General features: G+C 37.6%; 4 protein-coding genes and 1 long non-coding RNA gene across 14 annotated transcripts; 2 read left to right on the top strand and 3 right to left on the bottom strand.

Annotated features, from left to right (window-relative positions):
* Positions 1 to 28647: 28647 nt before the first annotated feature.
* Positions 28648 to 33982, bottom strand: LOC142541554 (uncharacterized). The gene is made up of 2 exons (XR_012819390.1): positions 33820 to 33982; positions 28648 to 29130 (listed from the first exon to the last, which is right to left on the bottom strand). It is a non-coding gene; the product is annotated as an uncharacterized LOC142541554 (long non-coding RNA).
* LOC142541280 (protein FAR1-RELATED SEQUENCE 5-like) lies at positions 29129 to 33827 on the top strand. Its single transcript, XM_075647843.1, is given in 5 exon segments — positions 29129 to 30404; positions 30653 to 31368; positions 31558 to 31694; positions 31736 to 32573; positions 32676 to 33827. Coding segments are annotated over 4 exon segments (1581 nt in total). The 5' UTR covers positions 29129 to 29946; the 3' UTR covers positions 32006 to 32573; positions 32676 to 33827.
* A 1439-nt stretch (positions 33983 to 35421) lies between the features above and the next one.
* On the bottom strand, positions 35422 to 47965 carry LOC142543096 (putative CRM domain-containing protein At3g25440, chloroplastic). 10 transcript variants are annotated; one of them, XR_012819630.1, is made up of 8 exons: positions 47791 to 47965; positions 46696 to 46764; positions 46475 to 46581; positions 38619 to 38845; positions 38098 to 38428; positions 37181 to 37588; positions 36082 to 37083; positions 35422 to 35870 (listed from the first exon to the last, which is right to left on the bottom strand). XR_012819630.1 is itself a non-coding variant. In XM_075650113.1 (5 exons), exons 2-5 carry the CDS (start codon positions 38729 to 38731, stop codon positions 36562 to 36564), a joined length of 1374 nt encoding a protein of 457 aa, XP_075506228.1. In that variant the 5' UTR covers positions 38732 to 39774; positions 40442 to 44879; the 3' UTR covers positions 35989 to 36561. The 10 variants fall into 10 exon arrangements, 1 of the variants encoding a protein (XP_075506228.1); XR_012819635.1 differs by lacking the exon at positions 46696 to 46764; XR_012819634.1 differs by lacking the exons at positions 46475 to 46581; positions 46696 to 46764; positions 47791 to 47965 and adding exons at positions 39430 to 39774; positions 40442 to 44879.
* Positions 44942 to 46076, top strand: LOC142541839 (uncharacterized). Its single transcript, XM_075648294.1, has 3 exons — positions 44942 to 45568; positions 45665 to 45931; positions 46017 to 46076. The coding sequence occupies exons 1-3, from the start codon at positions 44942 to 44944 to the stop codon at positions 46074 to 46076; spliced, it is 954 nt and encodes a 317-aa protein (XP_075504409.1).
* Positions 47966 to 53997: 6032 nt separating the features above from the next.
* On the bottom strand, positions 53998 to 57775 carry LOC142541838 (uncharacterized). The gene is made up of 6 exons (XM_075648293.1): positions 57614 to 57775; positions 57092 to 57517; positions 56777 to 56971; positions 54706 to 56577; positions 54486 to 54594; positions 53998 to 54371 (listed from the first exon to the last, which is right to left on the bottom strand). Exons 1-6 carry the CDS (start codon positions 57773 to 57775, stop codon positions 53998 to 54000), a joined length of 3138 nt encoding a protein of 1045 aa, XP_075504408.1.
* Between the last annotated feature and the right edge of the window lie 14314 nt (positions 57776 to 72089).

The following is a 72089-nucleotide window of genomic DNA, read 5'->3' as shown; positions in this document are numbered from 1 at the left end:
CGGTACTGAAGTCGGATTAAAAATCAGACGGACGGATCGAAATATAAAGGCGTAAAGATTTTCTTCTATTTACCTGAAGCTTTTCTCGTTCCTTTCCTTTCTTCTTTTCTGAAGAATGACATATATATGTATATATATATCCTACTTGCATGTTCAAGAAACGTGTCTTATTTTCACACCTTTCAGGCGGCGCTCGGGCGGTCGAGGATTACCGCCCGGGCGCGGAATGTTCTGCCCGATCACTTGTCTTGATATGCACTGGCGCTCGGGCGGTCACAAACTACCGCTCGGGCGCCAGACTTTCTGTCGGAACAGGTTCCGTTGAACATTGGCGCTCGGGCGGTCAAAACTACCGCTCGGGCGCCAATAGTTATGCCCAAAAATTACATAATTCATATGCTTTGCCAAATCTGGTCTCGGAATGGTCCATATATAATCACATCAATTCATAATCAATAATCTCAGATTAACAGAATCAAAATCTCGGGCATTACATTTCTCCCCCCTAAGATCTGATTTCGTCCCCGAAATCACAGGCAATCAAATCAGATACAATAAGGAATGGAGAATAGAAGTCAAACAAGAATACTCACATCAGTGAAATAATTCTTGGAATCTTTGTCTCATGTCTGACTCAGCTTCCCAGGTAGCTTCTTCGATGCCATGACGACTTCACTGAACTTTCACAAGCGGAATATTTTTCGTTCTGAGTTTCTTTTCCTTTCGATCGAGAATCTGAATCGACTTCTCGAAATAACTCAGTGTCGCATCCAGATCGGCCTCGTCTTGCTGAATAATATGTGAAGCATCAGAGAGATATTTCCATAATAACGATACATGAAAAACATCATGTATCCCGGATAAAGAAGGCGATAGGGCGAGTCGAAAGGCACGATCTCCTATCTTCTCGAGAATTTCATACGGCCCAATATATCGTGGAGACAACTTCCCTTTCTTGCCAAATCTTACAACTCCTCTGAAAGGTGAAATCTTCAAAAACACTCGGTCTCCTGCCTCAAATACCAATGGTCTACTTCGAACATTGACATATTTGGCCTATCTGTCTTGAGCTGCCTTTATTCTTTTCTGAATCAGCTTCACTTTCTCAGTCATATCTCTGATCATATCAGGTCCAATCTCAGGTACCTCAGAGATATCATCCCAATACAGAAGGGATCTGCACTTCTTCCCGTACAATGCCTCGAAAGGAGCCATCTCAAAACTAGTCTGATAGCTATTGTTGTACGAGAACTCACAAAGTGGCAATGAATCCTGCCAACCAGTGCTAAAATCAAGCACTACAGCTCTAAGCATATCCTCCAGTGTCTGGATAGTCCGTTCTGATTGTTCGTCGGTCTGTGGATGATATGCGGTACTCAGATGTAACTTCGTACCTAGAGCCTGCTGCAAACTCTGCCAGAAGTGCGAATTAAACCGAGGATCACGGTCTGAAACAATCAACTTCGGCACTCCGTGCAATCTGACCACTTCTCTGACATAGATCTCTGCCATCTTGTCATGTCTGTATGTCATCTTGTACGGAATAAAACATGCTGATTTGGTCAATTTGTCAATCACGACCCAAATCGCATCACAACCTTGGGAGGATCTCGGTAACTTCGTCACAAAATCCATGGAAATGTGATCCCATTTCCATTCAGGGATAGATAAGCTTTGTAACAGTCCTCCTGGTTTCTTTTTTTCCACTTTCACCTGTTGGCAATTCAGACACTTGGATACAAATTCAGCAATGTCAGCTTTCATCTGTTTCCACCAAAACTGTCTTTTCAAATCATTATACATTTTTCTGCCACCAGGATGAATACTGAATCAACTGCTATGCGCTTCTAACAATATCTGTCGTTTCAAGTCTGAAACATTCGGAACAACAAGACGATTATTCACATACAGTATATTGTCACGTACCTGATACTTAGATCGATGCCCTGCTCTGACCATCGATATAGAATTCTGAATATGCTGATCAACTTTCTGAGCCGCTTTAATTTTCAAAATCAGCTCTGGTTCAACTTGAACAGCATAAAGTCGCAACGGTTTATAATCTGTCTCAAATATCAATCCAGACAAACAGCAATCTTCAATCAAATTCGAAACATCAATCGTCGATAAGGATAAAGAACATACCTTTCGACTCAGTGCATCAGCTGCTGCATTGGATTTTCCTGGATAGTATTTGATTTCACAATCAAAATCCTTCAATAAATCAAGCCATCTTCGTTGTCTCATATTCAACTCTGACTGTGAAAACAGATATTTCAGACTTTATGATCAGAATAAATCTCGAACTTCTCACCATATAGATAATGTCGCCATATCTTCAAAGCAAAGACAATGGTTGCCAATTCAAGATCATGAATTGGGTAGCGAGACTCATGTGGCTTCAACTGTCTCGAAGCATAAGCGATAACATGTCCCCGCTGCATCAAAACACATCCCAATCCTCTGTGAGAAGCATCACAATAAACAAAAAGTCACCAGTACCTGATGGAATCGTCAAAATCGGTGCACTGGTCAGTCTCTTCTTCAACTCCAGAAAACTGGACTCACAGTCTTCTGACCATACAAACGGAGCATTCTTCTGAGTCAACTGAGTAATAGGCTTGGCAATACTTGAGAAATCTTTAATAAATCGACGATAATATCCTGCCAAACCCATAAAGCTGCGTATCTCTGGTACAGAAGTCGGTCTCGGCCAACTGATCACAGCCTCAACCTTGCTAGGATCAACAGAAATCCCGTCTCCAGATATAATATGCCCCAGAAATATAACATGTCTCAACCAGAATTCACATTTTGACAGTTTCGCATACAGTTTCTCAGCTCTCATAGTTCTCAATACAATTCTCAAATTCTCAGCATGATCAATCATATTCTTCGAATAAATCAAGATATCATCAATGAATATAATCACAAAATCATCAAGATATCTATGGAATATACGGTTCATCAGACCCATAAATACAGCTGGAGCATTAGTCAACCCAAACGACATGACAATAAACTCATAATGTCCATACCTGGTTCGGAATGCTGTCTTCGAGTTATCAAAATCTCTGACCCTCAGCTGATGATATCCAGATCTCAGATCGATCTTGGAATAAACAGAAGAACCCTGCAACTGATCAAATAAATTATCAATACGAGGCAAAGGGTATTTATTCTTTACCGTAGCCTTGTTCAGTTGCCGGTAGTCAATAGAGAATCTCATAGAACCATCTTTCTTCCTCACAAACAATACTGGAGCACCCCAAGGCGAAACACTTGGTCTAATGTATCCCTTGGCCAGTAAATCCTCTAATTGATCTTTCAACTCTTTCAACTCAATCGGTGCTATTCTGTACGGAGCCCTCGAAATCGGAACTGTACCAGGCATCAATTCAATGCTGAAATCGATCTCTCGAATCGGAGGCAAACCCGGAATCTCATCTGGGAAAACATCAGCAAACTCGCATACCACTGGCAAATCAGTCAATGATGGGCTCGATTTCAGTAAATCAACTGAATAGACAAGGAATCCCTCCGCTTCTTTCTGTAACAATAGAGTCATAGACAATACGGATATCAAAGGAATTCTAGATCGAGAACCCTTACCGTAGAATTTCCACTCATCAGCCATATCCGGTCTGAATCTTACAATCTTGTGGAAACAATCAACAGTAGCTCTGTACTTGGTCAGCATATCGATACCGATAATACAGTCAAAATCAGACAACCCAAGCACAATACAGTCTAACTCAATCTCATGCCCGTCATACTGTAGCATACAATGTTTAACAGAATTCACTGATATCAAACATGTCCCCAAAGGAGAAGAGACAGACACTACAGACGATAATGACTCAACAGGAAATGCATGACTCAATGCAAATCTCTCAGAAATAAATGTATGTGAAGCACCGGTATCAATCAATACATAAGCAGGGTAACCACATAAAGAACAGTTACCTGCAACAATGTCATCTGGTGCTTCCTGAGCCTGCTCCTCTGTCAAAGCGAATACTCTGGCCTGCTATCTAGGAGGCTGGCTAACTGTCTGGCTTCCTCCTGGCCTCTGCTGTGACGGAGTAGTAGTCGGTGGTGGCTGGAAAGAATGAACAGCTGACGATCGTCCACCTGTCTAAGCCACTGATCCAGATGACTCCGCTCCCTGGGATCTCTGGGAACCTCTCTGTGGACACACCCTAGCAAAGTGTCCTGACTGTCTGCAGATGTGGCAACTACCAAATACTCCTTGGAATTGCTCCGTGGGATGTCTCCCTCCGCGGGTTCTGCAGTAAGCTCCGGTACAACTCTATTTGGATCCACTGGAGCCAGAAGAACTGCTGCTCGACTTCTTAAATTGCTTTCCTCGGGCTTTCAAAAAATCTTTCTTTCCACCACTGCTGCTGCCACCCTCAAATCTGGGAGGAGGTTGCTGTGGCCTCGGTGCTAGAGGAACATACGAAGCTCCTTTCTGTCTCATCAGACCAGCTTCAGCTCCTTTGGCTCTATCAGGGCATCAGCAAAGTTATTCGGTCGCCCAGTGTTCACCAATGTAAAAATCTCGGGATTCAAACCATTGATGAACTGATCAGCAATAGCTTCCTCATTCTCGGCCACATGTGGAGCAAATCGCAACAAGGTAGAGAACTTGGTCACATACTCGTCAATGTTCAACTGACTCTGTCTCAGATTGGCAAACTCTGCCCCTTTGTCTTTCCTGTACGACACTGGGAAAAATCTCTGATAAAACTCAGCTGTAAATACATTCCAAGTAATAGTCGTACCTCGATGCTCCAATGCTCTCTTTGTGGTAATCCACCAGTTCTTTGCAAAATCATGCAATTGGTGTCCTATCAATTGGACTCGGCGCTCATCTGTGTAATCCAAGGAATCAAACAACATTTCTATGTCATCTAACCAGCTGTCACAGTCAACAGAATTCTCTGTTCCTTTAAGGGTTGGCGGTTTAAATGACTGAAACCTTTTCAACAGTGTTTCCATCGGTGTTGATGTCACATCAATCGGATTTGCAGATGTACTACCCTGTTCAGGTACTCTTCGAGGAGGCATATCTGATTACCAAAAGGGTTAGCAACCAAATATAACAAACCAGTTTCAGTCCTCTTCTGATCATCTTACTGCTGATCAAGAATCGGTTCTGATTCAATTTCAATAATACACGTTACCAAATCAAATCAGATAAACAGGTAAACATGCATTTCAAAGCAGTAAATCATGCTAGCAATCAAAAGCAAGGAAATAAACTCATTCTACCCCGCTCACTAGCTCCTATCTCAGTATAAGGTACCTACTGCTCTGATACCACCTGCTGTGGGGACCCGAACCTAATCCATCTTCTTAATCATTATTAGGATCATTTAATTAATCTGGGTCTAAATTATTTTTTTTTAAATACAAATGCGGAAACGTAAAGTAATCAATCTGATATAAATATCAACATAAAGTACAAATCATGTACAACATATGTTTATTGCAACTAGAGTTCAGCCACTACATCAAGTACTGAAATCAATCTACTCTAAGTCCGGATCTCCACGCTAATCTTGAATCTCTCATTCTCTTCGTGACCCTGATCATGTCCCACCTGTTTTCATGCACACATACAAACAAGACAACAGCCGGATAACTCCGATGAGAATATAATCCGAGTATAAACAATGTAAACATGCAGTCATATAAAAGCATATAGAAAAGCATGAAACACATATCCATATCATGTATCAAATCAGAAGACATGTATCGATATAAAGTGGTAAATAAAACTCTGGACTCGTTATCTCAGACTCGACTCATATCTAATCTAGGGATCCCGGTTCCTGGACATTGGTACGACATACCGAATTTCAGCGATAGGAATGAATCAACTCCTAAGCGACATCGATATAAACGAAACATCTAGTGTCTTGGCGAATCAGCCGAAGACTTGGCACATCAGCCAATGACTAGGCACATCAGCCCTTGACTCGATAAATGCTCTGCTATAAAACAATAGACTAAGCATATCAATCTCATGAATTGCAAGTATCAATGCAATAACAATTCAGTATGTGATTTTGGGAAACTCAAGTTAAATCAAACTCGAGTTGTGCAATCCCGAATCAACATTGATTTATACCTTTCTTTCCGTCAATCTGACTCTGTCGAAGTCTCGGATTCAATGCCTGTCAATAATCAATCTGGCAATAACAATATCGAGGGTATCGTATCAATATACAACTCAGATCAATACTGGATATAGTCAGAACTGAATCAAATTCTGTTTCAACAACATAACTGTACAATCTCAATATACCCAGCAATACCATATCAGTCAGATATCAATTCCAACATCTCATAATCGATACAATACAAATCTGATATCAAATCTCACTAAAATCAACTCAGAAAATCATAAAAATTCTATACGGTATTCGTTCTTCAATCCGGTTTCGATTATACGATGTCTAACATATCAGAAACACCATATATGAATCATATCCGATTCCGGCAGTATCATAATTTCAAATGATAACAAAACGTAACAAAACTTACGTCCAGTTGAAGCTCTCGTCGATAGCAACACGGTACTGAAGTCGGATTAAAAATCAGACGGACGGATCGAAATATAAAGGCGTAAAGATTTTCTTCTATTTTCCTGAAGCTTTTCTCGTTCCTTTCCTTTCTTCTTTTCTGAAGAATGACATATATATGTATATATATATCCTACTTGCATGTTCAAGAAACGTGTCTTATTTTCACACCTTTCAGGCGGCGCTCGGGCGGTCGAGGATTACCGCCCGGGCGCGGAATGTTCTGCCCGATCACTTGTCTTGATATGCACTGGCGCTCGGGCGGTCACAAACTACCGCTCGGGCGCCAGACTTTCTGTCGGAACATGTTCCGTTGAACATTGGCGCTCGGGCGGTCAAAACTACCGCTCGGGCGCCAATAGTTCTGCCCAAAAATTACATAATTCATATGCTTTGCCAAATCTGGTCTCGGAATGGTCCATATATAATCACATCAATTCATAATCAATAATCTCAGATTAACAGAATCAAAATCTCGGGCATTACATTTCTCCCCCCTAAGATCTGATTTCGTCCCCGAAATCACAGGCAATCAAATCAGATATCAAATCAGATACAATAAGGAATGGAGAATAGAAGTCAAACAAGAATACTCACATCAGTGAAATAATTCTTGGAATCTTTGTCTCATGTCTGACTCAGCTTCCCAGGTAGCTTCTTCGATGCCATGACGACTTCACTGAACTTTCACAAGCGGAATATTTTTCGTTCTGAGTTTCTTTTCCTTTCGATCGAGAATCTGAATCGACTTCTCGAAATAACTCAGTGTCGCATCCAGATCGGCCTCGTCTTGCTGAATAATATGTGAAGCATCAGAGAGATATTTCCATAATAACGATACATGAAAAACATCATGTATCCCGGATAAAGAAGGCGATAGGACGAGTCGAAAGGCACGATCTCCTATCTTCTCGAGAATTTCATACGGCCCAATATATCGTGGAGACAACTTCCCTTTCTTGCCAAATCTTACAACTCCTCTGAAAGGTGAAATCTTCAAAAACACTCGGTCTCCTGCCTCAAATACCAATGGTCTACTTCGAACATTGACATATTTGGCCTATCTGTCTTGAGCTGCCTTTATTCTTTTCTGAATCAGCTTCACTTTCTCAGTCATATCTCTGATCATATCAGGTCCAATCTCAGGTACCTCAGAGATATCATCCCAATACAGAAGGGATCTGCACTTCTTCCCGTACAATGCCTCGAAAGGAGCCATCTCAAAACTAGTCTGATAGCTATTGTTGTACGAGAACTCACAAAGTGGCAATGAATCCTGCCAACCAGTGCTAAAATCAAGCACTACAGCTCTAAGCATATCCTCCAGTGTCTGGATAGTCCGTTCTGATTGTCCGTCGGTCTGTGGATGATATGCGGTACTCAGATGTAACTTCGTACCTAGAGCCTGCTGCAAACTCTGCCAGAAGTGCGAATTAAACCGAGGATCACGGTCTGAAACAATCAACTTCGGCACTCCGTGCAATCTGACCACTTCTCTGACATAGATCTCTGCCATCTTGTCATGTCTGTATGTCATCTTGTACGGAATAAAACATGCTGATTTGGTCAATTTGTCAATCACGACCCAAATCGCATCACAACCTTGGGAGGATCTCGGTAACTTCGTCACAAAATCCATGGAAATGTGATCCAATTTCCATTCAGGGATAGATAAGCTTTGTAACAGTCCTCCTGGTTTCTTTCTTTCCGCTTTCACCTGTTGGCAATTCAGACACTTGGATACAAATTCAGCAATGTCAGCTTTCATCTGTTTCCACCAAAACTGTCTTTTCAAATCATTATACATTTTTCTGCCACCAGGATGAATACTGAATCAACTGCTATGCGCTTCTAACAATATCTGTCGTTTCAAGTCTGAAACATTCGGAACAACAAGACGATTATTCACATACAGTATATTGTCACGTACCTGATACTTAGATCGATGCCCTGCTCTGACCATCGATATAGAATTCTGAATATGCTGATCAACTTTCTGAGCCGCTTTAATTTTCAAAATCAGCTCTGGTTCAACTTGAACAGCATAAAGTCGCAACGGTTTATAATCTGTCTCAAATATCAATCCAGACAAACAGCAATCTTCAATCAAATTCGAAACATCAATCGTCGATAAGGATAAAGAACATACCTTTCGACTCAGTGCATCAGCTGCTGCATTGGATTTTCCTGGATAGTATTTGATTTCACAATCAAAATCCTTCAATAAATCAAGCCATCTTCGTTGTCTCATATTCAACTCTGACTGTGAAAACAGATATTTCAGACTTTATGATCAGAATAAATCTCGAACTTCTCACCATATAGATAATGTCGCCATATCTTCAAAGCAAAGACAATGGTTGCCAATTCAAGATCATGAATTGGGTAGCGAGACTCATGTGGCTTCAACTGTCTCGAAGCATAAGCGATAACATGTCCCCGCTGCATCAAAACACATCCCAATCCTCTGTGAGAAGCATCACAATAAACAAAAAGTCACCAGTACCTGATGGAATCGTCAAAATCGGTGCACTGGTCAGTCTCTTCTTCAACTCCAGAAAACTGGACTCACAGTCTTCTGACCATACAAACGGAGCATTCTTCTGAGTCAACTGAGTAATAGGCTTGGCAATACTTGAGAAATCTTTAATAAATCGACGATAATATCCTGCCAAACCCATAAAGCTGCGTATCTCTGGTACAGAAGTCGGTCTCGGCCAACTGATCACAGCCTCAACCTTGCTAGGATCAACAGAAATCCCGTCTCCAGATATAATATGCCCCAGAAATATAACATGTCTCAACCAGAATTCACATTTTGACAGTTTCGCATACAGTTTCTCAGCTCTCATAGTTCTCAATACAATTCTCAAATGCTCAGCATGATCAATCATATTCTTCGAATAAATCAAGATATCATCAATGAATATAATCACAAAATCATCAAGATATCTATGGAATATACGGTTCATCAGACCCATAAATACAGCTGGAGCATTAGTCAACCCAAACGACATGACAATAAACTCATAATGTCCATACCTGGTTCGGAATGCTGTCTTCGAGTTATCAAAATCTCTGACCCTCAGCTGATGATATCCAGATCTCAGATCGATCTTGGAATAAACAGAAGAACCCTGCAACTGATCAAATAAATTATCAATACGAGGCAAAGGGTATTTATTCTTTACCGTAGCCTTGTTCAGTTGCCGGTAGTCAATAGAGAATCTCATAGAACCATCTTTCTTCCTCACAAACAATACTGGAGCACCCCAAGGCGAAACACTTGGTCTAATGTATCCCTTGGCCAGTAAATCCTCTAATTGATCTTTCAACTCTTTCAACTCAATCGGTGCTATTCTGTACGGAGCCCTCGAAATCGGAACTGTACCAGGCATCAATTCAATGCTGAAATCGATCTCTCGAATCGGAGGCAAACCCGGAATCTCATCTGGGAAAACATCAGCAAACTCGCATACCACTGGCAAATCAGTCAATGATGGGCTCGATTTCAGTAAATCAACTGAATAGACAAGGAATCCCTCCGCTTCTTTCTGTAACAATAGAGTCATAGACAATACGGATATCAAAGGAATTCTAGATCGAGAACCCTTACCGTAGAATTTCCACTCATCAGCCATATCCGGTCTGAATCTTACAATCTTGTGGAAACAATCAACAGTAGCTCTGTACTTGGTCAGCATATCGATACCGATAATACAGTCAAAATCAGACAACCCAAGCACAATACAGTCTAACTCAATCTCATGCCCGTCATACTGTAGCATACAATGTTTAACAGAATTCACTGATATCAAACATGTCCCCAAAGGAGAAGAGACAGACACTACAGACGATAATGACTCAACAGGAAATGCATGACTCAATGCAAATCTCTCAGAAATAAATGTATGTGAAGCACCGGTATCAATCAATACATAAGCAGGGTAACCACATAAAGAACAGTTACCTGCAACAATGTCATCTGGTGCTTCCTGAGCCTGCTCCTCTGTCAAAGCGAATACTCTGGCCTGCTATCTAGGAGGCTGGCTAACTGTCTGGCTTCCTCCTGGCCTCTGCTGTGACGGAGTAGTAGTCGGTGGTGGCTGGAAAGAATGAACAGCTGACGATCGTCCACCTGTCTAAGCCACTGATCCAGATGACTCCGCTCCCTGGGATCTCTGGGAACCTCTCTGTGGACACACCCTAGCAAAGTGTCCTGACTGTCTGCAGATGTGGCAACTACCAAATACTCCTTGGAATTGCTCCGTGGGATGTCTCCCTTCGCGGGTTCTGCAGTAAGCTCCGGTACAACTCTATTTGGATCCACTGGAGCCAGAAGAACTGCTGCTCGACTTCTTAAATTGCTTTCCTCGGGCTTTCAAAAAATCTTTCTTTCCACCACTGCTGCTGCCACCCTCAAATCTGGGAGGAGGTTGCTGTGGCCTCGGTGCTAGAGGAACATACGAAGCTCCTTTCTGTCTCATCAGACCAGCTTCAGCTCCTTTGGCTCTATCAGGGCATCAGCAAAGTTATTCGGTCGCCCAGTGTTCACCAATGTAAAAATCTCGGGATTCAAACCATTGATGAACTGATCAGCAATAGCTTCCTCATTCTCGGCCACATGTGGAGCAAATCGCAACAAGGTAGAGAACTTGGTCACATACTCGTCAATGTTCAACTGACTCTGTCTCAGATTGGCAAACTCTGCCCCTTTGTCTTTCCTGTACGACACTGGGAAAAATCTCTGATAAAACTCAGCTTTAAATACATTCCAAGTAATAGTCGTACCTCGATGCTCCAATGCTCTCTTTGTGGTAATCCACCAGTTCTTTGCAAAATCATGCAATTGGTGTCCTATCAATTGGACTCGGCGCTCATCTGTGTAATCCAAGGAATCAAACAACATTTCTATGTCATCTAACCAGCTGTCACAGTCAACAGAATTCTCTGTTCCTTTAAGGGTTGGCGGTTTAAATGACTGAAACCTTTTCAACAGTGTTTCCATCGGTGTTGATGTCACATCAATCGGATTTGCAGATGTACTACCCTGTTCAGGTACTCTTCGAGGAGGCATATCTGATTACCAAAAGGGTTAGCAACCAAATATAACAAACCAGTTTCAGTCCTCCTCTGATCATCTTACTGCTGATCAAGAATCGGTTCTGATTCAATTTCAATAATACACGTTACCAAATCAAATCAGATAAACAGGTAAACATGCATTTCAAAGCAGTAAATCATGCTAGCAATCAAAAGCAAGGAAATAAACTCATTCTACCCCGCTCACTAGCTCCTATCTCAGTATAAGGTACCTACTGCTCTGATACCACCTGCTGTGGGGACCCGAACCTAATCCATCTTCTTAATCATTATTAGGATCATTTAATTAATCTGGGTCTAAATTATTTTTTTTTTAAATACAAATGCGGAAACGTAAAGTAATCAATCTGATATAAATATCAACATAAAGTACAAATCATGTACAACATATGTTTATTGCAACTAGAGTTCAGCCACTACATCAAGTACTGAAATCAATCTACTCTAAGTCCGGATCTCCACGCTAATCTTGAATCTCTCATTCTCTTCGTGACCCTGATCATGTCCCACCTGTTTTCATGCACACATACAAACAAGACAACAGCCGGATAACTCCGATGAGAATATAATCCGAGTATAAACAATGTAAACATGCAGTCATATAAAAGCATATAGAAAAGCATGAAACACATATCCATATCATGTATCAAATCAGAAGACATGTATCGATATAAAGTGGTAAATAAAACTCTGGACTCGTTATCTCAGACTCGACTCATATCTAATCTAGGGATCCCGGTTCCTGGACATTGGTACGACATACCGAATTTCAGCGATAGGAATGAATCAACTCCTAAGCGACATCGATATAAACCAAACATCCAGTGCCTTGGCGAATCAGCCGAAGACTTGGCATATCAGCCAATGACTAGGCACATCAGACCTTGACTCGATAAATGCTCTGCTATAAATCAATAGACTAAGCATATCAATCTCATGAATTGCAAGTATCAATGCAATAACAATTCAGTATGTGATTTTGGGAAACTCAAGTTAAATCAAGCTCGAGTTGTGCAATCCCGAATCAACCTTGATTTATACCTTTCTTTCCGTCAATCTGACTATGTCGAAGTCTCGGATTCAATGCCTGTCAATAATCAATCTGGCAATTACAATATCGAGGGTATCGTATCAATATACAACTCAGATCAATACTGGATATATTCATAACTGAATCAAATTCTGTTTCAACAACATAACTGTACAATCTCAATATACCCAGCAATACCATATCAGTCAAATATCAATTCCAACATCTCATAATCGATACAATACAAATATGATATTAAATCTCACTCAAATCAACTCAGAAAATCATAACAATTCTATACGGTATTCGTTCTTCAATCCGATTTCGATTATACGATGTCTAACATATCAGAAACACCATATATGAATCATATCCGATTCCGGCAGTATCATAATTTCAAATGATAACAAAACGTAACAAAACTTACGTCCAGTTGAAGCTCTCGTCGATAGCAACACGGTACTGAAGTCGGATTAAAAATCAGACGGACGGATCGAAATATAAAGTCGTAAGGATTTTCTTCTATTTTCCTGAAGCTTTTCTCGTTCCTTTCCTTTCGTTTTTTCTGAAGAATGACATATATATGTATATATATATCCTACTTGCATGTTCAAGAAACGTGTCTTATTTTCACACCTTTCAGGCGGCGCTCGGGCGGTCGAGGATTACCGCTCGGGCGCGGAATGTTCTGCCCGATCACTTGTCTTGATATGCACTGGCGCTCGGGCGGTCACAAACTACCGCTCGGGCGCCAGACTTTCTGTCGGAACATGTTCTTGTTGAACATTGGCGCTCGGGCGGTCAAAACTACCACTCGGACGCCAATAGTTCTGCCCAAAAATTACATAATTCATATGTTTTGCCCAATCTGGTCTCGGAATGGTCCATCTATAATCACATCAGTTCATAATCAATAATCTCATATTAACAGAATCAAAATCTCGGGCATTACAGTTGTTCAGTCCGTAGAACAGAGTTTTTTTATTTGAACTCCCTGATACATCAAAAATTTATTTTACACTCCCTGATGTAGAATTTACCTCATTTATTTACGGAATTCTTTTTTTTTATCGTCTCCTCCATAAACCGCCACCGTCATTATGCTTCCTCTCTCTTCTTCTTCACCATTTTTCTCGACCATAACCAAAAACACCATCAGTAAAAAACAGATAATAAGTAGAATTTCTAAATCTTACTTATTGATAAGAGATATAGATTTGGATCAACACGATGAAGATTTTTCCTCAGAATTTATGCTTATGTTCTCCTGTTATATACCAAATTGCAAATAAATTATACTGCAATTGTTTTAATTTGTGCCGCAATTAACATATTTTACGTCAAGAATTTAGTTGCTAGTGTCTCGTGTTTAGTAGGTAAAAATCATGATACACAGTAGTTTTCTTAAATCTTACTCATTGATAAAACGTATAAGTTTGGCCCAATACGATGGTGATTTACCTCGGAATTTATGCCTATATTCTCACGTTATGTACCAAATTGCAAACAAATTATATTGCAATTTTTAATTTGTACACAATTAACCTAGTTTATGCCGAAAATTTAGCTGCTAGTGTCTTGTGTTTAGTAGATAAAAACATGATAATGAGTAGTTTTCATAAACCTTACACATTGGTAAGACATATAAGTTTGGGTCAAGACGATGATGGTTTTCCTCATAATATATGCCTATATTCTCACGTTACGTACCAAATTGAAAATAAATTATACCATAATTGTTTTAATATATTCCGCAATTAACCTATTTTACGCCACGAATTTAACTGCTAGTTTCTTGTGTTTAGTAGATAAAAAACATGATAGGAAATAGTTTTCTTAAACTTTATTCCCTGATAAGACATATAAGTTTGTGTCAAGACGATGATGATTTCCCTCAAATTTATGTCTATATTATCACGTTATGTACCAAATTACAAACAAATTATACTGCAATTATTTTTATTTGTGCCGCAAATTAACCTATTTTATGCTAAGAATATAGTTGCTGGTGTCTTTTGTTTAGTAGAAAAAACATGATAAGAGGTAGTTTTCTTAAATCTCACTAATTGATAAGACATATAAGTTCGGGTCAAGACAATGGTGGTTTCTCTCAGAATTTATGTCTATATTCTCACGTTATGTACCAAATTGCAAAAAAGTTATAATGGATTTTTTTAATTTGAGCCTAAATTACCCCATTTTATGCCAAGAATTTAATTGCTAGTGTCTTGTGTTTAGTAGATAAAAACAAGACAAACAATTTTCATGAACCTTACTCATTGATAAGACATAAGTTAGGGTCGAAAAGATGATTTATCTCGGAATTTATGCCCATATTCTAATGTTATGAACCAAATCACAAACTAATTGTATAGGTAAAGTTTTAATTTGTGTCAGAATTAACCTATTTCATGCCAAGAATTTAGTTGCTAGTGTCATGTTTCCGGTAGATAAATTATATTTGATAGACTTAATTTAATTGTGGTGATGAGAATCAAAAAACAGTAGGAATAGCAATCACCAGAAGACAATACAAAGCAAAAGCTATCGTTTCGCTTAGAAGCAGTATGTTAGCTTAGAAAGACAGAAGCAGTAATAAGCAGAACTTGGCTTCACTAGAACAGCTCTTAACGGCTTTTACTCGGTTGTTTCAATCTTAAATGTTACCGTTACTTTATCAAGTATGAGTATTAAATGCTTCATTAAATGCTGAACAAAATCATTTAATATGCATTACCTATTTTGGTATGAAACAAGACTGATTGTTTTGTAGTCTTTTTGCAGGAACTTTTTTAAGCATTAAAGCTGTTTCTGTCACAGGTCAAAGAAGCCGTTCTAATTATAGACGTTGGATTCAAGTTATCTATATATATATGGATCAAACCCATCTAGAGAACAACACGCTGATTATTTTTATCAAGAAACATATTATCTATCCAACGTTACTTTGAGCAACCGCGAACCAATCGTTATCTTCAGGCTCAATTTGCAGAAAAGCAGTACACGCTTCATATCTTACATCTGATCTTTGGAGATCATTTTGTACTGCTGTTTCTTCACTTCTTCAAGCTAAACACTTTACGATAATTTCAAAGAAGAGTTTGTAATCTGTAAAAGAGTTTTTCCAGAACCTTGTTGTATTGACTTATATTGTGTCGAGTTACTAAGAGTTTCAGTAGCCAAAAGATAAGTCCTAGCTGAAGTGGGTGTGTACAAGTGTGTACTGTAAAATCCAAAGTCTTTTAGTGATACCTTCTGGAAACAGAAGAAGGGGAGACATAGAAGATTTTATCTTCGAACTTCCAGAAACAACTACTCGTCTACTGCCTACTGTTATTACTGTTTTTCACCTTACTCCATCGGATCATTTCCGAACTTATATTTGTGATCTGCTGGATTTACGCTTGAACAAGAACAGCTACATTCTCTAACAGGATTCTAGCACACTTTGCAAAAACTATCGTTAAAGGAAAGAGTTTATTCACCCCCCTCTAAACTCTACATCGATCCCCAACAATATTTCAATTATTTTAATTTGTGCCAAAATTAACCTATTTTATGCTAAAAATTTAGTTGCTAGTGTCTTGTGTTTAGTAGATAAAAAATATGATAAGAAGTTGTTTTCCTAAAGCTTACTCATTGGTAAGACATATAAGTTTGGGTCAAGATGATGGGGGTTTCTCTCGAAATTTATGCACATATTATCATGTTATGTAGTTAATTGCAAACAAATTATACAGCAATTATTTTAATTTGTGTCGAAATTAACTTATTTATGCTAAGAATTTAGTTGCTAATGTCTTGTGTTTAGTAAATAAAAACATGATAAAAAGTAGTTTTCCTAAACTTACTCATTGGTAAGATATATAATTTTTGTTCAAGATGATGTTGGTTTCCCTCAAAATTTATGCCTATTTTCTCATGTTATGTACCAAGTTGCAAACAAATTATACTGCAATTGTTTTATTTTGTACCAAAATTAACCTATTTATGTCAATAATTTAGTTACTATTATCTTGTGTTTAGTAGATAAAAAAACATGAGAATAAGTAGTTTTCCTAAATCTTAATCATTGATAAGACATAAATGTTTGGGTCAAGATGATGATGGTTTCTCTCATAATTTATGCCATATACATAGGAGTTCAGATCAAGATGGTGGTGATTCCCATCAAAATATATACTCAAATTTCCCCGTTTGTCACATTTTCCACGAAATGTTTTGAAATTGATTTCCTCAAGTTCAGCTGTTTTCTCATTGCCTCAAATTTAGCAGAGCACAAATATCCTAAACTCAAACATTGTCAAGGAAGAGTATTTATTATTTACATGATGATTGTGTTCGTCACTCGCCTTCGGCTGTCAGTGGTCCGATTTTGCTTTGTGTGTCGTTGAAATGGAGAGAGAACGGAGAAAAATTGGCAATGTTCATTTACATGATAATTCGAGTATAATCTAAATTATTTCCAATTTACTTCATGTAAATTATGGCACATAACGACGAAATTTAAGCATATTTTTTGAGAATAAACATCGTCGTCTTGATTTACACTAATATGTATAATTTAATTCATAAGACTTTAGAAAAAAACTTCTTACACTGATTTTTATCTACCAAACGCAGGAAAATATCAACATTATTATTGACACACAATATGTAAATTCGAGTATAATATAACGCAATTCCAAGTTATTGTGTGTAAATTATGGTACATAGCATGAAAATTCGAGCATATTAGTTGAGAACAACAATGTCATCTTGATTTAAACTCATATGTATATTTAATTCATAAGAGTTAGCAAAACAATTTCTTATCATATTTTTGTCTACCAAACACACGACATTATCAAAATAATTATTTGCACAAAAGATGATAACTTAGAAATAATCTAACAATTCCAATATATTTCGTTTAAAATATGACACATAATGAGTTTGGATCAAGATGACAGTGGTTCTCTTCATAATATATGCTCGAATTTCTCCGTTATGTACCATAATTTACACGAAATACACTAGAATTGCTTTAGATTATTCCCAAATTATCATATTTTTTGTCAATAATAATTGATAGTATCTTGTATTTGGTAGATAAATATTATGACAAGATGTTGTTTTCCTAACTTTTATGCATTAAACATACATAATGAGTTTGGATTTAAAAAAATATGGTGGTCCTGTCAAAATATATGCTTAGATTTCCCCGTTATATGCCATAATTTACACAAAATACACCAGAATTGGATTAGATTATCCCCGAATTATCATATTTTGTGCTAATAATCATGTTGACGTGTCATTGTTTAGTAGATAAAAAGAATGATAAGAAGTTGTTTATCTAACTCTTACTCCTTATCTATATATAAATGAATTTGGCTCAAGGCGACATTTGTTCTTCTCGAAATATATGCTCATGTTTCCCTTTTATGTGCCATATCTTACAATAAAAATACTATAATTGGGTTAGATTATCCCCTAATTATCATATTTTTTGTCACGATAATGTTGATAGTTTTTTGTATTTAGTATAGAAGTATCATGATAAAAAGTTGTTTTTTCTAACTTCTATGCATTAAATACACATGAGTTTGGATTAAAAAAATGGTGTTTCCTCTCAAAATATGTTCTCAAATCTCCCCGTTATGTGACATAATTACACGAAGTACACTGAAATTGCATTAGATTATCTCCGAATTATCATATTTTGTGCCAATAAAAATGTTGATAGTGTCTTGTGTTTGTAATATAAAAATAATGATAAGAAGTTGTTTACCTAACTCTTACTCCATTTATGTGCCATAATTCACACGAAATACACTGGAATTGCGTTAGATTATCCCCAAATTATAGGGCCGGACCTTTTATGAGGTCAAGGAGGCCACCGCCTTAAGGTCCGGTCCTTGAGAGGGGTCCAACATATATATTTTAAGTTGATGACCTACTGAAATAATTTCTCCCAATATTAAATAAAAAGAAGAGTAATTTGATGGGATCGGTTCTAGGAACCACAAAGGGTGCTTCAAACACAATATTCTCATTGAGCTGCAATAGCTCGTGTTCTAAGAATGTAAACACCTATGAATTAATTCGAGTTTGGTTTTAAACCAAGAGGAAAATACTCGAACTAATCATTCGTTAAGAAAGCTGATCAGTTAAAGCTTTTAGCTTGTGTATACTAAATAATTGAAATAAGGGGGGATCAATTCTGGCTTATATCGGTTCAGTTATGGAAGAACTGAAATTGTTAAATCAGTTTTAAAGCCATAGTTAAACAGTTAGGAACACAATATATGTTTATGGATGTTCGGAGATTTCAACTGCTCCTACGCCACCCCTTCTACCACCTCGGGTTGGATCCACTAGAAGACTTTGATTTATACAACTCTTTGTACAAACCCACTCAGCTTAGGACTTACGCTACTGCCTAACTGAACTCCTAGTCTATACTGAAGGCAGCACCTTTCCAGCCAGCACTTGTTTAACGTCTACGTGTTAAGGGCTACATACATAAGTTTAATGTCTTTTTGCAAGACTCACTCGGTTATTCATTAAGCTTAACTCTCTGTATTGGTGAGTGATTGTGTGTGCGTGTGAGAACTGATCTATGAATACAACATGAAAGTGTTCTCACACACCGAGGGAATTGTGCTTCTAATCTAAGCTGATAATACTATGAAGAGTTCTCTCAAAACTGGGCTTGTTGCTTCTTGTAAGCTGATATGAGTTGAGCGTGACCTATCTTATTCCACACAATTTTTTTAAGCACACAATGGTTTGTTGATTGTCTTGATCTTATATATGTAGGGGCAATGTAACCAAACATCAAGACTCATCAAATAAGTTTGTTGCATTTTGAATCTGTTCTTCGAAATTTGTGTCTTGTACTTTCTGACAGTCATTCTTGAACGTTTTGACTTTAACCCCTGCTGCAACGTTTATTATTGTCCTTTGATCGGACAATTGCTTTCCTCAATGCGCACAGCTGGATTCCATTTAGATAACTTGTCTTGTTCTACAAACTGATCGGCTCCTAACTGATGCTCTGAACTGGGTAGCTGAACTGGTGTGGTGAAATCAGTTGGCTCGTCAGCTAAACTGATTTCACTTATTCAGTCAAATTTGTTGTTAGAATAGGTTCCCGTCGAGCCAAGTGTTGGCCGAGGGTTCATGTTGAAACTCTATGTATAAACAATATTTATTTTAATAATATTTGAAATTATTGTTTTGGCACATTTTTATCTATATACACATGCTTGTTGCATAGATAAAGTCCTTGAATATATAAATAGTAGAAAGAATATGAGATGCTCATATGATGAGTATCATGAAACTCATATTTGCAATACTGTATATTTTAAACAGTTTCTAGTCGATTCAGCCGTCGTTAAGAGGGATAAAGGACCGCTCGAGTTTGAGACAAGTATCTGCGATGTGAGTACCATTTTTCATTGGTAGGGGACATTGTGATGTCCGAGCATGCAGATAGGTGCTCCTTGTAGAGTGCACTGAACAACCCTCCATAAAGGACTTTCCAAATGATTGTCACTTATCGAGTGAAAACGTCCTAGTTTATGGTTGTACACCATTAGTCCTTATGACCCGGGACAACATTGAGGTTTTATCTGCTAGCATTGCACTTTGACTTGTTTACCGACTCTCATGGAGTCATCAGGTGGCAAGGTTGGGTGTTTTGTGGAAACATATAGGAGTCGATGCATTGTAGTCGGGGATTCACCACTTACCTTCGGGTATGGATATCCTATGTGATCTCATGTGTATGTAGTTTGAAATATCTGATCAGATTGTTGGTGGTAATTATGAAAGAAGTTTCATAAATTACACCATCGATGCAACTACGACATGACACATAGTATCGATTCTTTGACAGCTCTCGATATACCAATAGCTGTCGAATCGATCGGGATATATGATATGAAGGGACCGTACTGTACGCTAACCATAATAGATTGGTTCTTGCAGGCACTATCATTTGATACCTAGGGAATCATGTAAGCGATGCTGCTAGGCATTTAACGTGATTGGTTGGGTACTATCAGACTTGAGTTCTGACGTTCTTATTATCAAGGAGTTGATAAGTAAGAATGGAGCAACTGAGGTATGCTCATATAAGGACATTTTTAGTCCCGAATCACATTGAGATGTGAACCCACGGCTAGTTATATCATTGAACCATTGAGGGTCCACACAAAAACTAGCTTTCTAGATCCCGTTGAGAAGAAAAATAGTTCAACTATGTTGAACGGCTTATAAAGGAGTTTATAAGCGCTAAAAAAATAGAAGTATGACTACTATAAGATGATTATGAGGAATATAACTTTTAATTTTTGAAAGTGTTCCTAAATTAAAAATTGACCAAATAAATAATGTATTTAAAATTTGTGATTTTCATAAACACTATTATGGACTAAATTAAATTAATTCAAGTGTTGAATTAATTAAACACCAGTGGGCCTAGTAGAGTCCAAATAATTAATTTAATTCAAGTGTTGAATTAATTAAATAATATTGAGCTTTGTAGAGCCCAATTAGAAATAATTATTCAATTAGTGGGCTTGATTAAAATCAAGTAAAGTTTAAATGGTCTCAAATGTGTTTGAGATATTTAAATAAAAGTCCATGGGCCTTGTAATTATTACAAGCCCAAAACAAATTGCATGCTTCGAAGGTGAAGGGTTGGAGGCAACTTTTAAGTTAATGGCATGGCATGCACATGCAACTTTACACTTTAACTTTTTACACAACCAAGAAAATATCATCCCCTTCTCTCCACATGCTATGGCCGAAATTTCTCCTCCCCAATTCTCTCAATTTTGCTTCTTCAATTGTTGAGGACAGCACAACCATCTCAAAGAAAAATTCTCTGTTTTTTCTAGTGCAAAATTAGAGTGGATCTTCCTAGTTGGTGGTGAGCTTAATTTTTTAGAAAGGAGTGCTCAAAGGAGGCTTATAGATTGTCTATCTATTGAAGAGCTAAGTTGTTTAACAACTTAGTTGGAGTCATCATCAATCCTTTGTGATTGATAGGTAAATTTTTAAAAACACTCTATGTATGAAATTTTGTGTTTTATGTTATTTGATACACATCATTGTGAGGTGCTCGGTTTTCTTCATGAAAAATATTTTGAAATTTTCGTTGTGTATCCGGGCACCGTTTTCGCTTGTCAGTTGGGCTTTTCATCAGTTGAACTCTTCATCATCTAGTCAGGCTTCTGAAGATCTTCTGCTGAACCACCTATCAGCTGAACAATCAGTTGAAATGTTCTTTGATATATCAGTTGGGCTGGTACAGTTCGGTCAATCAGTTGATACTTTCAGTTTGCGTCTCGATAGCTTCAGTTATGGCTCGGTAACTGATCAGTTCAAAGCCTTATCAGTTTCAGCTTTCTGCGCACTTAGGTAAACTAGTTAGAAACAATATAAAAATTTTTTTTGACATCAAAATCAAGATTGCGAACATGAAATTTTTCAACAATCTCCTCTTTTTTTATGATCACGAAACTTGAGCAATTAAAACCTATTAAAATAAAACTCTTAAACATTTAATAATTATCTCCCTTTGTGATAATAAAAAATATTTAAAACATTTAAGAGAACAAAAAGAAATTTTCATTTCGAGGGATAAAATATTTAAAAACAATTAAAAACTCCCCCTCAAGAACGGAATGAAAACTCCTCCTTAAAAATATAATCAATTAAGAGAATAAAACAGTTTTTTTTAGCAACCTTTAACATTCAAGCAGTTTAGGCAACAAATCTGAAGATAGAAGTTCAGTTACATAGAAACTAACTGGATAAATATGATGTTTATTTAATCAAATACGTGTCCTTTGTATCATATATTTAACCACACCAACATGTGTAAGAGAAATTGCTACTACAATAGCAAATTTTAAACAACATCAAATATCTGTCAGTTTATACATAATAGAAATGGATATACCAATAACCGGTTGCGTTGAACACTTGGAATGCTGCATCAATCTTGAGTTTCTTTGCCAGAAGAACAGCTATTGTTGGACTTGATCTCTATGCTGGCTAACTGGTCTAGCTGATGCAAACTGGACTCAACTAATGTTAAACCGCATTGATCATCTACTTTGGTCTGATATGGCAATGAAGCGGTGGTATACTGCTAATGATTAAGCTCCTAATCATCCAAAATTTCAGCTGGTAGTTGGGTTTCGTCTGTTGATCAGTTGAACTGGTAGGCTGGCAATTGAAATCTGATCCGCTGAACAGTTTAACTATTATGTTGTCAATTTGGACTCAAAACCCTGCAAGCTGCTAAAACAACAAAAATTACGGAGCTGAGAGAGGTGGCTACAATGTGAGTTGCAAATCCATAAATCTTCTCTCTTCCCACGGCAAACACATATAGAATTTTTTAAATGATTTTGAATGCAATTTTAAATATCATTTGAAACATATTTTAAAACTATCAGTTTTCAAATGTTCTTCTTAGAACAGATAGCTCTGATACCAATTGATGGTATCGGTTCTAGGCACCACAAAGGGTACTTCAAACACAATATTCACACTGAGCTGCAACAGCTCGTGTTTTAAATATATAAACACCGATGAATTAAATCGAGTTGGTTTTATACCAAGAGAAAAATACTCGAAATAAACCTTTGTTAAGAAAGCTGTTCAGTTTAAAGCTTTTAGCATGTGTATACTAAATAACTGAAATAAGGGGGATCAATTCTGGCTTATATCAGTTCAGTTATGGAAAGAACTGAATTGATCAAATCAGTTTTAAAGCAATAGTTAAATAGTTAGGAACACTATATATGTTTATGGATATTTGGAGACTTCAACTGTCCTACGCCACCCCTTCTACCAACTAGGGTAGTATCCACTAGAAGACTTTGATTTATACAACTCTTTGTACAAACCCAGACAGCTTAGGACTTATGCTACTGCCTAACTGAACTCCTAGTATAGAATGAAGGCAGCACATTTCTAGCCAACACTTGTTTAGCGTCTATGTGTAAGGCTACATACACAAGTTTAATGTCTTTGTGCAAGACTCACTCAGCTATTCAATAAGCTTAACTATCTGTATTTGTGAATGATTGTGTATGCATATGTGAGAACTGATCTCTATGAATATAACATAAAAATGTTCTCACACACCGAGAGAATTGTGCTTCTAATCTAAGCTTATAATACTATGAAGTGTTCCCTCAAAACTGGGCTTGTTGCTTTTTGTAAGCTGATATGATTAGAGTGTTCCCTATCTTCTTCCACACTTGTTTTTACACACACACTGGTTTGTTGATGGTCTTTATCTTGTGTATATAGGGGCAATGTAACCGTACATCAAGACTCATCATTTGTTGCATTTTGAATCCGTTCCTCGAAATTTGTGTCTTGTACTTTCTGACAGTCATTCTTGAACGTTTTGACTTTAACCTCTGCTGCAACGTTTATTATTGTCCTTTGATCGGACAATTGCTTTCCTAAATGCGCACAACTGGATTCCACTTGGATAAGCTTGTCTTGTTCTGGAAACTGGCCGGCTCCTAACTGATGCTCTGAACTGGTCAGTTGAATTGATCTTGAACTAGGGTGGTGAAATCAGTTGGCTCGTCAGCTAAACTAATTCCACTGATTCAGTCGAACTTTTCTGCTGGGCTTTTCATTAGTTGAACTCATCATCAGCTGGCTGGGCTTCTGAAGGTCTTCTGCTGAACCACCTATCAGCTGAACAATCTATTGAAATGTTCTTTGATATATCAGTTGGACTGGTACAGTTCGGTCAATTAGTTGATACTTTCAGTTTGCGTCTCGATAGCTTCAGTTATGGCTCGGTAACTGATCAGTTCGAAGCCTGATCAGTTTCACCTTTCTACGCACTTTTGTAAACTTGTTAGAAACAAAATAAAAAGTTTTGTTGACATCAAAATCAAGATTGCGAACATGAAATGTTCCAACAATCTCCCTATTTTTTATGATCACAAAACTTGAGTAATTAAAGCTATTAAACTAAAACTTTTAAACATTTAATAATTCTCTCCCTTTGTGAGAAAAAAAAATATTTAAAATATTTAATCGAATAAAAAGAAATTTTCAGTTCGATGGATAAAATATTTAAAAACTACCCCCTCAAGAACTGAATGAAAACTCCCCCTTAAAAATATAATCAATTAAGCGATTAAAAATTTTTTAAGCAAATTTTAATATCCAAGCAGTTTAGACAACAAATCTGAAATTAGCAGTTCAGTTACATAGAAATTTACTGGATAAATGTGATGTTTATTTAATCAAATACGCGTCCCTTGTATCATATATTTAAGCACACCAGCATGTGTAAAGGAAATTGCTACTACAATAGCAAATTTTAAACAACATCAAATATCTGTCAGTTTATACATAATAGAAATGTATATACCAATAACCGGTTGCGTTGAACACTTGGAATGATGCATCGATCTTGAATTTCTCTGCCAGAAGAACAACTAATTATCTTGGACTTGATCTTTGTGCTGGCTAACTGGTCTAGCTGATGCAAACTGGACTCAACTGATGCTGAACCGCATTGATCATCTACTTTGATCTGATATGGCAATGAAGCGGCGGTATACTGCTAATGATTAAGCTCCTAATCATCCAAAATTTCAGCTGGTAGTTGGGTTTCGTCTGTTGATCAGTTGAACTGGTAGGCTGGCAACTGAAATCTGATCCGCTGAACAGTTTAGCTATTCTGGTAGAAGTTTAGCTATTCTGGTGTCAGTTTGGACTCAAACCTTGCAAGCTGCTAAAATAACAAAAATTACGGAGCCGAGAGAGGTGGCTACAATGTTAGTTGCAAATCCAAAAATCTTCTCTCTTCCCATGGAAAACACATATAAAATTTTTTAAATGATTTTGAATGCAATTTTAAATATCATTTTAAAACATATTTTAAAAATATCAGTTTTCAAATGTTCTTCTTAGAAGAGATAGCTCTGATACCAATTGATGGGATCGGTTCTAGGCACCACAAAGGGTGCTTCAAACACAATATTCTCATTGAGCTGCAATAGCTCGTGTTCTAAGAATGTAAACACCGATGAATTAAATCGAGTTTTGTTGTATAGCAAGAGAAAAATACTCGAAATAATCCTTCGTTAAGAAAGCTGGTCAGTTTAAAGCTTTAAGCTTGTGTATACTAAATAACTGAAATAATGGGGATCAATTCTGGCTTATATCGGTTCAGTTATGGAAAGAACTGAAATGATCAAATCAGTTTTAAAGCAATAGTTAAACAGTTAGGAACACAAGATATGTTTATGGATGTTCCGAGACTTAAACTACTCCTATGTCATCCCTTCAACCATCTCGGGTAGGATCCACTAGAAGAATTTTATTTATACAACTCTTTGTACAAACCCACTCATCTTAGAACTTACGCTACTGCTTAACTGAACTCCTAGTCTAGACTGAAGGCAGCATCTTTCCAGCCAACACTTGTTTAACAGTCTATGTGTCAAAGACTACATACACAAGTTTAATGTCTTCGTGCAAGACTCACTCAGCTATTCAATAAGCTTAACTCTCTGTATTTGTGAGTGATTGTGTGTGCGTGTGTGAGACCTGATCTATGAATACAACACAAAAGTGTTCTCACACACTGAAGAAATTGTGCTTCTAATCTAGCTGATAATACTATGAAGTGTTCCCTCAAAACTGGTCTTGTTGATTCTTGTAAGTTGATATGAGTTGAGCGTGCCTTATCTTCTTCTTCACTTGTTTTTACACACACACTGGTTTCTTGATGGTCTTGATCTTGTATATATAGGGGCAATGTAACCGTACATCAAGACTCATCAAATATGTTCGTTGCATTTTGAATCTGTTCCTCGAAATTTGTGTTTCGTACTTTCTAACAGTCATTCTTGAACGTTTTGACTTTAACCTCTGCTGCAACGTTTATAATTATCCTTTGATCGTACAATTGCTTTACTCAATCCGCACAGCTATATTCCACTTAGATAAGCTTGTCTTGTTTTTCAAAATGGTCGGCTCCTAACTGATGCTCTGAACTAGTCAGCTGAATTGATGTTGAACTGGTGTGGTGAAATCAATTGGCTCGTCAGCTGAACTAATTTCACTAATTCAGTTGAACTGGTCAGCTGGGCTCTTCATCAGTTGAACTCTTCATCGGCTGGCCGGGCTTCTGAAGGTCTTCTGCTGAACCACCTATCAGATGAAAAATCAGTTGAACTGTTCTTTGATATATCAGTTGGGCTGGTACAGTTCGGTCAATTAGTTGGTACTTTCAGTTTGTGTTTCGATTTGTTAACATCAAAATCAAGATTGCGAACATGAAATGTTTCAACATAATTTGAATATTTTTTTTTATAACTGATCAAACTCGACCTTTTCTTCAAGTTCGGTTTGAACAATTTAAAAAATATCAAGAGACTTTAAGGCATTTGTTGACTTTGGAAAAGTTAACGAGTTAGTCTTTAACTAACTTGATGAAGTATTGTATAGAACTTAAAAAAAAAATTTAAAGTGTTTGGCAAACTGAATGATTTATTCTCAATACTTATATTACCTATATGATTTTGTTAACTATCTTAGTAACAGTTGCATGAGTAAAAAGAAACTTATCGAAGTTGAAGTTAATAAACACTTATCTTCAATCAATAATATCACAAAATAGACTTAATGAGCTAGCTATTTTGTTGATTGACAAACAAATTATTCGAAAACTATTTGATATATATTTTTTCCTCTAAAATAGCTAGACGTTATTATTTATGTAATTATTTCAATATTTATTGATTTGTTTTTTATGTAATATATTGTTTCATATGTATTTATGTATTATTTACTTACTGAATTTTAATATTATTTATACCAACAAGAGAACTTATTTTTAAATTTTTTCTTCAGGCTTCATCGAACACAAGTACGGCTCTGCCGAATTATCATATTTTGTGCCAATAATAATGTTGATAATGTCTTGTGTTTATTAGATAAAATTGAGGTAAAAAATTGTTTACTTCTTAAATATACATATGAGTTTGGCTCAAGACGACATTTGTTCCTCTTGAAATATATGCTCAAATTTCTCTTTTATGTGCGATGTTTTACACGAAATATACTAGAATTGTATTAGTATTCCCAAATTATCATATTTTGTGTCATGATAATGTTGATAGTGTTTTGTGTTTAGTTGATAAATATCATGGTAAGAATTTGTTTTCCTAACTTTTATTATGCATTAAATATACATATGATTTTGGATTTAAAAAAAAAAGATAGTGATTTCACTCAAAATATATGTTAAAATTTTCCCGTTATGTATCATAATTTACACAAAAGACAGTGAAATTTAGTTAGATTATATCAGAATTATCATATTTTATGTCAATAATAATTTTGAGGTGTTTCGTGTTTAGTAGATAAAAAATAATGGTGAGAATTTGTTTTCCTAACTCTTACTCCTTAAATATATATATGAGTTTGGTGCAAGACGACATTTGTTCCTCCCGAAACATTTCTTCAAATTTCCACTCTATATGCCGTAATTTACACGAAATACATTGGAATTGTGTTACATTATCCCCAAATTATCATATTTTGTTCCAAGAATAATGTTGATAGTTTTGTGTTCGGTAGATAAAAATAATGATAAAAAGTTGTTTTCCTAAATTTTATGGAGTAAATATATATATAAGTTTGGATCAAAACAACGATGCTTTCTCTCGAAATATATTCTCAAATTTCCCCATGATGTGCCATAATTTTATAAGAAATGCTCAATTCATCACATGTTATTCTTTAGGAATAATATTTCACAGACATCAAGTATTTAAATGTCTAAACATCAAACATAATACAATGGACAGAGTTATTTAATAAAAGTAACAAATATCAACTAGTAACAAGCCATAACATGAACAATATATGAAGTCACGGACTATTTCTTTCCACATCGTGCAATGCAGTCAAGTATCCAACTAGTATAATTTTTTCACATACTAAGACACGATAAAGTAAAAAGGCCGTCAAGACAACAATGTGCCACCAATACAACCACTAGATGACATACGTCATCTTGTAGATGCGTCCTCGTTAATTTTTTGTCCCATCAGCCTCTTTTCCGGTTCAGTCGATCCTACCACCACGGGCAATGCCCCCATCCAATAATATTTTGACATGTGTCAGTTTTTTTTTTAATTTGACCAACCCTCAACCATGGTTGGGTAATTTGAAAATGTTCAATTCCTATCTCTCAACAACCGGGGTCTCGTAATTTCAAATTTTTGAAATCCTCTTTATGAAGCATCACCTCCTCTCTCTCAGACGTGAAATCTTCAACCGTACCTCCACCACGGCGGTTCCGAAATCCACTGTCCGTGTACAATATTATGTGTTTTATTTTGCCTGTAAAATTGTTTTCTGATGTAGTGTGTGTTTATTATTCTTGCAAACACGCAAAAATAAGTGGCTCATAAATAAAAAAGCAGTGGCTCAGTAAAGTGAAGTAAAGGTTCGTATAAATCTTCGAGGTTCAAGTTCCGATCAGTCCTCCTCCCATTTCTTTGTCAAAAAGTAAGCAATGGGTTTCCTCTACCATGGTTCCACGCCATCAAAATCAAACTGCCCAGCTTAACTACCTCTCTTGACATATTAACCCATCTCAGATTCTTGTTCACGATCGTACTCACTCGTCTAAACCCCGAACTTATAGAAATGAAATGATGAGGCACAGTGAGCAAAGTTAATTCATTTACTCTTCCGGATAAATTTGTAAAATTTTATTTATTAAAAAAATAGTTGATAAAGAGTTAAAATACATAAATAAATAAATGACAGCTAGAATAGCCACTCGAGACAGGAGCAATAGTTGACACTAAACATACTTGAATGTGGCAGATATCAAATTGTGTACATTGCTCCTTTATTTTTTATTCCAAATTTGATTTCTCATATTTGAATGCGGCAGTTATCAAATTGTGTAAATTGCATCTTACTTGCAAGGGGTATGAAGCAGCTTGGCAGAATGGTGGAAGATTTGTGATGATAAGATTTTTTATTTGATTCCAATAGACCAATTTGCTGGTAAAATTTAATTTCATTCCAGTAGATCAAGTTGATTTGCCTTGTGTTATAGTAAATATTTAAATTCACCTAGTTTGTTTGTTTTTTTTTTAAATTGATCCAGTTGGTTTCTTGCTTGAAAATGGAAGATACAATCAAATGTCACATGAAGAGGTGGAAGGAGACTGCAATGAAGAAGCTGAAAATGTTGAGGTACAAAATGAAAACTCTTTTGTCCATGTTTTGGAGAGTAAATTGGAAGTGGGGCAGGTTGTGAACAGTATTGAAGATGCTTATTTGTTGTATTGTCAATATGCGCATGCCAAGGGATTTAGTGTGAGGAAGGGTGATCAACGATATTTTTCTCATACCAATGAACTTCAATCAAAAGAATTTCATTGCTCATGTGAACGTTTGAAAAATGAGAAATGTTCTAGTAAAATGATTCCAGTTTATCAAAAGCCGGTCATTAGAACACAATGTAAAGCCAAATTGAAGATTACAAGGGAAAAAGGGTGTGAATGGCGGGTTAGTAGATTTGTTGAAGAGCATAACCATGAGATGTTTGCACCTTATCAAATTCACTTGCTAAGATCGGCACGCAATATATATCACATGCAAAAAATTCTACTCTAGAAACTATGGTAAATGCTGGAATATCTGTTTCTAATGTTGTTTCTTTTATGAAAAATGAAGCATGTGGGTCACAAAATTTAGGTTTTATTAGAAAGGATAAATATGACCATATGAGTCGGTTGAAAAAACATACCAAAGTTGAGAATGGAGATGCCACTGCATTTATTCAATATTTTATAAATAAGGAGAATTATTTTTACTGTAATGTTCAATTGGATGATGATGATAGGTTGATGAACTTTTTCTTTAGGGACTATAGATGCGAGGTTGATTATGAATATTTTGGTGATATCCTGTCGATTGATACAACATATAGAACATATAAGTATAATTTAATATGTACTCCACTTGTTGGTATAAATCATCATATGCAGAATGTATTGTTTGGCTTGGCCTTTATGTCAGATGAAACTCAAAATTCTTTTGAATGGTTGTTTGCAACATTTCTTGATTCTATGAATGGACGACAACCACAAAATATATTTTCAGACCAATTTCAAGCCATGATGAATGCCATTGAAACAATTTTTCCACTTTCACATCATCGTTTATGTCAATGGCATATAAATCAAAATGCTCCTTCACACTTTGGGAGTTTAAATGGTGATTCTGCTTTTAAAGGATTGTGATATTAATGCATGAGTCATTGTGATTCTGAATATGAATTTGAGTGCACATGGAAATATATGATTGAAACATATGATTTGGATGGTCGTAAATGGTTGAATGAGATGTACAAGCTTAATGAGAAATGGTCTACTGCTTTTATGAATGGAAGGTTTAGTGCGGGACTTTTGGCTACTTCGAGAAGTGAAGTCACGAATATGGTTTTAAAAAAGGCAGGTAACAAAATGAGTTCTTTGTATGACTTTGTGCTGAATTATGCAAAGATTCAAAATAACTGGCGGGAAAGAGAGAATACTGAAGATACTCGTTGTCGCAATGGTAATCCTGCACAGATTTGAAAAACCATCCATTGTTGATTCATGCTACTGATGTTTATACGATGTCTATATCATCGTTTATGTCAATGGCATATAAATCAAAATGTTCTTTCACACTTTGGGAGTTTAAATGGAGATTCTGCTTTTAAAGAATTGTGGTATAAATGCATGAATCATTGTGATTCTGAAGATGAATTTGAGAGCACATGGAAATATATGATTGAAACATATGATTTGGATGGTCATAAATGGTTGAATGAGATGTACAAGCTTAAGGAAAAATGGTCTACTCCTTTTATGAATGGAAGGTTTAGTGCGGGACTTTTGGCTACTTCGAGAAGTGAATCACGAATATGGTTTTAAAAAAGGCAGGTAACAAAATGAGTTCTTTGTATGACTTTGTGCTGAATTATGCAAAGATTCGAAATAACTGGCGGGAAAGAGAGAAGACTGAAGATACTCGTTATCACCATGGTAATCCTGCACAGATTTTGAGAAACCATCAATTGTTGATTAATGCTACTAATGTTTATACGATGTCTATATACCATCTATTCGAAGTTGAATTGGTTAATTCATTGGATTGCAAATCGGTTGAACCACCATCTTGTTTTGATAATGATTGGAATTTGATTTAAATCAAAGTAAAATCTCATGATGAAAACTCAAGGGTTCGGCATGTGGTGTTCAATAAACAGAATCATGAAATAAATTGTAGTTGTCATAAGTTTGAGACAATGGGGATTTTTTGTAAGCATGTTTTGATGGTGTTTAATTGTATGGATGTCACTGTTATACCCGAATGTTATATTTTGAAGAGGTGAATGAAGAATGTAAGAAATAGAGTTACATCTAACTTTGACGAAAGTGACAGGGGTGGTGCTGGTCATGTATCTGAAGTGGGGTTTGTCAACGAAATAATGAAATCAACCTATGATCTAACTCAACGGAGCAATCTCATGAGGAGGCAAAAAAAAATATTATATGGATTGGTTGACGCTGCAAAAGATGAAATCTCCAACCTTGTGTCAAATTTAAGTTTAGATGATGAGACACAATGTGATGATATTCGAAGTGATGGAGTATGCATTTGTAACCCACTTACTGCTAAAGCCAAAGGAGTTACTAATGTTAATATTACACGACACTGGGATACTAAGAGCAAAAAAAGAAAAGGAAAAAGAAAGGAGAAAACAGAAGTTTCAAGTAAGTTTTCTTATTTTCAAGTAAGTGTGCACACTGTTTGAAGTGTTTTTCTTACTGAATTTGCATATTGTACTAAGTTTGTAACTTTGTTTGACTTGCTAGGTGCTAAAGGAGCCAAAAAAAAGGGACAAAGTTCACAAAAAACCACCAACACACGAGAAATGAGCTATGAAATTTCATCACAACACTCAAATTTCACATTATCGCATTTTCCTTCCATATTTGGACAATCTCAACATTTCTTTCAGTCACCAAATCAAATGGTAACTTTTATTAAAAAAAATTCATTGTTGAAGAAAAATATGTTTATATGTTATATATTTTTTTTAAGATATAGGAGGGTAATGCAAACATCCGCTTAAGTGATCAAATGAATTTATTTCTTTATCAGTTTGGGGGTCCTCATTCATCACAAGTATGGAATTTTGTCTAAAAAATTTTGAAATTTTTTATAAATTGTTTCTCACTAATGTTTTAATATTGTTCAGGGACGTGGTAATTGAAGGAAGACTTTTTGTGCTTACACAACGTTTCAATAGTGTCATCTTATAGTCTCATTTTTTTTGTTTCTTTAATTACACACCAAGACAAGACAATAGTTTCAGTAGTACCATGTTGTTTTCTGTATTCTAATGTCTCTGTAATTGCACACCAAGACAATGTTTCTAAATATTTATGCAGACTTTTGGTGTGTTTTGTATTATACAAAGTTTGTTTATGCTAGTTGTCTAGATTGCGTGTTAGATCATATTTATTTTATTGGGGCATGTTGACTTTTGTTGGAGTTCTCTTTTAAACTCATGTTGAACTTCAGGAGATTCAGCACTTCTCTGAAATTGGAGACAGATTCCAATTTTTTTTCTCTTTCCTTATCTTTTTTCATTTGCAACTGTTATTTATTACCTCGCTCATATTGAATCAATGAATGTCGTTTTTACGATATGGCAGACGAGAAATATTAAACAAAAATGCAAATTATAGAACCAGCAGTGGCTTCTTCACTCATCCCATGCTAGCATTTAGATTCTGTAGAGCTAAATCGGCAGGACATTTTTCCGAACAGGTGTTGAGCTAAATCTATTAAACGAAGGAAAATAAATCCGTCGAATACATATCCGTCGAACATAGATCCATCAACGAAGAAAAAGACAAACATATGAGACAAAATCTTGTAAACCAGTAGAATTTTTAACAAAAAAGGCATAAAATTATGAAGACAAACATAGAATTCGAAGGAAAAGCTAACTCGAATTTTGGAAAGATATCCCTTTCTTCTTGAGAGTATGAGTATCCGTCGAATTCTTCTGCGCTTGAGTTGAGAAATGGTGAAAATGGAGTCTTCACTTCTTCTGCGCTTTAGTTGAGAAATGGTGAAAATGGAGTCTTATGTGCTTGAGTTGAGGAATGGGGAAAACTTATGCGGACTTGAAAAAAAAAGGACATCAACCATGTTTGGGTTTTTTCTAAAAGTCACAAATAATTATACCAAAAAAATTTCATGTATTTTTTTTAAGATATAATTTACTTGTCACGTGTCAGCCATCGGGTGAATGGGCCAGTGCCCGTACTGGTAGGATCTACTGAACCCTATTTTCCTATGTATGGGAAAGTCATAGGATCTACTGAACCCTATATGAGAATCTAACTCAAATGGTAGATCATCAACTATCATAGGAAAATATTTGGTGCAATCTAAGAATGGATAAACTAATATACACTGGATGACCCTCAGGAGTCAGTAAACATGTAAAACCATAACCCTAGAATATAGAGCCACAGTGTTGTTTTGGATCATAAAGATTAATAATGTACAATCATAATCACATATTTATCTACTCGATAAATGATAATTACTTGGAAATTCAAAGTATAGGTAGTTCGATGAACCCAACCTACTAGCACCCATCAACATGTTTGAACATCTCTATGTCCATACTAATAAAATGTGGTAAACAACATCATATATGTCAATTTCAAGGTCAAACGACATGAAATAAACATCAAATCGGGATCACATAATGATTTTTAATTATTTGAGACTGCTTAGTTATTTTCACTTCCTTCTTAGAATCAAAATCATTAATTATTATATCAATATCATTTTTTCAACAAGTTTCCTTCAATGTAGATAACATAGCTTTCAATTAGGATCAGACATATTTTTCCGGCAGTTTTCGAACGACGATCAGCCAAAAATTGGAAGTGGGAAGGGGGTGACGGGAATGAGGCTATGGGCGTTAGGGATTGACCAGTTCTATTTTTAGCTTGTGTGTATTGTCTTCGGACTTTTTATATATAGGAAGGTGGTGCAAACATAACCTAATCACGTATATTTTCGATTCTCAAGTGTGATTTTAATTCTAATATTTATTTTATATAGTATATAATTTCGATATTTAACATTACATATTTTTATATTAAATATAATACTGAGAATTTAATTTTCTATCCAATATTAAAAATAGTCTTCTTTGTCAAAGATTATATAATATAGTCTTTCATAATCTAATTAGTTAATAATCCTAAAACACCCTTTCTTTATTTATTTTTTTCCATCTCAATAAAAGAAAAAAATCACCTTCCAAAATAATTGGAATAAAATTATTTCATTAAACATTATTTATTTTCTTAATAAATAATTGATGATCATGATAATGATAATAATATTCTATTAATAATGATAAATATAGTGTTACTGTTATATTATTACCAACAATAATGACGATTATCATTATTAATTTATATTTTATCGTGTACTATTATTCTTATTTTATTAGTTATTAATTATTCTTCTTCTTCTTTTTTCCTACTTTTTAATTTTCAAACATATATTGAAAAAGCAAAAATATTCCTCCAACTTTAGTTGGCAAAATGCCATAGATTAAAAATTGGAAAATAATTAATTACTTTATTTTCTAAAAAATAGTCCTCGTAAATATACACAAATTCATACTAAAATATTATAATTCTATAAATGTGATGACCCAAGTTCTAATACTGATTATTAAATATGATTAAATGTCTTATTTACGAAAATCAAAGTTTTTAATCAACAGCCTGTTCGGAATCACCGAAACAAGATAGGACTCTCCGAGAAAGATCGAAAGTTTTGAACGGAGATCCGAGCTTCCGAACAATGATAAGACCTTCTGATTTATTGTGTCAAATGAATCGACATGAAGGAGCTAGGAGCTTCCGAAGTGAAGATCAGAGCGTCCGAACGACGAGGTCTCAAGACAGAAATGACACATAGATTTCAAAATGTTCAAACATGAGTTTGGAGCTTCTTCACCCAACCTATAAATAAGGCACTCGAGAATCAGAATTTTCACACCAACATGATATCTATTGTATATATTCAAAAACTTTATTTATGCAGCTTGTATGAATATACCAATAAAGCATAATGCAATAATTAGATAAAATCATAAAATATTATTAAAATAAAGATCAAACTTATATTAACGTAAATAAAGTTAAGCCTCAAGTTATTTCGCTGGATACCTACCCTAACATCAACCTGCTTATCTTTAATTTTTTTTTGTAAAAAATTCTCTAATTGTAGTTGTGAGGGGCGATCCTCTTTGTTCACTCGCTAGTATGGCGCATATCACTGCTTGCATCCTTCATGTGATTCATCTCTGCCTCAAATATCGATAAATAATGAACTAATGCTTCAACTTGGTAGTGTAACCAACTTTCTCAGAATATGGACCAAATAAAGAGTTTGGATAAGCAAGAATGTTTAACTTTTTTCTGAACAGATATCATAGAACATGATATGTACCTCCATTTTGTAATCATGTTGAATGATTGAGAACCGCACCCAAGCAGATTTTCGAATCTCACAAAAGGAATTAACCTGATTTCCAATATAATGACAGCACCTTAAATAGTAGCACCTTAAATAGTAGCACCAATCATCATCTTATCATCGTTCATGATAAGAAGCCAACAGGGTTATAATTAAGCCTTCTCAACTCTCCAACTAGTTCCCCTTTTTCTTCAAAAGAGAGGCAGCTCGTAAAACTAATCTGTCAACCTCATCAAGATCCGACAACTCAGCATCTTTTTCATTTGGTTTCTCTGGTGGAGAATTGGAAGATACTTGGTGCATATGGTATACAAAATTTTCCTCTTCATCACTACGCACTGAAAACTTTTCAAACTCCTCCAAGTAAAGAGGTTTTTCTTCTTTTTCCTCATCCTCATGGTCAGTGTCTGTCTCGAAAATATCTGACAGTGATTCAGACTCAGAACCCATGCCAGATCCAATCATTGACACATCATCGCCAATAACTTCGCCACTTTTATCCAACAATTCTTTCAGTCTCTTTGATCCCTCAGAATCACCACCGGAATCAACATTACAAATACCTGCTGATTGCTTTTCCTTGGTACATGTTTTCCTTTCAGCCTGCGATTGAAGCAGCTCTAAGTCCTGCTCAAGTTTTGGTATGTACTTTTTTACTGCTCTCAGAGCATCCCTGTATTTAGATTTATCAAAAGCCTGAACTCGAGAAAATATGACAAAATAAACGCATTAGTTTTTTAATTACATCTGCTAACGTACCAATATCATAGAGCAATGACATAAAATGACAAACCTTCTTTCTTGGGAGAGTTGTCCTGGGAGACATTATCTCTGTTGGTGGCTGAGAGTAGTTCTTCCCCCTGTACATAATAATAATGTTCTCTTCTTGTATATCGAGCACAATACCTCCACTCAGTCTTGCTAACTCGACAGCAATCTCCTTCACCTCTTCTGGAGAAAATGTCTTCACTATAACTTTCAGTGTCTGGTGCTTTTTCCAATGTAAGTGCATGTTCAATATCACACCCTGATAGATTCCACGTCTTCCAACAGGGACATAATTCTTGGATTTCTCACCCATCTTCAAATAGTAGAAGTGCTCTTCGGGGGTTAATATTTCTGGGTCGTGGGTAGTTTCTGATGATTCCTTGGGCTCAATTTTATCAAGAGCTTCAAGCAATCTTTCCTCTTTTCTCCTAGCCTTCGTGAAACAAACACAAACCATACAACAAATTTGAAATCAGTTGCCGTTTCAGCTATGCATCATCACAGACACCAGAGCATCTGAGACAGGTAAAACATACGCCATGCAAATTAAGCATGCAGAGAATAGAGAAATGTTATATCATACTTGACTTAGTTCCATTACTTCTATGGTAGCAGGCAGAAATCATTTTCATTCCTATTAGTTTCGATGATGCAAGTGTTCATAGATCATACTTTTACTTCTACGTGTTCATCGAAGCAGGAAAAACAAAAACACATAAAGAACTATTTCATGCGGCAGAACTCATCGTTGTGTTCATCAAAATGAATTTCCAGTCTGGACAAAATTAGAATGTTAAAAACTTCAAGCTCAAAATAATGAACCATCATATGAAAAAATTTACTTGTATAAACTCGAGTCTCCAATGGAAAACATCTATTTAACATTCAAAAGTAATGAAACCATATAAAGTAAATAAGTGGAATACAACTTTTAGTTTCTACCTTCATTAATTTGTATAAGACCCTTTCTTCTGGGGTCATCCTTTCATAGTCTTTCTTCTTCTTATATCTAAAAAACTTCAACCATCTTACCATCGCTCGCTTTCCTTTCGGTCTTTTTCTCTTCTTCTCTGTAACCTGGCTCGAATCATCACAGAAAGTATCATATCTTTCACTCTGATCCACCATAGGTTCCGGATTCGTCAAAACTCGACCCGAATGAATCCAAGAAACACCTGCGAGAATGTCTCTTCGAAGTTCCATTTTACAGTGGAAAGATTTCTCAGCGGCAACTAAAATGGATCTGTCAAATATCCTGTATAGATACATCTCCCTGAAAAACAAATAAACCACAGTTTGTGTTATACCAAATAAACAGCAGTTTGTGTTATACCGTTCATAATTCAAAAGGCAGCCTCTTTAACTCCAAAAGTATATTTGAATTCTTAGATATGTTGTAATAGTAGAATTTATACCCGTTGATACAAGCACATATACTAACAAAAAATGGTTAAAAAAATTACCTGGTGTTATGAAGTATGGGGCGGGATTGGCAGAAGAGGGGTAAAAGGTAGAGATAATTGGCAAAGGGACTTTTGAGGAATTGAGATTTATATGCCAAAAATCTGATCGCCATGTTCCTCTCTATCTTCTTGATTTGTTCACTTACAGTTGAAGGACCGAAGCAATTGAAGGCAGGCTTTTGGACATCAAATCGGTTTCATGCAGAATGACTTGGAACAAAACAAATCTGCAATAAGAAGCCACATCAGAGTGCATTTTGTGAACTTTTGACAGTACATTCAAGGGATTTGTATTAGAAGTACTGCTTAGGTGTTTAGCTCCCTAAAATAAGGTTAGGAAGGAGGGAATTTCCAAGTTGCAGTAGGGTCTTTGATAAACTTATCACAGGTACCTCTTAAAAGGAATTATAGAAACAAAGATTTCGTTGAGAATCTAAGCTCCCTATAATATCTTAAAAGATGTGAAAGAATTAACACGCGGCAAGAATGTCCAGTAAAATTTTCACTGTTACCTTCAAAGGAATAACGGATAAAATTCAGCTTCTTGAGAAATATGAAAACAAAACCTGAGTGCTACTTGAACAATAAATCAATCAATTCGAATCAATATTTATGGGAGACTAAATATTAATCTCTATCTCTAGAGGGGTTTAACCTTTTGAGTCATTATTTGCCTTCAAACATGTCTAGATTACTCTTACAGTAAACCCTCGGGCTTGGTCCTTAGGTATCACATTTGCCCCCAAAACTCTCATTACCTATACAATACTAATAGTCTTCATTTCAGCCCTTTCATGTTTTAGTAACATACTTTTTGTGATGCTTCACCTACCGGAATTTTTGCACAAATGTGTAGCAACAGGAATCGAACTGAAACTCCACCTCTAATACAAAAATGCAAGCGTCTGATAAATCTCTTGTATTGAGTTGCAATGACAACTATTTCAAAGTCAAGTTCGAATGTGAAACACATTTAGAATTAACCATGCCCGCAAAATAATCAACCCCTGGAACTTCTTTAAAAATAAATACACAAAAATAATAATAACAAAAAAAAAGAAAAAACAGATTTGCTCCATGATGTATTGCCAAGAAATTGCTCCGATACAGAGGGCACTCACAGTCATATATCAATGATATTATTTCTGTCTCTTACCTGTGTCTCCATCATAGTTGTCAAAAGCGCAGCACTCAAGTGTCTTGGGGCTTCAAGCGCAAAGCGCAAAGCGAAGCGCACGCTTTACGGAAAAAAGCGCAATAAACAAAATATTATCAAAAAATCAAAATAAAATAAAAAGTCATATTTTATCAGCATTAATACAGGGTTGCAAAAAAGAATCAATACAAAAGGAATTCCCACTCCAAAAGTTGATACAGGGTTTACCAACTTTTGGTTAGCAAATGAGAAGTGAACAAGGCGGAGGCGGCGGCACGGCCGGAGCGGCGGCGGTGGCAGAGAAAGACGCACGCAGAGATGCAGCAGCACACGACTTCAGAATTGTTAAGCAACGATATAGATTTTAATTATGGACTTGGGCTGGGTTTAATTTTTATTCTGGACTTGGGCTAAACCTGGAATTGGGCTAAACATGGAATTGGGCAGATTTTACAAGCCATCGCTCCAACATCCTAACAAAAGCGCCCAAAAGCGTGCGCTTCATCAATCTGATGGGCTTCGGATCAATCCGAAGCGCTTCCAAGCCGCCTCGCCTCGCCTCGCCTTGCGCTTAAGCAAGCGAGGCGAGCGCTTTTTACAACTATGGTCTCCATATTCTTGCCATTTCATAGAACCAAAAGCAGGCGAGGCGAGCACTTTTTACAACTATGGTCTCCATATTCTTGCCATTTCATAGAACCAACACCATATTATCGCATTAAGTGTGTAAAATTCATAATAAGCAGTATCGGGGAAAAAAATCATATCCAAAAATCAAACATGGCCCACAACAATTCTGAGCCATTTCATCAAACTTAACGCCAAATTCTTGAAGGTTCAGGCTTAGCGTCCCACTGTTCGTGTATTTCATACATAAATATATGCAAATCTATAGAAACATTTGAAAGGGAAAACAACTACTGCCCCTGGCCCATGGCAGCCCCTCATGCAAACGACGGAATCACACAAGAAATGATTTTTATCCTTTAAAACTTCATTAAGAAACAAAAACGAAGTTCAAAATTCAGATATCAGGATTTATAATCCATACTAAAACCATCTCTACCTTCGCATTGCCATTTTCCGATGCAGTAAACACAGCTAAAATCTATAATTACAAGAAATTCTTTCAAATGGCCCCATCTGTAAATGGATTCTCTAATCGATCGATTTAGAAAAGCGAAGGCGAAGAACCCGCAATTCAAAGCAAATTCAGTGGAGACTGGTGCAGAGGACTCAGCTGGCAACCCGAACCCAAACCTACTACTTTCTCGTAAAACATTTTTTATTGCGAAAAAAAACGCACTTTTAGTACTGTTCAGCCCAGAATTAGAAGTGAATTGACCTATAGGGGCACTCACAGTCATATATCAATGATATTATTTCTGTCTCTTACCTGTTTCCCTATATTCTTGGCAATGTTCTAAATTGCGCCCTAGGCGCTAGGCGGAGGCCAGCCGCACCGATAAGGCGCTAGGCGGCCAGTCCAGGTCACTAGGTCCACTAGGTCTGCTGCTTTTCTTTCTGGGCTGCTGTGTTTCTTTCTTTCTCGTTATTTGGTTTCTATTTCATTGCACTCCTCGTTCCAGAGAGGCACCATCTCGTTCCAGAGGCACTCCTCGTTCCAGACAACTGCTGCGTTTCTTTCTTTCTGGTTATTTTCCATAGGCATCATCTCGTTCCAAAGCCTCAAGTTATTCTTTCTTCTCACTTTCTTGCATATATTTTTTCTCCCTGATTATTGTTCCAACACCGCATCAAGGTGTTTGTTCTATAACAACAAATGAGTTGCTTCTTAGTCGAAATTCTTGATAAAACATTGCTGGGAATTTTGTGATTTGTCTAATTCTGGATTCAAGAACTCAACATCATCTTGCTGTTGATGATTATTTCGTGTATTTTTCCTGATGATGATGATTCTTTCGTGTATTTAGCTAAATTGTTGATGATGATTCTTTAGCTAAATTGCTGATGATGATTCTTTCGTGTATTTTTCCTAAAGTGTAGATGGTAAAGACACATTGATTTAGAGATATTTTAACATGTATTTGTATTCAGCACAATGTCATTCAAACATCTTTAAGAACTTTGCTTATGTTTTCCTCCTTTCATACTAAATGGAAACCGATTATAGATTCATTAGAGAACTGGTACTAGCTTTTGCGGGTGAATGATGAGGTGTATATATATTTCTTCATTAGCTCACCTATGGAGCAGTGTGCTCTTTTCATTATGCTTGCATTAGCTTAGTTATTGTTGATCATGTGCTTGCATTACCTTAGCTTAGCTCTTCTTAAATATACACTTGCAGGTATAACAGACAAATGAGTTGCTCTTTTCATTATGCTTGACATCGAAGTTTTTGGTCTCAACCTCTCTTATTAATATGTTGATATAGACACTTGCAGGTTTAAGTGTTTCGTATTCAGCAAGGTTTGGAGGATAACAATGGCAAGCAATCCATCGTCGACTGCATCCGTTACTCAGCCTGAATTTGGGATTCTTAAGAGAAAGTTAAATGACATCGGATGGGAGTTTGGTATGTTGATTGATCCTAAGAACCTCGACAAAGTTAAATGTAAGTTGTGTGGGAAAATTATGTCTGGTGAAGTGTGTAGAATTAAGGAGCACATAGGAAATATACCTGAAAATGTATCTGGTTGTCGAAATGCATCTCAAGAAGATCGTAATAAGTGCAAACAGGCAATTTTAGAAGGGAAGAACAAAAAGAAGAACAAAATACTGGAAGAAGAAAGTTGTAGAGCAGAGGTGAATATTTCTCTAGACAAAGAATAAGATGCTGAAATTGAAGAGATAGATGGAATTAAAAAACCTTATCTACTTGGCCCCATGGATAGATATGTGATAAGCACGAATTCTATAGCATTTTAGGGACTTTATTTTGTCGTATTCGTGCTTATCTGGCGCTTTTATTCCGAGTTTTGCGCTTAATTATTTTTATTATTGCCATTTGTAGGTTTGACCAAAAAGTGATAAAAGCCAACAAAAGAGAAAGAAAGTCAAGCTTCGCAATCCCATGTCAGAAACACCCGGAAAAATAGGGAATAGCACAAAGAGAACTACAAAGTCTACACGGACCCCTTTCCGGACCTGCGTCCGGGGTCCGTGTCCATTACCTCGAGAATGAAAAATACAGAGTCTACACGGACCCCACCCCGGATCCTTACACGAGGTCCGTGTCCATGGTTTCCCAGACAGAACTTTACACAGAGTCTGCACGGACCCTGACCCTGAGGTATACACGGGGTCCGTGCCCTATGATATCAGCTTAAGATTTGGCACAGATTTTCAGAAATTTTGGAAGATAATTATTTATGGGCTCAAAAATAACATGTTTTGGGAGGCTTTTTGGATGGAGATATAAAATGGGAGGAAAACCTAAACGAGAGGGACTTTTTTGACACTTTGAAGCGGCGGCTAGAGCTTGGAGAAAAACGAGAGGAAACGATTCGCGCATCATCACTGAGATTTTCTCTTCTTTTATGTTCTTATTTTTATTCATGAATTCGAATATTAGATTTTATTGTGGTTTTGAATTTATGGAGTAGTTTTTCTTGTGATCGGGACCACAATAGGGCCAAACTATTGAAATTGTTCATTTATTGGATTAATTGATTTATGAATTTATTTTATGTTATTGATTAATGTTTGCAAAAATTGCTTGCACTTAATTTGACCAATTATTTGTATGTTTGTTGTTTGATCTTGACTCGAAAGAGAATAAATTGAATTTAGCTTCAAAAATATTAATCAACACACGGTTAAACCGACTAAAAATAGTATTCGGTTTCAATGTGCAATTTTAGGCGACATCTGTGATTCCATCATTGATTAATGCGTTTTTGTTTAATTAAATTCAATTAGAAATAATTGGACTGTTAAATAAAAATAGGATTATAAAGTCTAGAAATAGATTTATAGTTGAATTAGGGAATTACATTGTGACGTTGAATAATCCGTAGTTGAATAATTCCAATACGTGGCAATAATCAAAGCTTGGTACCGTTGTGTTTTCCCGGTCATTTTGTTGAAATTGAAAATTTCCAAGTTCTAACATGTTCTGAAAATTTTGATCTTATAATTAATTTAGCATAATTTAGTTTAATTTATTGGTTTAAATTATCTCCAAATCACTTGTTATTGCTTGCCTAGATTAAATTGAATAATTTGGATCTTAGTACTTAAATGATAGTCTCTTTGGGATCGATACTTGCACTCATCGTCTATTTACTATAACTTGACCCAGTCCGCTTACTAGATTTATTCCCAGCCGAATTAACCGGTCAATATGCATCGATTATTGCTCCAGAAAATGTAAGTTCAAGTGGGAGTAAAGTTCTTCGCCAAAAAAATATAAATGATGCTCTTTTCAAAGAGAGAACTCAACAAGTTCAACAATATGTTGGGAGATGGGATTATCAAAATGGAATCTCATTCAATGCTCTTGATAATAATAGTTTCAAGCAACTAATGGAAGTAGTAGGTTAATTTGGGCCAGGGTTCAAGCATCCAACTCAATAACAACTTAGAGAGCCACTTTTGAAAGCAGAAGTTGAAAGAACAAAGCAACTGTTGAAGAAGCACGAAGAAGAATGGGTAAAAAATGGGTGCTCCATTATGACAGATGCATGGAGTCATGGACTGATAGAAAAAGAAGAAGAATATTAAATTTGTGTGTTAATTGCAAGGAGGGTACTGTATTTTTAGAGTCTAAAGAGTCTTCAGACGAGGCACATACAGCTGGACTTATTTTTGAGTATGTTGACAAAGTGTGTTGAACAAGTAGGAGCTCAAAATGTTGTTCAGATTATAACAGACAATGCCACCAACAATATGGCTGCAGCTAAATTGATGAAAGGAAAAGCGGCCTGGGATTTTTTGGATTTCATGTGCAACTCATAGTGATAATCTCATGCTTGAAAGTATTGGCAAGCTTCCAAGATTTAAAAAGATTATCGACCAAGCCAAGTCTTTTACCATAAGACTTCGTCATTGATGAGAAGTTTTACGAAGAAAAGAGACATAGTCCGGCCAGGAGTTACCAGGTTTGCATCAAACTTCCTCACATTGCAAAGTTTGATTAAGAAAAAAATCTAGTTTAAGGGCCCTGCTTACAAGTTATATGTGGGAGAACTGTAAATGGTCAATGACAAACAAAAGGAAATTGGCTTACTCTACTGTGATGAGCATGAGTTTTTGGAATGGTGTGACACTTTGTTTGAAAATATTTGCTCCTTTGATAAGAGTTCTCCGATTGGTTGACGGAGATAGAAAGCCATCCATGGGGTTTCTATATGGGGAGCTTCTTCGAGCTAAAGAAGATATCAAGGTGGCCCAGAACTATGTCGAATTAAATTATCAACCTATCATAGTGATTATTGAGTCAAAAATGAAGGATAGACTTGATACATCACTGCATACCACAGCTTTTTTGTTGAATCCCTACTTCTACTACAAAGATAGTTTTGTTGCCCTTTATGGAGAGGTCGCGGCAGGGATTTTTGAATGCATGGAAGTTTTGCATGCCGATGAGTTTGAACTGCAAGATACAATTATTAACAAGGAATTTGCAAAATATAGAGAAAAGACTGGGTTATTTGGGAAAGCATCGACTGCAAAAGCATGTGAAAAAAATGACGATATATTTGATCCATGTACATGGTGGAGTACCTACGGTGCTCATACACCCAACTTGCTAAGGGTGACATTGAGTATTCTTTCATTAACTACAAGCTCATCTGGGTGTGAAAGAAATGAGAGTGCATGTGAAGGAGTAAGTTTAAATTTTATTAAAATAATTTAGTAATAATTTATAAAGTGTATGTTCATAATCATAACTATAATAATTACTTTCTCGACTTTTTTTTAGATTCATACAAAGAAAAGAAATAGGTTGGATGTCAATAGGTTGAGCAATCTAGTATTTGTCCAATTTAATGTTAGATTGTTTAACAAGCAAAAAAGAGAGAAAGAAAGGAACGTCGACGTCCTTGAAAAAGATGCTTCAAATGCACAAGGTTGGATTGTGTATGGTGGGGAAGAAAATGAAATTGAACCAGGTTCGGGGCTCACTTGGCAATTAGTTGATGAAGCAACTGGGGCAGATGAAAATCTACAACCCCGAAGAAGCTCTAGAGTTAGAGAACTTCACGAGGATGATTTTGAATCTGATGAAGAAGATGATGATCACAATGATGATATTGATTTTGTGTCCGATGAAGAACAAGTTGTTGAAAATTTCGGAGAAGAAGAAGTGGAGTAAATTTGTGATGACACATTAGACTATTTCATTGTGAATTTTGGAAAAAATCTGATTTCTTTCTTATTTTATTGAGATGACACATTAGACTATTTTGACAATATTTTGAAGTAATTTTAAATTTGATGTTATTGTGTTGAATTTCTAGTATGTGATTTATTATGTTTGGATTATGTAGAATCCGATTAACGGCGCCTAGGCCGGCTAGGTGCTGGGCGGCGCTGGCAGATTAACGGCGCCTAGGCCGGCTAGGCGCTGGGGGGCGCTGGGGGGCGCTGGGCGAGCGCTCGACGAGCGCCTAGCGAATTTTAGAAACTTGCGAAAAAATAAATGACCTTCAAAGGTAAAGTTTATAAAGTTTGCAATTTTTTAGAAAAAAGCATAACAGAAGGGATCGGCATATTCTTTATCCAAGTTTACCATAAGCATAGATGCCCCTAAGAAGATTTTCCTGCAAGCCCATAGAATCAAAGCTGTCATACACCTCATCATAACTGGTGAAAAATTCCTCTCCATCAGTACCAAGCCTGAGCCAACAAACTCTGATGATCAGAAAAGGCCAAAGTCAATAACAGCCTCAATAAATAACTTCTTGAGTCATAAATTAGTAAGCAGAAAGTTGCGATACGAATAGATCATACAGCTCATTCATTTTTGTATCATACTGGCGAGCATCAAATTGAGAACCTTCAGGTGCCATTCCAGCATGACTGCAGAAAAATAAATCAAAGATTTGCGCATGCAACAGCTATGACTACCAGAGCAATACTAGATCATATAATGAAGATGAAAACAACAGAAACCATAAGAGAGAAACAAAAGTGTACATTAACGAGTCAATAAGTAAACAGCAATATAATATGGGATATAAGAGAAAAAGTGGTCAGAAACACTGCTAGACACTCCAATGGATATTTTTCACATGCATGGAAAATTTACAGTGAAAAATTTTCAAAACCAAACATTGTTTAGAAAAAGGAGAAATCTGCACCATCCCTGGACCTGAAATATAAATGCAGTCTCAATTATGCAAACATTACCAAAAAAATTCATGCACTCCCTACCAACAAGTGACAACGCTCAGAAAAACAAAACACATTGGAGCCACCAACGCCAAAACAACACAAGGAACTGAGTTTTTTTTCAAATCACCCAATAAATTTCCCAATCCATCAATCTACCCCATAATCGATGATAGTAACACCTAAATTGATTGTGGAGAAAAAACAAGACCAACCAATCTAAAACATGGGGAAAACGAGGGAAAAAATGAGCTATTGGACAAAAACACGGGATGAGATGCACTGAGATGTAAAAGCCCGCAACTTTTTCAAACACAAATTATGTCGTAAGGCAATCCCACAAGCTCGCATATAACCGAGAAACTCGCTCACCAATCTCGCATGCAGAAACTCATTTTTCTACAAAAGAGAACATATAGCGACACCAAAAGGCAGGAAAGCCCCAACAAAAATCGGTAGACACGTAAAAAAATAAAATTGAAGAGAGGGAAACACATATATACTGTTCTGATGATCAACTGAATAAAAGTATAACCATACAGATCTCCCACAAACAAAACAAAAACTTAATCATCCACGTTCATAACAGAAAATAAGAACACTATGAATAAAATTTGAAGTTCCCCGTACGATCATTCAACATCAACAGCACAACAATCACATGTTTACGAACAACAACAATAACAACAAAGAACAAATTTAATTATTATTAACCTGATAAGCAGTGAAAAGTCTGATACGAAGAAAGATCAGAGTAAAAATACAGAACCGATTAATTGAACAAGCTCTCTCAGAATTGCTTATTGCGCCGATATGATCTCAAAACTCATCGGAACTTCGCCGCGGAGTGAGAGAATAGAATGAACACTGCAAACGGAAAAGGCCGAGGAAAAGTCGTTAGGGATTTGGATTGAGTGTTGAAATTACATATTTGCCCCTGTCCTTTGATTCTCCAGTTTTGTTTTCCGGACCGTTGAATATTGATGCCTATATGGCCCATTAAGAGGCAGCAAGTTTGGGCTGTTAAAATGGGCCCAGGCTCGAATATTGATCAGCTGATGTATGGCATATATGTTTGCAGTCACAAGACATTCAATTTTGTGACAATTTTTACAAGTAATTGTGCTAAAATAATGAAAAAAATGGAAGAAAAAACATAATAATGTGTTTTATTACATTAAAAAATGTATATTTAATAATATAAACTATTCGACCACTATTTTTGGTTTTGGATCTTTCAAATCATTCCCACATTCTGTGATAATTTCATTAAGATTGCATAAAAAGGTATATATATCAGAAAAATATTTTTTAGATGATTTTTGCCGCAAATTCAACAGAGATTTTAAAGAAAATTATCTCATTAATTTGTTATGTATGCTAGCTTGATGCTAATTTTTTTTTTCTCGATGCAACTTTATAAAAGTTAGTGGATATTCTCTTTTGCAATTTATCCAATGATGTGATCTCGTTAAAATAAGTGAGCCGGGTACGGGGCTTCAACGGACCAAATCAATAATTTATAATGTTTGGGAATTTGAGTGAAGATAATGGCTTGGATCAACACCTGTAAACAAGAAAGTAACTCATGAATGGGCGCCGGAGGGATGTCCGGCGTGGCCACTCCGATGCTTAAGTCAGCAGGCTTTTTTATGAACACAAGCAATATTTGAAGGGAAATATGTAAGTGCTTTTAGTTCAAAGATTTTCGAATGTTTAAATGACACTAATACCTGCTATTTATAGTAGAAAATGGGGTAGGTACCTCGATTCTTGTGCCACCTACTAAGTATGGCAAGTCGGCTGCCCATACTTGTAGCTTCTAATGACTTCTAGGACACTCCAAGCCCAAGTGGTTCTGACGGATTAGGCTGTCTGTATCGATCACACTCGAGTGTGGTGCAATTCTCGAGGTGGCCTAGGTAGTTAGTTACCTGGGTACCTGTATGAGAAACCGGGTGGAGAAGAAGTGCCCGGGCAGCTGTCTTCTGATCCGGGCTATTCAACCGATAACCCGGGTCATCACTAACCCGGAAATGGGTCACCATTATCCCGGACCCTTACAGGGGTATCACCACACATCCTAAAAATAGTCGGGCTAGAGCTTGACTCGCTGTCCCGATCAGTCATGCATGTTTACTCCAAAACATATCCCAGAGTGAATAAGAGCCTTGGGTCTCTAAATATCTTGCAGAAGTGATGAGGTGTCAGGCTTCCATATCTCTCAGGTTTTGTACATTCATCGTTTAGTATTCTCGGGAAATCCAATGAATGTCATTATGCTGCATGCGTTAACAGTGACACCGTCGAAAATTGTTCGTATTCCGAGGTAATAATGAGCCTGTTTCCTCGATACCCGTACACGTCTTTTCATCTGCCTGCTCAATTTCCTAGATTCCCTCTGATCGTCCGATTGGGTTCGGATCGACGATGGAGACTGATTCCTTCCTATATATATATACAGTAACCTGCTTACCTATTCTCCAACATTCCATCAATTCAGTCCTCAAGAAGTGCAATGGCGGGTTCCAGTGGTTCGAAATCTCCCGACATGGCAGCAGAGTTTATGCAAGCGGCTTTTGAGAAAAGAAAATCTGAATTGGAAGATGAAGTCTTCCAAAAGATCCTCCATTACTGGGAGGAGCTGCAAGGACTTCAGCTTCTTCACGAGTGGGAGGAGGCTATCACTCCTGAACTGGTGGCCAAGTTTGCAAAGTATCGGGAACGCTTGCAGATTTCTGATACGGAGGACCTCTTTGAGGACGACTTTATCCTCCAGCTATTGCTTCATAAAGAGAGGAGGACGCTGCAGAAGATTGCCGACTCTGCTAGCTTCATGAAGGCGTTCACTGGTAGCTCTGTAAAGAGTTTTGTGATTAAGTGGATAGCCTCTGTAGAAGAGGAGTTTTTTAATGTAACGGGTAAAGAATTCCCGGAATAATAATAATAAAAAAAAATGTTTATCTAGTTACTCTTATTGTCCGTATTTCATTGACACCGCATGATATATGTACCATAAAATGAATCAGAATAAATATCCAGAACTGATAAGTGATCAACTGAAAAAAAACGGGCCCTAAAATTCCCCAGGCTCAAAATGAAGTACCGGGGCCTTACTTTTCCCGGGATTAAGATAAGATGCCGGGGCCTCAGACCTCCCGGGCTTAAGATGAGATCTTGGGTAACCCACGGGATGCCATGATAACGCGTGCCCTTTCTATCAACGATCAGGAACGTTTCGTATTTCGATGAGCCGATAAGTCTGACATTCTTAATTATTGCGTGTGTCCCCTCGTATGCCTGGTACAATTTTCTAGGCAAATCGTGGTCGTCCACGCATGCTTTTTAAATAAACGGCTGAGATCGTCCCCCACCGCCTATATATACTAACTAACAGGTTTTCCAAAAACTACTCTCAAATTCGAAATTGCAGCGAAGCTCTTGCGAATTCTCTTCTCGAGACTCTACTTGTGCGAAATCATTTCCGGCAACCTTCCACCGCATATATCGTCGTAAGTTTTCTTCTTTTAAAATGTCTCACTCCACTTCTTCCACCTCAGGAGCGAATGCGCGAGGCTCTCCTAGCGCTGAGTCTTCCGCACTTCGTTCCGATTCTCCTCCCTCTCCCCTACGTCGTTCCATTACCCAACCTTCTAAAAATCCAGTGGCACTTCCAACCAAACCTCTCTTTTCTAAACCTTTATCTTCTGGCCACTCCCTGGCCCGAGCTCTTGCGAAGAACAAGGGTAAGGGTAAAGCCAAGGTCTCGAGTCCTCGGGCGGTCGAGATCCCGGGAACTCCCTGGTTCTCCTCTATGCAAAGCACCTTACGCTTGGGGGCAGATGTGGAACTCCGAGCGCTGGGCAATATTCCTTCTTCCATTTCTATCTTGATACCTGGGCCCTCTGATAGGGCCGATAACCCTCTTCCTAGGTACACAACTTTCTTTCGGGACCAGGTTAGGAATGGTCTTCGGTTTCCCGTTCATCCCTTTTATATTGATGTTGCCAAATTTTTTGGTGTACCTGTCATTCAATTTCATCCCAATTCTTTCAGGATTATGGCCTCGGCCTATGTCCTTTTTAAAATGAATAATCTTCTCATCACCCCCCTCATCCTTCACTATTATTTTTCTTGCCATTTCGGGGATAATGCATTTTCCCTTAAATCCCGGTTAAACGCCCGATTCCTCGATGACATCCCTTCCTCTCAAAAGGGATGGAAAGGAAGATTTTTTTACATCCAACTCCCGGGTCCTTTACCCTGTCTAACCCGGTTTCTCCCTTCCCTTCCCCAACAACCTTCCCTTCCTCCATCCTACAAATTTGAGGAGCCTTTCCTCCTGAGTCAAACCCTCGTGGAGGGACACAAGTACTCCTCTTCCATTCTTATCTCAGAAGAGAACTTAGTGGCCTACGGGTTGAGTGCCCGGGCTGAGGACCCCATAGACCGGGTAATTGATGAGGTGGCTGGCTCGGGTTCTCAACTCGGTACATACTTTATCTTCTGTGCTTTCTTATTCCTTTATCTTGTTTATTTAATGTATCATAACCCTGTCACTCTTCTATGCAGATAACTCTGAGATGCAAGCAGCTTTTGCTAAAAGGCGTGCAGCTGAGAAGGCAGCCCGAGAGAAGGAAATGGCGGCTCGCCGGGCAGCTGCGGAAGAAAAGAAAAAATGGGATGCAGAAGCGGCAGCCTTGAGAGCTGAGGTGTCCCGGGAAGAACCTCCCCAAGATGGCGCTTCCCGGGCGATGACTGAGAACTCGGAGGAATCTGAAGATCTCATTCCCCTCACTCAGAGAAAACGAAAAGCTACTGAAGAACCCGAGCTGGTTATTCTCGAAGACCCTTCCGAGGATGACCAAGGCGCCTTCCGATCTGCTCCACCTCCTCCTCTCCCCCCCCAGTCCAATGAAGAACCTCGCCAAGAGCTCCCTCCAACCGACTAGCTTTCTCTGGCTAACATCTTCTTCGAGGGAGCTTCCGCTGTTGGTGTTAAGCGTTTCAAGAAGGTGCTCAGCCCTGCTGAGATAGCTATCCTGAAAAGCACTCCTTCTAGTGTGAGGTTTTTGGAGGGGTCCAACCGTCTTCTGTCTGTAAGTTTTATTCTTTTATTTCTTTTCCCTCTCTCTCCCTCCCCCCTTTTTCTTTTTTTAGGATTCCTTCTTATCCAGGCTGCCTAGATGCTAGTTTCGGCCTTTGAAGAGGTGGCAGCGGTGGCAACCAAGAAGGGTAAGCAAGCCCGGGCGGCTCAGGATATTCATGACCATCTCCAAGGAGAGATGGTCCGGGCCCAGAAGCTTCACGAGGAGACAACTGCCAGTCTCCAAGTTTTCTTGGAAGCAGCTAATCAAGAGCTGGCCGCGGCTCAACTTTCTCGTGATGAGAGCATAGCCCGGGAGGAGGCTTCTCAGAGGCAAATTGCGTTCCTGGCATCTCAGATTAGCTATCTCGAGGATGAAGCCAGTGCCCAGCAACATCGAGCCGAAGTTGCTGAAGATAAGCTCAGACTTCTTCAGCTGACCCATGAAGAATGGAGGACTACTTTCCTTCAATCGGCGGAATTCCAAGCAGCTGTTGAAGATAGGGCCTACAAATACTTTTCGATTGGCTTTGAGAAATGCCAGGAGCAATTTGAGGAGATAGGCCTGATTCCGACAGATAAGGAGGGCTTTCCTGATATTGATAAGGCCATTGCTTCCCTTCCCAAAGATGATGCTATCGAGAAAGAGGCTGAGAAGACTCCCGGGGAATCCGGAGAACCATCAGGGCAGCAGACTTTAGAATAGGCCTGTAATTTACTATGTATTTTTTTCCTTTGTATTTCTTGCCTTTGAACTTTGTAAGGAAATGTTGATTTCTTTCCGTCGCTGTGCTTTTTTCAATATGATTTTTGACAATTTTTTCTCAACCCGGGTAATGCAATAACTTATGAGTATTTCTTAGTAGGAGAAAACGGTAATTTCAATCGAATACCCGGGGTCCCGGTCCATACGTTAAATAAGTAGCTTAATTAATACTCCAGATGTAGAGATTTAAACCTGAACTCAGAAGGAGTATTTCTTGGATTCCACAAACCAGGGTGTAGTGCCCTGAGCTTTTAAAGAACCAAGGTACGGAGCCTTGGGCCGGGGATCATGTCCCGGGACTTGGAAATGGTCGAGGTGTGGTGCCCCGAGCCAGGGTGTAGTGCCCTGGGATTTTTAAGAACCAAGGTACGGAGCCTTGGGCCGGGGATCATGTCCCGAGACTTGGGAATGGTCGAGGTGTGGTGCCCCGAGCCAGGGTGTAGTGCCCTGGGCTTTTTAAGAACCAAGGTACGGAGCCTTGGGCCGGGGATCATGTCCCGGGACTTGGGAATGGTCGAGGTGTGGTGCCCCGAGCCAGGGTGTAGTGCCCTGGGCTTTTTAAGAACCAAGGTACGGAGCCTTGGGCCGGGGATCATGTCCCGGGACTTGGGAATGGTCGAGGTGTGGTGCCCTGATCCAGGGTGTAGTGCCCTGGGCTTTTTAAGAACCAAGGTACGGAGCCTTGGGCCGAGGATCATGTCCCGGGACTTGGGAATGGTCGAGGTGTGGTGCCCCGAGCCAGGGTGTAGTGCCCTGGGCTTTTTAAGAACCACGGTACAGAGCCTTGGGCCGGGGATCATGTCCCGGGACTTGGGAATGGTCGAGGTGTGGTGCCCCGAGCCAGGGTGTAGTGCCCTGGGCTTTTTAAGAACCACGGTACGGAGCCTTGGGCCGGGGATCATGTCCCGGGACTTGGGAATGGTCGAGGTGTGGTGCCCCGAGCCAGGGTGTAGTGCCCTGGGCTTTTTAAGAACCGGGTCATAGCAGCTGCCAAGATATAATAACAAACGCAATACTCTGAGAAAATATATATTTTTTATTGATTTCTTCCGTCAAACAATTACATCTATTATGCATAGTACTTCTTTAAGTTAAACACATTCCAAGGCCTTTTGAGGGGACGTCCCTGCGCATCTTCTAAATAAAATGATCCCGAGTTGACTTTCCGAGTGATTTTGTAAGGTCTTTCCCATCGGGCTTCCAGCTTCCCAACTTCCCCAGCAGGGTTGACTTTTTTCATGACTAAATCCCCAACTTGGAAGTTTCGAATACGGACCTTCTTGTTATATGATTTCATCACCCGATTTCTGTATGCCTCCATTCGAATAAATGCCATGTTCCTTTTTTCTTCTATCAAGTCCAACTCCATGGCCCTGCTCTGGTCGTTGTCCTCCGGGTAAGATTCTACCCGGGAAGAGGTCTGCCCGATCTCTACTAGAAAAACTGCTTCAGAACCATATACCAAACTGAAGGGAGTTTCTTGAGTAGGTGCCCGGGGAGTAGTTCTGTAAGCCCATATGACACTAGGTAACTCCTCCACCCAATCCTTTCCTTTACCCTGAAGTCTTGCCTTTAATGCTTGCACAATGACTCTGTTGACAACTTCTGTTTGACCATTGGCTTGAGGATATGCAACAGAGGTAAAAGATTGAGTGATTTTCATTTCCTAGCACCATGACGTAATTCTTTTGCCTTGAAATTGTCTTCCATTGTCCGAGATTATTCTCCTGGGCACTCCGAACCGGCACACAATGTTATTCCATAAAAATTTCAATACTTCCTGCTCGGTGATCTTTGCTAAAGGCTCAGCTTCAACCCACTTAGAAAAGTAGTCAACAGCTACTAGTAAGAATTTTTTCTGAGCCCGGGCAACCGGAAAAGGACCCACAATATCCATGCCCCATTGATCAAAAGTGCAGGATGCCCAAATAGGCTTCATGAGAGTGGCTGGGCTGTAGCTGAAATTCGAATGATGCTGACAGCCCTCACAAATCTGGACCAAATGAGCAGAATCTTGTTTTAAGGTGGGCCACCAGAATCCAGCAAGCATTGTTTTTCGAGTTAAAGACATTCCTTCGAGGTGCTCGGCACAACACCCCTCATGAATTTCTCGGAGAACATAATCCACCTCTTTTTCATTTAAACACTTCAAAAGCGGTTCTTGGAATGATCTTCTGTACAAAATTTTATTTAAGAGAACAAACCTGGGGGCTTGTCTTTTGATCTTCTGAGCTCGGGCTTTATCCTCAGGGAGCTCATGGTTCGTAATATACGCGATCAGTGGTGTCATCCATGAATCTTCAGGCATGGGTGATGCTTCTTCCTCCGTAGAGAGAACCAGCCGAGTAATATGCAACACCTCTCGGGTATTAACTTCTGATAAAGAAGCAGCCATTTTAGCCAAAGCGTCTGCCTCACTGTTTTCTTCTCGGGGTACTTGTTCAATACTCCAATCCATGAAACTTTCTGCTTGGGCTCGAATGAGCCGTAAATATTTAAGCATCTTGTCATCCTTAGCCTCATAAATGCCCTTTATTTGTTGAGTGATGAGCTGTGAATCAGAATATAGAATAATCCGAGAAGCTCCAACTTCCCGGGCAGCTCGAATGCCTGCAATAACAGCCTCATACTCAGCTTCATTATTGGTTATCCGGGAATCAATTCTTAATGCTAATTTGACATTTTCTCCCAAGGGAGACACTAATAACACCCCTACTCCGCACCCCATCAGGCTAGATGCCCCATCCACTGATACTTTCCATACCTCCTCCTCACTGGGCTGGATCATTTCAGATAAGAAATCTGACAAAGCCTGTGCTTTAATGGCCACTCGGGGCTTGTACTCGATGTCATATTCACCCAACTCTACTGTCCATTTTATCATTCGCCCGGATACTTCGGAATGAGTCATGATCCTACCCAGAGGACTATTGGTAAGAACAATAACCTGATGTGACAGAAAGTAAGGTCTTAGCTTCCGGGCGGTCATGACTAGAGCCAAAGCAATTTTCTCCACTTCGCTATACCGGAGCTCGGGCCCCCTCAGAGCATGGCTGACATAATAGACAGGTTTTTGATCAGTTCCTTCCTCTTTTATTAGAACAGAGCTGACAGCATACTCTTTAGCGGACAGGTAGACATATAATTTTTCTCCAGGTTCTGGTTTCACCAACACCGGGAGCCCGGCAAGATGAATTTTCAAGTCCTGGAAGGCCTGTTCACATTTCTCATCCCATCCGAATTGCTGGGCCTTCCTTAATATTTGAAAAAAAGGATAACTCCGGTGTGCTGATCGGGAAATAAATCTGGAAAGGGAAGCAATTCTCCCAGTTAGCTTTTGTACCTCCTTGACAGATCGGGGAGATGACATGCTTAGCACAGATTCGACTTTCTCTTGATTCACCTCGATCCCTCGGTCTGTCACAATGAATCCCAAGAATTTGCCACTCTTCACGCCAAAAATACACTTGGCAGGATTAAGCTTGATTCCATAATGCATGAGAGTCGCAAAAGTTTCTTCTAGATCACTAATAAAGCTGGCACCCTCTCGGGATTTGGATAGAATATCATCCACATAGACTTCCACATTCCGTCCCAGCTGCTTCTCAAAGACTTTATCCATCAGACGCTGGTAAGTAGCCCCTGCATTCTTCAACCCGAAAGGCATTACAATATAACAAAATGTACCTCCCGAGGTGATGAAGCTGGCTTTGTCTTGATCCTTTTTAGCCCGAGGTGGAATCCACCAGCTGATCAATCCTGGGCAGAGGATAATGATCTTTGGGGCACGCCTTGTTGAGATCGCGGAAGTCTACACACATGCGCTACCTCCCGGTAGATTTGGGTACCAAGACCACATTCGAAAGCCATGTGGGGAATTGAATTTCCCTAATGTGGCCAGCTTTCAGAAGCTCCTTAATTTGCGCATCAATTACTTTGTCTTTTTCAGGGCCAAAGTGCCTCTTTTTTTGTTTTACTGGGTGAGATCCCGGGAGGATGTTCAATTGATGTTCTGCTATCAAGGGAGAAATCCCTGTCAACTCCTGTTGGGACCAAGCAAACACATGAATATTAGTTTTTAAACAATGAATCAGACTGACCCGAGTGGATATACTGAGATCTCGGGCCACCCGGATTTGCTGGCCTGGTCCGATTTCTACTACTTCTTGTTCTTCTTCTGCCACAAAATGCACCTCTCCTCTCCCCATCGTTCTTTCCCCATCCACCCTTGCCTTCTTCCCTTCCTTCCTTGTTCTACTCTGATCCGCCCGAACTGCCTCCACATAGCATTTCCGAGAGGATGGTTGATCTCCTCGGACTTCTCCCACCCGAGCTCCTACTGGAAATTTTATCTTTTGGTGGTATGTGGATGCTACGGCTCTCAATTCGTTCATAGCCGGTCTCCCCAAAATGATATTATATGATGACGGGGAATCCACTACGGTGAATGAAGTCATCACCGTCCTCTTAAGATCCTGAGAACCCAAGGTTAATGGCAACATGATCTCCCCTTCCGGGTAAACCATATGGCCAGCAAAACCAAAGAGGGCAGTCTCCACAGCCTCTAGGTGGTAGCCCTGCAAATCCATCTGTACAAAGGCATCTTTAAAAATTACATTTACAGAGCTGCCTGAGTCCACAAAGACCCGTAGAATATCATAATTCGCCACTCGGGCTTGGATCACCAGGGCGTCGTTGTGGGGCAGACCCACCCCTCTCAAATCTTCCGGGCCAAAACTAAAGATCGCCTCATTCCTTCTTGCTCCTTCTACCTCCAAACATTCCCTCCTGCTTCTCCCCTTCCTCGTCCGGTTAGAATCTCCATCAGTAGAGCCTCCTAATATCATTTTGATCATTCATGTGGCAGGGGGCGAATTCTTTTTTCTCTCGGGCTCAGGCTCCCTTCTTCTACTGGGCTCAATCCTCGGATATTCCTCACTTTTCCTCCTCGGGCGCTGGATCCTGGTGGCCGAGATGTCCAAGGTGGCACTCTCGGCCTCTGGCTATTGTTACTGGGTCCCGGGATGGAGGATGAGGCATAATTCCCCTTTAGTGCCTTGCAGTTTTCAGTGTTATGGTGGCATACTTTGTGAAAAGAGCAAAATCCACTTTTTTCTGGCCGGGATAACTGATGATCCGAGGCCAAATCTCTGCTGCACTCCTGCACTTCCCTCTCCCGAGCAATTTTCAGAGGCACGTGGTGAGAAAAGTGCCCTGTATTGCTTCTTTTCTGTCCCCTCTCCTCGGGCTTAGACATCCGGTCTCCTTTTTCTTTTCTCACAGAGTCCCTCTTTTGTTTCTGGGCTTCCTCCATATTGATATATTTTTCTGCTCGCGACAATAGATCCTCGAAATCTCCCGGCACCTTCTTAGTAAGTGACTTGAAGAACTCACCCTCTCTCAAACCATGGGTGAATGCAGTAGTCTTCGTTTCAGTGGCACAAGTAGGGACGTCTAGGGCCACTCTGTTGAATCTTCTGATATAGGCCCTTAAACTCTCTTCTGGGTTCTGCTTAACTTCAAAAAGGCTAAAAGCAGTCTTTTTGTACTTTTTACTGCTGCTAAAATGGTGTAAAAACACCTTCTGGAAGTCTTCAAAGGAACTGATACTTTGGGAAGTCAAGCCTTCGAACCACCTCTGAGCTGAATCCACCAGTGTTGTTAGGAACACCTTGCACTTGATTCTATCAGTGTAACAGTGCAACATGGCCATATTTTCAAACCTGGCCAGGAGTTCCTCCGGGTCTGCATTGCCATCATAGTCTTTCACCTTCGCAGATTTGAAATTTCCAGGAAGAGGCTCCCTGACGATGATATCAGAAAACGGGCATCCTCTCGGGACTGCCCAGGCAACGCTCCGTCTTTCCAACTGTCCTTCCAAGACCTTCATCTTCTGCCTTAATTCCATCAATTCCTCTGCCACGGTAGGAGATTTGGACCCAGCACTGGATCCCTCGTCTTCTCCTACCATCTCGTTATCCCTCCTTCCCTGCCCCTGCTCCTGCTCCTGCTCAAGTCCCTGATCACGTCCCTGTTTATCACCGGGTGGTGTGACAGGGTGAGAGACCTCCTTCCTGGCCATAGCTAGCACAACGGCATCGGCCATCATTTTCTTTAACTCTTCAGGGGTCAGGGTAATGAGGTTTGTTCCAATGTTACTAACATCAGCTTGTCTTGAAGTTTGCCCCCCATCACCCTGGGCGTGAGAATTACCCTGGTTGGTTCTTCTCGTACGAGCCATATCAACGTCTCGAACTCAGTGTTTTCCCACAGACGACGCCAATGATGTGATCTCGTTAAAATAGGTGAGCCGGGTACGGGGCTTCAACGGACCAAATCAATAATTTATAATGTTTGGGAATTTGAGTGAAGATAATGGCTTGGATCAACACCTGTAAACAAGAAAGTAACTCGTGAATGGGCGCCGGAGGGATGTCCGGCGTGGCCACTCCGATGCTTAAGTCAGCAGGCTTTTTTATGAACACAAGCAATATTTGAAGGGAAATATGTAAGTGCTTTTAGTTCAAAGATTTCCGAATGTTTAAATGACACTAATACCTGCTATTTATAGTAGAAAATGGGGTAGGTACCTCGATTCTTGTGCCACCTACTAAGTATGGCAAGTCGGCTGCCCATACTTGTAGCTTCTGATGACTTCTAGGACACTCCAAGCCTAAGTGGTTCTGACGGATTAGGCTGCCTGTATCGATCACACTCGAGTGTGGTGCAATTCTCTAGGTGGCCTGGGTAGTTGGTTACCTGGGTACCTGTATGAGAAACCGGGTGGAGAAGAAGTGCCCGGGCAGCTGTCTTCTGATCCGGGCTATTCAACCGATAACCCGGGTCATCACTAACCCGGAAATGGGTCACCATTATCCCGGACCCTTACAGGGGTATCATCCAACCAACTTTAAGTTATTATTATTGTTATCACCTTTCCTATTAAATGATAATCCCTTAAAAATAACTATCATAAATTTAATGATTGTGCTTCAATATTTTTAAATTTATTGTTTTAATGATATATGAACTTTTAGAAAAACCACTTTGGTCATTTCAATGAGTGTAATTCAATATCCTTTTTGTTATTTATAAACAAAATTTAGAATATGCTAATGTAATATCAGCAATTCATTATAAACTTAACTTTATCAATGCTTACTCACTTTCTCTTCCTACGATTCCTCCTCCAATTATCCTCATATATTCAATAAAAAAAATCATTTTTTTCTAAATATCATTTTGTTTTCAAATTTTCATATAAATAAAATTTGAATTTGAATATTAACTTTTCCAAATGAATATATCAACATCGTTATATATATCAGAACAAATTCCTTCATTACTAGATATAATCTATGAAGATCTGAGACATCTTATATCAAGGGAAAAATAAAAAAAAAAAATATGAGCCCTTGATTTTGTGAGTCAAATCAAATATCAATTTCTAAGGTTAATCGAGTGATACTAATAATTTTATTGATATTTATAAAAATCATTTATATTATTATCTCGAGTTCATTTATATAATTATCATATTATATAATATATATATATATAATAAATAAAAATATTTTATTGATTTTAATTTCTACCTACTAGCATAGATTTATAAAAAAAAAATCATTTATACTAATTTAGAACTTGATCAAATATAGGATGTGATCATATTTTTAAGGTTTAGGGTTTTTATATATTGAGGGCAATTAAGTCATTTTTGATGTTTTTATCATTAAATTAAAATTATCACATCTCATAAAATAGATATTTTATCCTTGTATAAAATTATTTATCACAGGCTCATGATATTATCATGTGCTTTCTAAAAAGATACCAAACGTGGGATAAGGATGATTATTTATCAATCTCTCTCTTATCCAGTGTACCAAACTATACCTTAAATAATTGCAAGCTGCTTGAAGTCTTGTTGGATTGTTATTCAAGGTTGCTGGAAGATTCAGCTGGATGGTGTTATTCTTTGTACAACTGCTATCAATGCCATTTGGACTTTATCAAGTCAATCCAGTCGGTCTATCTCGAGGTTATTGAAAGACTATCAAGCTGCCTTATCGATCGAACTGAATTATCAAAGCCGCCTTATGAGATTGTACCAATTAGTAACAGACAGTGACTGATCATACTATTAGAGTAGATGTCCTGCAAGCCAACTGTTGGCTAGAGATTTTATTGACTCAGTTGTAATAAACAATCTTTATTTTAATATAATTCATTATTTCATGGTTTGTTATTTTTTTATCTGTATACTCATGTTATCAAACATAGATAAAGACATTGATTATACTTTAATACAAATGAATCGTAATTCGATGTTGAAACTCGTTTGTAAACATTGTATGATCTAAATTCGTTCCTAGTCGATTCAGCCACCTAAAACATGGATAAAGGTCGCTTGAGCTCGAGACTAGCATATGTGATGTTGTGTACTGCGTTTCTTGGTAAGGGCATAAAGATGTCCAAACATGCAGATGGATAGTCATATGATGATTATACCGAACAATCCTCTCTCGGACTTTCCAAGTGGTTATCATTAATCGAGAGGATAAGTCCGTGGTTATGATTGTACACCATTAGTCCTTCCGGGACAACACGGAGGCTCTATATGCTAGGGCTGTGCTTTGACTCGTTTACCGACTCCAGGAGAGTCATCAGGTGGCGAGGTTTGGTACAGTTGCGACACATATAGGAGCCAGTGCATTGTAGTCGGGGATTCACCGTTCACCTATGGGTGTGGATATCCTATGTGATCTGATGAAATAATAGTGCATGGAATCTCTGGCCAGAGTATGAAATGTACGTTAGAGAAGGAGTTCTCCAATAGTACATGCGATGCCACTATTTATATTTATCACATAGTTATCGAATTATTATGCAACCCTCGATGAACCAATGGTTGCATATTCGATCGGGATATATGAGATGAAAGGGACCGTACTGTACGTTAATCATAATCGACTGGTTCTTGCAGGCACTATCAGTGATACATAGAGGATCATGGGACGATGCTACTAGACGCTCTTACCATGACCCGATGTGTGCAATCAGAAATGAGTTCTGACATTCTTGATCAAGGTATTGATGAAAAGAATGGGGCTAACTAGGGTAAGCCTGAATAAGAATAACTGTTATTCTGAATCACAAAGAGTTGTGAACACACGGCTAGCTGTATCCCTGAACCATTGAGGGTCACACAAGTACTGGATCATTTGTTCCCGTTGAGAGAATAAATTCAAGTATTTGAATTTATGATAATTAAATTTTGGAGGTGATAAAATTCAAGGAGTTGAATTTACAATTTATGTAATCAATTCAAATGTTGAATTTATAATTAATTTAATTTATTAAACTCAAAAGTTGGGTTTGTTAAATGTTAAATTAAAAATGGTGGGAAGTATGTTTAAATGGGCTTGTAGGAGTAAAAGTCCAACATACTAAATAATTAAAGTTTAATGGACTTTGATTAATTAATTAAAACTAGTTGGACTAGTCCAATTAATTAACCAAGCCCATTAATGTTAATTAAAAGGCCCATGTATTATTTTATGTGCATTAAGGTCATGGCTTAATTATAAATAGGATAATCAAGCCATAACCCTAGACATAACAAGCTGAAATTTTTGAAAATTTCAGCCTTCTTCCTCCTCCATAAAATTTCGGTCATCTCTGGAAAAAGGGTTGAGCCGCCTCTCGTTTTTTAATCTCCAACATAAAAACTTCTCCCAATTTTCTAGTGCAAATTGGAAGAGGAATAAATCATCTAGTCGTGAACCTGATTAGAAGAACAAAGAAATGATTGACTTCAAGAAAGTTCGTAGGGATTGATCAAGAGCTATCTCCGCTAAACCCGGAATAGTTGGAGCCGTGTGATTAATTCACTAAAAGTATGAAATTCTAACGCCCTATGAATGTTTGATTTTGAAAATCATACGAGCGCCTATTCATATATATTTTGATTGTCAAAATAAATTTAAAATAAAATTTTAAACTTCCGCTGCGTTTTGGGCGCGTAGAAAACCGAGATCCAACATGTACATCAGCTAAACCATTCAAGACTATAAAATTCGAGAATGTTCCTAGAACAAAACAAAGTCTATTCTAGTCTTATCTTTCCTCGAACAAAATTTAACGGTCGCTTATTGTCGAATTTAGCTAGTGTCCATGAGTATTTATTGTCGTATTCTATATTTGGAAAATAGACGAGAACACGTGACATTCTCTGCATGCATGTGATGTCGGCTGATAGTATACTCGAAGACCTTTTTCATAAATGTTAATTTTTGAAATGTTGTGTATTTAAGGATCAATCTTTCGACATTGAAGACAAGTGAATCCATGTTGAATCTCTGCAACTTTTGAAAAGCATTCAAGTCCTCCTCGTGCACTCTTAAAGAAATATATAAAGTTGTTCCATGCACGCGTTGATAATTCTACATCTGAACTTTTAGAATCTATTATGTTGTTAATTTGTTCAATCCATCATTTGTTTTAATGAGATGATAAAAGAGTTTATTTTAATACTCTGTCAGAAACTTGTTTTGAAGAGATGTATTAATTTTGTATTGAGTTGCTAAGAGTTTAAGTGATTAGAGTTTGACCAGTCTAGTGGAATCTTTCAAAGGATTTATGGCATGTTTTAAAAAATCAACACTTAGGCAGGGCCGTGCTTATTTGGAGTCAAATGAGTCCAATGACTCAAGCCCATCCCTTTTTTGGGGCCCAAATTTTTTTAAAAAAAATTATTATATATAATACTAGATAGCCCCCCACATATGCATCTATGGAAGCAAAAGGAAAAATCCAGTTTGTGAAGAATTAGTGCGGCCAAAACATGAATTTTATTATTAAAAAAATCACTCGTAAAATTTTTAGAAATTATCGGTCCTCTTCGAAATCAAAGTCAGGAGTGGATGAATTAGTCTAGCTGGCAATAAGTTGTTGGTATGATTTACCAAACCAGTCTAGTTTTCTTATCGGGGTGGAGTAATGGTGGGAAGCATGGCGGATTAAGGACAAGTATAAAAATCGGAACAAATCAGAAAAAGAGAATCAATCATATATTACCTTCGAATTAATGATTTATTCACTCTTTCTGAGGCGAGGATTCAAGATTTGAGAATTCTCTTTTGTTTTTGCTTTTGTAATATATACACGAGAAAGTTTCCAAATCATGAAATCTCCTGCTATGAAACTTTGCTTGAGAGTGTATAGAAAAAACCTAAATATTTCTTTAAAAATGTATTCAAAATTTCAAATATCAATATATATAAAGTATAACGAGATGAAAAATTGAAAATCCTAAAGGCCCATGGAATCAGTCCATTCGTTCACCATATCAGGTTCAGCTAAGATCAAAATTCAAAAGTGAAAGGTTGAAAATGTGTGTGAGGCGTATCAAGAATGTGTGGTGATTGGCTGTAATTGATATGTATATTTGATGTTGAATTCGGTTGGTGAGTAAGACAGCATTTCCCAGTTATTTAGTTGTGTAAAAAGTGGGAGATTCATTCAAGCTATTAATGTGGCTAAAGATTGTTTGCGCTTGATCATCATCGTCTTTTTATGTGATACTCATATGAATGATGATTGCATTTAGAATCTCAAATGCTCATATTGCTTATAAAATCTTGTTGATTGTCCCGATCACAGTAGCAAGTGCAGAGCGAAGTTTCTCAAAGTTAAAGCTCATCAAAACTTTTCTCCGATCAACCAAGTCACAAGAAAGATTGAATGAATTGACTATGTTATCGATTGAGAAAGAAATTACTGAACAACTTGATTATGCAGACATGATTAGTATTTTTAGCTCTAAAACTGTTAGGCAGGTTGTTTTTTAGTGATCATTTTGGACATGTTTGATATTTTTATTCATTTAGTTTTTTATATTGTCTTTAACGTATTGATTTAATTTGAAAAATTGCTATGAAACTAAAAAAAACATGAACACACATTAAGATTCAGATGCCTCTTTTTAAAAGTTAGACTCGAGCCCAAATATTGTTAGGATCGGCCCTGCACTTAGGGAGGATAATTTTTACAATAAATGAGATAAAATAGTAAGTTGAAGTATGCACTTTCATCTACAAGGTTTCGTAATGAACTATGAAAACGAAAATGTGGACATTATAGTGATTCAATTGAAATGAACGAATGGTGTTGAAGCTCCTCATCAAGAATTTGCTAAAATATACGAATAAGCAACCAAAGTTTTATTCAATATCATGTATGGATTTTTCCCTGAATCTTTAACTTCAACATCGTTTCTTGGCATACAGAACTTCTCCATTTCCTCCATACTGATGAAATCTCCGTCAAAATTCAAATCTTTTTCACCTATTTCTGCCACAAATTTTACCTCATTACTTGGTTACGAAAGGACTATATAGCTATTACAATAGTTGAGGAGGGAGACAGGAAAATACAGAAATACCAGTGTGAGAGCAAGTGGTAGGGAGTCTCTGTACAAGGTTTTGTGTCACGCCCCGAGACCGAGGTTAGTCGACACCGGCGTTGTCTCACAATCACATAATTGCAAAACAACAAGCCTCGTAGTAAATCGCAATAACCAGTCTTTTTCATAACAAGTAATCGTCTTTACAATGCGATGGAAATAAAATGCGGAAGCGAGATACATGATAATAAAATTAAAAGACGGAATAAATTCGACTGGTCTCGAATTGGATTTGCTTCATCACCATCCCCAAAAGTAATCTTGCACTTCATTCTCGATTCGTTCCTCGTTCTTATCTGGGTGAGAATGTAAGGGATGAGTATTTTGGAAAATACTCAGTAAATGGGGGCCGATCGTGCATAACAAATATCAAGGATATACATACGAATAAATTATCGAAATCTCAATATTAAGCATGTTGAATCAAGTACTAACACAAATACGAATATAGCACTGAAAATCATCTCATTTTCTATGGTTTTACTGATCAGTCCCCTATATGTTACTCCTCTAAGGGGCGAGGCCAAATGAACGGTTATTATAACCCACCGCATCAGGGCCTAAACAAAGCATATCAAAGTTCGGAATTTCTTTTATCATTTCTAAATCAAATCATTACAGTGCATTTCAAATACTCAACATCCTTTCAAATATTATAGCTGATATTGAACAGCGAATAATTCACGGAATTTCATACCAAATGAAAATGAATATATCATGCCGATCGAATTTTCAAAGTCATATTTTTTTATTTTCGAAATATATCATGCTCACTTAAAAAGAAAATAAGTGTGCCATTTTATATAATAATATCAAAAACCCACTTACAAGAACAAGTGTGGCAAACAAAAACTCACTTACGGAAGAATATATATATAACAAAAGCACACTTACAAAGGACAAGTGTGCAAATTGTAATATAGCAAAAACACACTTACGAAGGACAAGTGTGCCAATTATAATATAGCAAAAATCCACTTACAATGTTTTGAATGCTAAAGAAAAACGTGGATGGTGTTGCACTGGGTATTCGAATTTTCTCCCGGTCCGGATTGCGGCAGGGCTTCGCTACTTGAGGATGAAAGCTTCGAAAATATGGAGGATGCTAGAGAGAATTTCGAAATTCTAAGGTGTGAATTTCGAGTTATGGGGCTTCCTATTTATAGGCGTAGGATAAAATCCTACCATAATTAGATTGATACACATTTCCTATTTACGGGATAAGCTTTCCATATACGTAAGATTATTATTTCCTAAATAAAACATTTCCAAAATTCGAATTTATGGCTTCTGGACTGGATGGATGAACGTAAACTGATTTCCTGTACAGGTTCGTGACGTATCTGGACTGTATTGCAAATTTGTTAGCTTCTTTTTTGAGAAAACTTCCTTATATGCGATATATTCTTTCCAATTAGGTGGATATACAGCCTTAATTTACTGTGTATCTTGCACTGGATTTCGATTTCCATGTATTTATTGGCTTGGAAGATTTTCTGCATACCATGTATTATTTATATTTTCGAATTTATTATAACTCGAAAATAACTTCTTATACATGTCTATATTCATTAAATAATTACCTGCCCAAAAATTTGGGTTCTCACATCCCTCCCTACTTATTGGAAGTTTCGTCCTCGAAACTTGAATCGACTTGACCTTCGAAAAGGTAGGAATATTGCTTGTGCATTTTCTCTTCAAACTCTCAGGTAGTTTTCTCGTTCTGTGTGGTTTGACCATTGAACCTTGACGTAGGGAATGATACGCCGTCTCAGTACTTGGTCCTTCATGTTCACAACATGAATAGAGTTATCTTCATATTTCAGCTCTTCCCCCATGTTACCTTTGATCATGAGCGGTTCAATTTCCATAACATGGCTTGGGTTCGAGGTGTATTTCCTTAGTTTGGACTTGTGAAATACATTGTGTATTCTAGATATATCTGGTGGCAATGCTATTCTGTAAGCCAACGTGTCAATCGATCCAGAATTTTGAATGGTCCTACATATCGAGGATTCACTTTTTCATCTTTACTGAATCTAATGATTCTTTCAATAGTGATACCCTCATATAAGCTTTTTCACCCAATGTGAATTCCATCGGTCTCCTTTTAAGATCAGACTAACTCTTTTGCTGGTCTTATGCAGCCTTGAGTCTGTCTCTGATGATGACCACTTTTCCATTGTCTCTTGGATTAGTTCTAGCCCGGTTAATGACTGTCTCCTCTATTGTGTCCTAGTACAGTAGTGATCGATACTTTCGTCCGTAAAAGGCTTCAAACGAAGTCAGTCCAATATTGTTGTGATAAATGTTATTGTAAGCGAACTCTTTCAGTGGTAGATGTTTATTTCAATTACTACCGAAGTATATGGCACGTGCCCTTATCAAATCCTCTAAGGTTTGAATTATTCTCTCCGTTTGACCATCATTTTAAGGGTGATAAGTCGTACTAAGAGCAAATTTTGTTCTCATTAGCTTTTGGAAAGCTCTACCATAAACGTGACACAAATCTTGAATCTCTATCCAACATTATGATTGTAAGCACTTTATGTAGCCGCATAATGTTATCCATGTATAGAGTTTCTAACTTGTCAATATTATAATTCCTTTGGACGAGCAGAAAGTATGCAGATTTTGTGAGCCTATCTACGATTATTCGTATCATCGTGTCTCTGTATTGACTTTGCCAATTTTACTACAAAATCCATGGAAATATATTCTCATTTTCATTCTGGGATTCTAACTGTCGCAGTAATTCTCCATGTCGTTGATGATCGACTTTCACTTGTTGGCATACTCGTCACTTGGATATAAACTTGACGACATCTCTTTTCATTCTGCTTCGCCAAAAACTTTCTTTCAAGTCCCCATACATCCTTGTACTGACGGGATGGATTGAGAATGTTGACTTATGAGCCTCTTACATCATTTCTTATTGAAGATTGTTGATGTCTGGCACACATAATCGTCCTCTCATCCCTAGGATTCTGTCTGGGTCCACTTGAAAAATCTGACGACTTTATTTCCTTGGCTTGTTCTTTGAACTTCTCTAGCAGTCATGTCTCGATTCTGATTTAACTTGATTGTTTCCCGAAGGAATGGTTGCGCAGATAGTGATGTTAGATTATCTTACCCATGTTTTTTTTTCGACTCAAAGCATCGACTACCTTATTTGCCTTGTCAGCGTGGTAGCTTATTGTCAAGTCATAGTCGTTGAGTAACTCTATCCACCTTCTTTACCTCATTTTTAATTCTTTTTGCATTAACAAATACTTGAGGCTTGGTGGTCTGTGAATATTTTACACTTGCCATCGTAGAGATAGTGTCTTCAAATTTTCAAAGCAAAGGTCACTGCTGCCGACTCGAGATCGTGAGTATGGTAGTTTTGCTCATGCGACTTTAGTTGACTAGTATGTATTCCATGAGCACGCCTCTGAGATCTTTCTTTGATGCTTTGCTGTAGATGGTAAAATCCTTGTTCTCGGTAAATACTACCAACATTGGTGTAGATGCTAGCTTCTCCTTTAATATTTGAAAGCTCTTTCACATCTTTCTCTTCAGTTGAATTCATAGTTATTTTGTGCGCGTCTCGTCAGTGATACGACTACTGAAGAGAAGCCCTCGACAAATTTTCGCTAATAGCCTAGTAATCCAAAGAAGCTTCTAATTTCGGTTGTATTATTTTGCCTCGACTAATCTAGATTTGCCTCTAATTTCTTTGGGTCCACCGATACTCCTGATTTCGATTTTACATGACCTTATTCTGAATGCTGACAATGGGGTGTCTTCTGCTCTTACCTATAGCTGATGATAGGATGTCCTCAGGTCAAGCTTGGAAAAGACTGTAGCTCATTTAAGTTGATCGAAAAGACCATCTATTATTGGAAGAAGATATTTATTCTTGATTGTGATTTTATTGAATTCTCTATACTCTATACACAATCTCATACTTCCATCTTTCTTCCTTACAAATAGGACTGTAGCTCCCCAAAGGGATGCACTTGGCCTAATCTGTTTTTTTTTGTCTAACAACTCTTGAAGTTGTTCTTTTAGCTCCTTGAGTTCATCTGGAGCCATTCGGTACGGTCTATTAGAGATTAATGCATCACTGGTACCGAATTTATCTCGAACTCTACTTCTTAGTCCGAGAACATTCCAAGAAGCCTTTCTGGAAAAACGTCTGAAAATTTTCGTATTACTTGAGTATCTTCCAACTTCATCTTATCTCCTTCTTGCACTTTGTTCACCATTGCTAGGTAACCTTCTTCTCCCGATATTATGGCTTTCCAAGTCTGGGTAACAGAAAAAAATGTATTTCTGTTCCTTGGCATCGCCATGGTACCTGATTTCTTCCTGGTTTGGGGTTCAGAATTTGACATTCTTACTCTGGCCATCTACTATCGCACGGCTCTTAGCTAATCAGTTCTTCCTTAGGATGGCGTAGAAATCTACCGAAGTGAGTTGAATCAGGTCGGCACTGAATATATGCGAATTGATACTAATTTTATCTTATCTTGAAATTATCCCGATTACTATCTCAAAACTTAAAATCCATATAGAATATTGAAACTTAACTCAGTATTGATCTATAGCTTATTGACTTAAATCCCGAAAATTATAACCTAGTCGTTACATCAAATAATTATTCTTTTACTAAATCTTGCTTTCATCAAGATCATGAGCCTACCACGCTCTAATACAAAGGAGTTCATCGAGTGTCATTCTCTTTGAATCATTCTTAGTACCATAAAAGTCAAAACTTATTGTACTATACATTCATTGATACCCATCAATATCTCATAACTTATTTTATTTACGTAAGGTCGTAGCCTACTTGTTATCCCAAAATAATATAAATTTCTTAACCTGATGATATTTTCTCACTTGATATTCCAAGGTCCTACATATTTAAAGTTAGCGCGTAACATTCTTAATAACCCAAACATATTGCTCACACAATTAACTATCGACACAAAATCAACTTCTATAGTATAATACCCAAAACTTATGATATAATTCTTATATCAAATTTTTCATATTAGTTTTCATAAATAACTTATCATCCTCGAGTCAAATTTTTTTTATCTTAAATAAGAAGCTTAAGTCAACTAATCTCTGATAGCTATATTCCCAAAAATAAATACAAATCCTAATTGTCCTCATAATAAAATTTCATAAAAATTCGACAAGTAGTTCAAAAAAAATTTTGAACGGGATTTTTCAAGAAAGTTTCCAATAGTATAAAGTTTGAACATTGACCCATGGATAGAAATAAAACGTCGAGAGTATTCTAGAACAGTTGATGAAATTAAATTCTGAGTTTCCTACGAAAAGTTATGAGTTCTACGAAACTTTCCTAAAATAGCGAGAACGCGATTTCGGAGGTCTAAATGAAGTATTTTCACGTTTTCGGACTATGCCTCCCAACAAAGTTGTGAATATTACTTGTTGGGCCATTTCGGAGGGAACTGCATTGGCCGATTTTAAATATTCCACCGAAATTTTTTTTTCCCGAAATATTTTCTTCTCCAACCGGATTATGAACCTGGTTGCTCTGATACCACTTAAATGTCACGCCTCGAGACCGGGGTTAGTTGACACCGGCGTTGTCTCACAATCACATAATTGCAAAACAACGAGCCTCGTAGTAAATCGCAATAACCAGTCTTTTTCATAACAAGTAATCGTCTTTACAATGCGATGGAAATAAAATGCAGAAGCGAGATACATGATAATAAAATTAAAAGACGGAATAAATTCGACTGGTCTCGAATTGGATTTGCTTCGTCACCATCCCCAAAAGTAATCTTGCTCTTCATTCTCGATTCGTTCCTCGTTCTTAACTGGGTGGGAATATAAGGGGTGAGTATTTTGGAAAATACTCAGTAAATGGGGGCCGATCGTGCATAACAAATATAAAGGATATACATACGAATAAATTATCGAAATCTCAATATTAAGCATGTTGAATCAAGTACTAACACAAATACGAATATAGCACTGTAAAATCATCTCATTTTCTATGGTTTTACTGATCAGTCCCTTATATGTTGCTCCTCTAAGGGGCGAGGCCAAAGGAACGGTTATTATAACCCACCGCATCATGGCCTAAACAAAGCATATCAAATTTCGTAATTTCCTTTACCATTTCTAAATCAAATTATTACAGTGCATTTCAAATACTCAACATCCTTTCAAATATTATAACTGATTTCGAACAATGAATAATTCACGGAATTTCATACCAACTGGAAATGAATATATCATGCCGATCGAATTTTCAAAGTCATATTTTTTTTATTTTCGAAATATATCATGCTCACTTAAAAAGAAAATAAGTGTGCCATTTTATATAATAATATAAAAAATCCACTTACAAGAACAAGTGTGGGCAAACAAAAACTCACTTACGGAAGAATATATACATAACAAAAGCACACTTACATAGGACAAGTGTGCAAATTGTAATATAGAAAAAACACACTTACGAAGGACAAGTGTGCCAATTATAATATAGCAAAAACCCACTTACAATGTTTTGAATGCTAAAGAAAAACGTGGATGGTGTTGCATTGGGTATTCGAATTTTCTTCCCGGTCCGGATTGCGGCAGAGCTTCGCTACTTGAGGATGAAAGCTTCGAAAATATGGAGGATGCTAGAGAGAATTTCGAAATTCACAAGTGTGAATTTCGAA

This window comes from Primulina tabacum, chromosome 4, assembly GCF_025594145.1.
Source record: "Primulina tabacum isolate GXHZ01 chromosome 4, ASM2559414v2, whole genome shotgun sequence".
Taxonomy (NCBI): domain Eukaryota; kingdom Viridiplantae; phylum Streptophyta; class Magnoliopsida; order Lamiales; family Gesneriaceae; genus Primulina; species Primulina tabacum.
This window is presented reverse-complemented; position numbering and strand designations above follow the sequence as displayed.

Coding starts and splice junctions, on each gene's coding strand:
- LOC142543096 (XM_075650113.1), bottom strand. CDS start 38,731: ATGGCGATCAGATTTTTGGCATATAAATCTCAATTCCTCAAAAGTCCC. Junction 38,429..38,618: donor CCCATACTTCATAACACCAG/GTAATTTTTTTA, acceptor TTTGTTTTTCAG/GGAGATGTATCTATACAGGA. Junction 37,589..38,097: donor TCTTATACAAATTAATGAAG/GTAGAAACTAAA, acceptor TGTTTCACGAAG/GCTAGGAGAAAAGAGGAAAG.
- LOC142541839 (XM_075648294.1), top strand. CDS start 44,942: ATGACAAACAAAAGGAAATTGGCTTACTCTACTGTGATGAGCATGAGT. Junction 45,569..45,664: donor ATGAGAGTGCATGTGAAGGA/GTAAGTTTAAAT, acceptor ACTTTTTTTTAG/ATTCATACAAAGAAAAGAAA. Junction 45,932..46,016: donor AACCCCGAAGAAGCTCTAGA/GTTAGAGAACTT, acceptor TGTCCGATGAAG/AACAAGTTGTTGAAAATTTC.
- LOC142541838 (XM_075648293.1), bottom strand. CDS start 57,775: ATGATATTAGGAGGCTCTACTGATGGAGATTCTAACCGGACGAGGAAG. Junction 56,578..56,776: donor GGCTTTCGAATGTGGTCTTG/GTACCCAAATCT, acceptor TTCGGGTTGAAG/AATGCAGGGGCTACTTACCA. Junction 54,372..54,485: donor ATTAAAGGCAAGACTTCAGG/GTAAAGGAAAGG, acceptor GTTCTGAAGCAG/TTTTTCTAGTAGAGATCGGG.